Source organism: Dermacentor variabilis, chromosome 7 (assembly GCF_050947875.1).
Source record: "Dermacentor variabilis isolate Ectoservices chromosome 7, ASM5094787v1, whole genome shotgun sequence".
In the NCBI taxonomy this organism is placed as follows: domain Eukaryota; kingdom Metazoa; phylum Arthropoda; class Arachnida; order Ixodida; family Ixodidae; genus Dermacentor; species Dermacentor variabilis.
The window spans coordinates 76,827,665-76,899,753 of NC_134574.1; the positions used below are offsets into that span (position 1 = coordinate 76,827,665).

The following is a 72,089-nucleotide window of genomic DNA, read 5'->3' on the forward strand; positions in this document are numbered from 1 at the left end:
CCCACGTGAGCATGGTGAAAATTCGCTAGCTCTCTATTACCGTTGCAATGATAATGCACTGATTGTGGGGCCGCTCTCCGCGGCAACATTTGCAGCTTTTTCAACCGTCATGCTGCACAATGAACAAATGTGATGGCTCGAAATGCTAGAGTTTTCGTCTCATTTAGATTGATAATATGTTGCGGTAGCAATTATATGGACACTCCAGGCACGTTCTTGTCGTCGCCGTCGTCGTGATGTTCCGTATAAAATCCGAGGGCGATAACACCGTCACCACGGGCCGTATGCGGTATGTGCGAGTGAAATAGTCCAAGGTAAGCCTATGATCGCTGCTTAAGCTCACGCGCGCAAGGGAGGAAAGAAGAAAGTGAGCACGCAGCCTTCTGACGCGCGCTAGGTTCTGGGGAGAGGGGAGGGAGAGGCGGCGTTTACTGCGCGCTCCGCGGCAGCGCGCGCCATATCTTCGAAACGATTTGCGTTGAGTGCAGAGGCTTTGACGGCTCATACCTTTGTACGTGCAGCGTTCTCGCCGCAGAGTTTGCGTTCAAGCCCGATAGGCAGCGCGAAGGTCACTTCGCTCTCTGCTACGCGGCAGAGTCTAGGTGCGACGATGACTCATACTTCTGTGCGTGCTGCGTTCTCGCCGCTCAGTTTAGGTTGAAGAGGTAGACAGCACGAAGGTCACTTCGCTTGCTGCTGCTGCGCGCGCTTCCTCACGTTATCATTTTCACGGCGAGTGTGCGCGCTGATTGAGTGTGATGTGTTAATGTTTGCCTGTGCGCGCTGGCACGATGCTTGTTAATTTTCTTAGTGAACGAATGTTTTTATGTTTATGCAGCCGATAAAGCTATCATTAAGTTGTGCAGCTGTCTATTACGGTACTTCGGTATCGCAATTGATGCTTCGCCTATCGGGCGAAACTGCGGCTTCTTTAGTTGACAAATCAGGTGAATAAGCAGGAACTGTGTGCTCCCGGCCCCTGCAATTCATATAAACTAAAAAATGATAATTACCGTAGAGAAAATGAGAAGAATGAAATGTTGAGTGACATGATGTCAAACTTGAAGTGATCGAGGCTGGGAAAAGAAGCAATAAAGACCTCCGACGATTACGATACTCCCTAATGCGAAATTTGAGAGAAGTTTTGTGCGTGTCTTCATTTCGCGATATTCGAGATATCCAGCAGTCGGATCGTCATGTAGTGCATGCAGTGCTTCTGGAGGCATCACCGAGGGAACAACAAGAAAGTAGTTGGCGCGGACTCGTGAGAAGTTCTTCTTTACGAGTAGGTTGTTTTAAAGCGAGAACGAAGGCAATCCTCGCCTAAACAGTCCCTCACCAGGCCCAATACCAAAGTTTGGTTATACGCTGGAAGATTGCACGTGTCCTCTGCGGCAAAAATTTTTCAGGTTGGCTCATTAATAGTCGAGGCAGAAATATTTCAGTGCCGAGAACCCATGATTTCAGCAGGTGGGCTCAACTGCATAGCGAGACTCCCTCTCCACTCGCCCCGTCTAGCCTTCGCTAGCCAAATTCCTTCCCTGCGCTCCCCTATGCCAGACCTCAAGGATCGCGTGACACATACGTCACGGGTGCCGCCTTCACTTTTTTTTTTCTCGCCTTTTTTCCGGCACTACGCATTTCCGCTGACGGCGTCGCGCGCAAGCTGTTGTCTCGTTCGCGCAGCGCACGATTTTCGCGCTTTGCACAAGGGAACATGACTAGCGGCATAATTCTGTGCGACACGAATACTGAGGCAGAACAAGCGGATCGCAGAGCGTGATCACGCACTGGAGCACGGTAGAAAATGGCATTGTTTCGGTACCTACGCACGTGACCGCATGACCATGGGAACAAGCAGACGAAGCGGAAGTACATCTCTCTTGCTTCGGTGCGAAGTACAGCAAAAAATACGCATACATTCCCTTTGTGTGTTTTATTATTTCTCTAAACTTCAGTTCCTCAATTCAGTCAACAGATACACAAATAACAGATGGTGCCTTGAATAGTTCTCGAAGTCACGTGTCACCACGAGTGACGTCACACTGCGGACTCGAGTACGTAGGCGGAGGGACGCGACTACGTCATCCTCCGGCTTGGAGCGCGGCGGCCACGAGAAGGAAAAACGGCGTTTGGTTCGTAATTTCAGATCTTTCCGCGGCGCGTAGCGATGTAATACTTTGCAGGCACGATTGTTATCGCGCAGTGTATGCTCTGCGCTTGTCAGCTCAAAATAACCAGACCTATTGAGGGGCCCTTTAAATGCCCTAAGGGCAACGTCCGTGTTCCCTTCCAAATACTCGACGATCCTTTTTAGTCTTCTTGTTACTGTTCAGCAAAGTGTTCCGCGCTTATAATTCCAAGGAAGGCATCATCTTGCAGTGGCGGATCAATAAGAGCGTGTGATAGGCAATCGGCATCAGATTGATTTCGTCCGGACTTGTAGGTTACAGTAATGCCATGTTCTTGCAGTCTGAGGCTCTACCGCGCCAGCCGCCCTGAATGGTCCTTTATATTCACTAACCAACACAACGCGTGATGGTCGCTGATGACTGTGAATGGTCTGCCATATAGGTAAGGGCGCAATTTTGCTGTAGCCCAAACGATGCCGAGGCATCCATTTTCGGTTGTACAATAGTTGTCTTCCGCTTTTGACAGCGACCGGCTATCGTAAGCTATCATTCGTGCAAGTCCGTGTTTCCTCTTGAATAGGACGGCGCCAAGGCCTAGGCTACTGGCGTCATGGTGGATTTCGGTATCGGCGTCCTCGTCGAAGTGCGCAAGTACCGGTGGTGACTGCATGCGTCGTTTGAGTTCTCGAAATGCGTAGGCCTTCGGCGTTTCCCACTTGAACTCGACATACCATTTAGTGAGATGTGCCAGTGGCTCAGCGATGTGTGAAATGTCCTTGACAAAGCGCCTATAGTAGGCACACATGCCAAGGAATCTACGCACTGCATTCTTGTCGATGGGCTGCGGGAACATTGCGAGGGCAGCGCTCTTCTGCTGGTCGGGGCGGACTCCAGATTTGCTGATGACGTGGTCAAGGAACAGAAGCTAACCGTAAGCGAAGCGGCACTTTTCCGGCTTTTGAGTGAGCCCTGATGTCTTGATGGCCTCTAGTACTGTCGCTAGCCGCCTAATATGGTTGTCAAAATTTCCGCCGAAGACGACGACGTCATCCAAGTAAACAAGACAGGTCAACCACTTGAATCCTGTTAACACCATGTCCATCACGCACTGTAAAGTTGCAGGCACCGAGGACAGTCCAAATGTCCTAACCTTGAACTCATATAGGCCGCCTGGTATGGTGAAGGCGGTCTTTTCGCGATCTCTCTCCTCGACTTCTATATGATAGCTTAGAGTTGCAGAGCCCGTCCAATGCGTCGTCTATCCGTGGAAGGGGGTATACGTCCTTCTTCGTGATCTTGTTGAGTCGACGATAATCGACGCGAAAACGTAGGGTTCCGTACCTTTTCTTCACCAAGACTACAAGAGATGCCCTCGGGCTTTTCCACAGCTGGGTGATGTCGTTGCGCAACATTTCGTTCATTTGTTGCCTAATAGCTTCACGTTCTCGCGTCGAAACTCGGTAATGGCTCTGGCGAAGTAGTCGAGCGCACTCTTCGTTTATTATACGATGCTTTGCGGCTGGTGTTTGTCCAATCCTCGATGACGTTGAAAAGCAGACTTTTTATCGTTGGAGAAGACTTCTGAGCTGTTGCTGCTTACTCATGGAGAGACTTGGATTTATGTCGAAGTCTGGTTTGGAAACTATGGTCGTCGGGGTAGATGCGGCAGAATCCGAGACGACGAACGTATTGCTGATTTCCACAACTTCCTCAATGTACGCCATCGTCGTGCCCTTGTTGATATGCTTGAACTCCTGGATGTAGTTTTTCAGCATCCCTTTCGATTTCCTACCGTGTAGTCGAGTGACCCCTCTTGCGACACAAACTTAACGGTTGAGCAGTAGACGTTAGTCACCCTCGATAACGCCTTCTGCGTCTGCGGGTGTTTCACTGCCGACGGAAATAACAATGCGGAAGTGGGGCGGGGTGCTCATTTGATCTTCGAGCACACTCAAGGCCTGGCGACTGCGAGAGCTCTCTGGCGGTATCGCTTCATCTTTCGGCTGCGTTATCTACTTCGACTTCAGGTCGATGATTGCGCCATTTTGGTTCAGGAAGTCCATGCCGAAAATGACGTCTCGTGAACACTGTTGAGGGATAACGAAGGTGGCAGGGTAAGCCCTGTCATGAACGGTAATTCTTGCTGTGAAGATTCCAGCCTGCATTATTAGGTGTCCTCCAGCTGTCCTGATTTGAGAGCCTTCCCATGCGGTCTTAATTTTCAACTGTGTGGTAAGAGGTCCACTCATCACGGAATAGTCGGCTCCTGTGTCCACTAAGGCGGTGACTGCATGGTCATTGAGAAGCACGTCGAGGTCGGTGGTTCTTTGTCTTGCGTTGCAATTAGGCCTTGATGTCCGATCACTGTTGCATCGTGTTGACGTGTGGCTGGAACGTCGCCTTGTTAAGTCTTCTTCTTTCGGCGTATTCTTTGCTTCTAGGCTTCGTCGGGATGACGGCGTCTCGTTCATATATTGTCGAGATCGTCTTTTGGGCCTCTTGGTCCGCGGCGGAGGATCTTCGTCAGTTTGACGAACAGCTACCGCGCCTCCATCGGTTGCTGCTTTTGGTTTTCCGGATATGGGCTCGCAGACCGGCGCCGGGGTGGGCCAATGTATGGTCGGCGTTGCGGGGACAGGTAGCGTCCAGGTGACGGCGAACGCGACGGTCGTCGTAGGCTCCACTGAGTGGCTGCTAGGTAGTCAGCAATATCGTGAGGCGGTTCAGCTTGCTGCAGGCGCGGCTCGTTGACGTCGAACCCTCACAGACTCATGTCACGGTATGGGCATCGGCGGTAGACGGGGCCCGCTTCTCCGCAGTTATAGCACAGTGGGCGGTGGCGGGGGCCCGCCATACATCTGTCTGCCTTGGGTAGTGGCGCATGGCGGCAGACGGGCGCGTTGGTGGCTGTGGTGCTGAACGACGGAATTCCGGCGTTACAGGGCCCGGGCGCGGGCGCGTGCGCGAAAGGGGACGTTGACGGTGGCTTAGGTCATCGCTTCCGGCACGGGAGGCGGCGATTCGGTCTGCACTTCGGAAACGCCCAGTGACTGTCGAAGTTCATCCTTGACCATGTCAGTGACCGAGGGCACCTGAGATTGCGACTAATAATACATATTGCGCAGTTCTTCGCGCGCAATGGCCCTGATGGTCTCTTGGAGATCACCGGAGCGCAGTGCTTGGGTTGCGCACCGTGGTGTGAGCAGTTGGCGGTTGTATTGCCTAGTGCACATTTCCAGAGTTTTCTCAATCGCCGTTGCCTCTGTCAACAACTCAGCTATGGTCTTTGGTGGGTTGCGGATAAGAGCGGCGAAAAGTTCGTGCTTTACGCCTCGCATCAAGAAGCGGACTTTTTTCTTCTCGGACATTTCCGGCTCAGCGTGCCGGAAAAGACGTGTCATCTCTTCCGTGAAGATGGCGATGGTCTCATTGGGTAGTTGCCCTCGGGTTTTCAGCAGAACTTCGGCCCTTTCTTTTTGGACAACGCTCGTGAAGGTTCTCAGGAACTTACCGCGGAACAGGTCCCACATTGTTAGTGTGGACTCCCGGTTCTCGAACCAAGTCTTCGCGGCATCTTCCAAGGAGGAGTACACATGGCGTAGCTTAGGTCCAGTTGTTCAAGATTGGAATACTTTCGAAGGTTTCGAGCCACCTTTCCGGATCCTCCGACGAAGTTCCACGGAAGGCAGGGTTGTTAAAACGCAATGGGGGACGCTGGGGATGCCATTGTGGCTGTTTAACTAGTTACGTTCTTCCTGGTCGTATCAGGCAGAAGTCCGTGCGCCGGAGGCAGTCCTTGCAGTCTGCGGCTACCTCGCTGGTTTTGGGCGATGTTGGTGTTGCCTTCAGATTTCGGGCTTGGATCGCGGCTTTGCGGGGGCGTTCTGTACATGAACGCACTAGCACCTCCACCAGATGTCACGTAGTAGTGACGGTGAAGAAAACAGCAAAGCTGTAAATGACGACGGTAGCATTTTATTGGGCGAACTGGTGCCCTCAAAAACTGGCTACACTCAAAGAACGGCGACAGCGGCGTACACAGTCGGCGATCGTCGAAAACCTCATCAGAGAATCAAGCGCGTCGGCTTTTATACATCAGTCATCGAAGGTTCCAGAGTTATCGCTGGTGCCCGCGTGTCTTCCAGAAAGTTCTACACCATTCGCGTCGCGCATGTATGAAATCAGATTACACAAGGTTTGGTGATAGTAGACAGCGGCTAGAACCATCGATAACTTTCGAGAAACTTCCGATACAATTCAGGCGCGTCCTCCGCTGTGCGATAACATTTGTCAGGCGGTGAAACGGGTCACCCGATAAAGATAAACAAGTACACGCGTCATTATTGTGAAGTTTGCATAGTACCGACGTCATAATGAGCCAAATGTTCGAATCTAAGCCAATCTATGACGTTGGAATACCATGTTTATGTGTTGTCTTAGAATTGAATAAATACCTCCTGGCATGAACCTGTTCCTTTGTGCTGCTAGTAGGCGCCGACCTCAGCAAGCAAAGGGTGTTCAGTAAAATATCATACGATCGCGTGCGCGAGCCAGGGCTGCGATTGCGCTCAGCGCTCTTTTCCGTTCGTTCGGTTGCCCTCTCGTGATTCGTCGGCGCCCGCGCGTTTCCTTACGGCCGCCATTGAGCCGGGGCGGGACCACAATATGCGCATACGTCATGCCCCTATCAATCATTCGAAAACAGAGTGGACTCGTCTGCTAGCGTGGAACGGTCGACAAGGTCATTCGCTTCGAAGAATGAATGGCCGTCGCCATAGTAGCGCTAGTAGCAGACGATGCGCCTGTCGTCTACTCATCATGTCGTCGCTGGCCGAACATGGGTAGCTGTGGTGGTCCCGTTTTTCGGGATTAAAACGCGACACGACCTGACGTCACAGAACATTAGTGATGTTAATCATTGAAAACAATTGTAATCAGTTAAAGTAAATGTTGTGCCTGCGCTGTGACAAATATAAATTGTGTTAATTTTTTTTATTGTTGAATGATTGAGCGCATTTTTCGAGAATGTTCGCCGTTTCACATTGTACTCACGGAACCACGTTCAGTGCTTGGCGCTTACGATCCACGATGGCTGCTCCTATTGTTGTGCTTTTGGAGTCTCTCGGGCAGCCTCGGCGACGCATCTTTGGGGATGCATTTGGCGAGTTGACAGAGGAGGAGTTCCGTGAGCACTTCAGGCTCTCAAAGAACACTGCGCGGTGGCTCTGCGAACAATTGGAGGACGCCATCGGTGGCCTTCGGGCCGGTGGCATCATGACACAAGACAAGGTGCTTTGTGCTCTCCTTTTCTTTGCGAGGGGGAGTTTCCAAAGATCCATCGCAATGAAGATTTCATATCCATAGACATGGCTTCCGTGAGCGAGAGCATACGCGCGGTTGCGGAGGCAATAACCGTGGAGTGCCGTCAGGGCTCGGTGAGCTCCCCCTTAACACCGGCTGGCAAGGCTAGCGCAAAGGCGCCCTTTGCGGATGGCGGCCGCATTCTTGTTGTAGTGGCTCGTGTCGACGGGACGCTCATAGCCATCAAACAGCCTGAAGGATTGTCCGGGGGAGACTGCGGCCTGCATGTTGAGGAAAGGCTCCTACGCCTTGAATACCAAGATCGTAAGTACTCACGATCGGCCATTTGTTGCAGGCTTTCTTCTTTTACGGTGCCTTACCGGTTTCACGTAACGTCGTCGTAGTGTGTACAATACGGATGTCACGTAACGCACTATCCGTCGTCATCGAGCCCGTTCGGAATCGAATTTCTCGTTCGAGATTGACTCATTTGCTCAAGCTGCGAGAGGGAGGTAATCGCAGTTGAGTATTTAGAACCGGATCAAATCGATCGCGATCGATAGTGGCTATGTGGCACCGGTATTGAACGACACTGCGAATTTTCACAGGGTGTGTTAGACCAACAAAAGTTGTAGAAGCAGCAGAAGGGAGATGTTAAATAAGTGTTGCTGGGCAAGTTGGTTCGTGATGGGAATGAAAATTCATGAAGAATACCAAGAACAGCACAAGCACCTGAGCGCTTGTGCTGCTGCGTCCCTTCTCCGGGCTCTTGATTCTTTTGCAATTTTATTCTTAAACAAGTACAAACACAAAATACAAAACAGCAACACACTATTATAACAGGGAATAATGAAACCAAAACATTGCACCAAGAGATGTCGTGCTATTTGAACATATTGTGCATCCCTGTGGCCAGCTGGGTAGTTAGGTGGAAACTTCAGAAGAACATTTGGTTTCACACTGCAACGGGCACATTGTTTATGTAGCATTTTCAGGCAGCATGGAGAAAAGGCAAGAAATCGCGGAGCTGAAGGAAATGTTGTTACATTAATGTGATTCATGGTTTCAATTATTTCAACTTGGTCGCATCACCCACAAACAAAAATTACAAGGTCTGCCACTACATGTTCTGAATTCGCATACATACCATGTACAACGTGTTTGAAGTTCTAGCAGTTATGAAATAGGCCAGAATGAGCTGTACTAATACCACATGGTGGATATGCTGATAGAACTCATCAAAACACATACAATTGTGCTGCTGTGGCAGGCAGCCTGCAGGACGTCTTTACATCACATATCACAGCAGCTTGAACTACTTTTTAATAGCAAGTACAATAACACACTTTATATCTGCAGCTCGGCATATATAAAATTACGTGGAAATATTAGCGAAAAATGTCACAGCAGGAGCCTATGTGGCTTGCCAGGAGTTATTCATGTAACACTTATCGCCCTCTCATTACCAAAGTGGTAAGCATGCAATGAAAAGACATCACACAAGCCTGACTAGCCCTCTGTACTTCTATACAAATGGCGGAAATAACATGACGTAGTTGAAAACAATATGACTAAGACAGTGTTTTTCTCCACGTACAAGGCATCAGCTGCTAGCTGGAGAATCCCCTTCAGGCACCAAATAATGATTTCCCTTCAAGAGTGAGCTTTACTATATGTCACGTCTAGCATACTTCGAAAGCAGCCATCTAGTGACTTTAAGTACACGCTGGATGTGGAACCGTGCGAAAAAAAAAAAAATTGGGCTTCAATGCGCAACACAGAAGAAAAAGAGCAAGCACTAGCATGACTGCCATATAACTCATTTTACTGAAACACCTTAAACATATTAATGATACTTGCATTAGGAACACATTATAAAGTTGCAGCAATAGTATGCAATTCCATGAGCACATTATTGGAATAAAGTAAAGGTTCTTTTATTTCTAGTGTCTTGGATTGACATCTCAAAATTTAGAGATAAGTAAAAAAAAAAAAATTTAAGTGAACAAAATGAGATCAGCAAAAATAATTGTAATGAATGTAACGAATAGGTACATAAAACTTTTCAAACATGCTAGTTTACATGTCGATGAATTAAATAATAAAGATTTCACACAATATACAGCAATTTAAACGGACTACTGCCTTCTTGTAGCCACTGCCTCCCGCATATGCTGGGCCAGCAGCTGTGAAAGCTGGCCCACTGGCCGCAGTGCTTCAGCAACTTGGTCAGCCCGCCGCTCGACAGCAGCCACGACCCGCTCAGTCGCTGCAGCTAGCCGGTCCACGCCCTGGAGAACATCACGAAGAAGCTAATAAAATTATTACATCAGCATTTATTCCCGCACAATCGGACAAGCAACTCTACAACAAAGTCACCTGTATAATGAAGGAATAATTCTGTTCCGATTCTAGTGTGAGGTGCCTGTGTGCGAGCTTTACAACGAAGTGAGCTGTATAACGAATGATTTTGGACGTCCCAAGCACTTGGCTATAAACGCGCTCACCTGTACGTATGCTCATTCAGATTACCAGAAGTTCATCAAAGACACATTCAATTTTATTTTGAAGAGATGCACACAAGGACAAACACTTTCTGCGTATATTGTCATCTCTGTCTGGATTCTCAGCTGGCTATGTCACGGTACATGGCTTTTATTGTTGCTTTCCATGTAGTTAAGCAAACAAATATCAATACCACTTGCATTTTTAAGCTATCACATGGCTGGGAAGTTCATGTATGACATATCAATGAATTCGGGTTTGTGAATCAGCAAGTTATGAAGACATCTCTGCAGAAAAAAATACTAAGCCCACTGTTTGCATATCGTTGCGAGTAAGAAGCTTGTTGTGGACACTATATAAAAATAGTTATTCAAACATTGCGAGCTGTCCTATACTGCCATTATGCGTAATGTTTCCCGAAATACTAGAACAAGGTGAAAACCTAAAATTTGCTGCAAATAGGCAAAATCATGAGCATATTGTCTTGCAAAGCTTCCCTGTTCCTGCCTTAATTAAAAGCGTTGCAAACCATTTGTGAACCCTCATTTTCTGTTTTTCGAGTTTGTTGGGGTTCGTGTTTGTGTTCGCCAGTGTCCTCAATGAACGAAGCTGAACATAGCGTTCATATTTTGTTAAAGTAAAGCAAACTTGATGGGCAATCTGCAGGCTAAATCTAAAGTGTGAGTTAGCTACAGCCTCTCAGATTAGTTATAAATAAATGTGAAGGGTCCAGATCCATTGTAGGAGTGCTTTACATACACCACAAAATTTGCCCTGCTGCCTTGGGAGAAATGTATTCGACGTTATTTTTATGCACATACAGAGAGCTATATCAATCGCCACGTGCGATCAAATGTGTATGGCGCAATTAAAGTGTATGTGGTAAACTTATTTAGTTGATACTTGAAAACCCGCCGTGGTTGCTCAGTGGCTATGGTGTTGGGCTGCTGAGCACGAGGTCGCGGGATCGAATCCCGGCCATGGCGGCCGCATTTCGATGGGGGCGAAATGCGAAAACACCCGTGTGCTTAGATTTAGGTGCACGTTAAAGAACCCCAGGTGGTCAAAATTTCCGGAGTCCTCCACTACGGCGTGCCTCATAATCAGAAAGTGGTTTTGGCACGTAAAACCCCAAATATTATTATGATACTTGAAAGTGTAAGACCAACGTTTTAAACGAGTTATGTCATATGCAGCAGCATGTTAAAGCGCGCGATTTAAATACAGGCAACCTGCCATATTTGTGCAACGCCTCAAAAGAAACAGGTTTAGTGGAAACTGGAATGTCTTAAGCTGTTACTGAGTGACTGATAGCAAGTGCCCTTGTTCTATAGTTCACTCAGTCATTGCCTGTTTATAGAACTGCTAGTGGCAGTGATGACTGTACGAAGCTGTTAGGTTGTATGAGGGATGGCAAGTGTCCATATCTAATTATCCATGTATCAAATGTGCAGCTACGTTCTCCTCTGTCTCCCTTACTCATTTTTTTCAGTTCAGCTGTTCAAACTTCTCTTAGCCATGTGCGTGAGTTTGTGTCCCTCTGCACAGCTCATAAAATTCCTAAAACATCACTACAGCTGTCTACTGTAAGTCTATCATGTTCCACCATAAAAGAGACAAATACATACGCACATCGTCGTTTCTTCATTTTGTGCCACACTCCGAGCATAATCGTCGGCCAAACGTTGGATCAGGGCCTCCCTGTGCGAGACCCGACGGGGTCCGTGAGGCTGACGTTGTAGTCCGTGTGACCAGCATGGTAAAAATTAACAAGTTATAATGAACACAGCTATGTCACGTCCAGGGCGTTAAAGCTGTGATATTTCAGGATTTACCTTTTCACTTACTTGTTCTCAGAGGGCTGGGGCCAGCTGTTGGTTGCGAAGCTGTAGGGCTGTGGGGCCGTCTGGAGGGCGCTGGAGCGCCGTTTGGCTGCAGTCCTCCTATATTGTTTGTAAAGTTTGCGCTTCGTGTAGATGAAACAGTTTCCACAAAAGGAGAGGTAACAGGGAAGAAGCTTACATTCACGTGAAACACCGCTCATGCCAGCTGTGGTGCCCACCGACTCGGTTGCCCCGGTCACCTCCGCGGCGGGCTGTTTCATGTATGAGACACCAAGAAGCAGTTTTCGAAAGTTCGTCTAATGTGCCCCTCCCAGTATGCAACTCGCAGTGTTATGATAACGTGAAAGTAATTCATGAAATTCTAGCAGTTAATCGCCTTGCGCATGCCACCAGCGCACGCATGCACATAAACTATGTCACACCAGTGTCGCACGGGCACTTTCGATCGGGATAAAATTTCTCGCTTGCAGTCGAAAGCGCCCTGCGTGACTGCGCTATAACATTGCCTACGCGATGCAGTATGCACGACGCGATTGCAAAAAGGAAACATGCTGTCGTGTCCCCCTGTTTTGTAGCGTTTATGGACAGCTTACCTCGACGAGCGGCTGAAAGAAGGGCGCACACACGGCCGTCACTGAGGACGTGCCGAACAACTGCAGGACACGGCGACGACGGCCGGGCAGGCGGCCTCCACCTCGGCCGCTGCGATTACAAACAGCATTGTAAACGTCGCGAGCAACAGAACCGCTCCTCGCACTTGGCTTGTGGGAGCTGCGGCGGCATCTCGTCGGGAGAGAAAAATCTCCTTCCGCCGAGACACCTGCCATTTCTCGGCAGTCTTTGTGACCGGGCCTTCCGCGTTCAATAGGGCAGCGAGGTCGTTCCACAACTGCCGCTTCCGCTGCACCGTAATCTCCGGGCTCGGCACGCACGACTCCCTCACCAGGGACGGATGTCCCTCCATGAAGGAGACCAACAATTTGCGTTGGTGTGCTGAAACGTGCGGGCTCAGTCTCACGTTCTTGTGCGAGGACATCACGGTGGATCGCAAGCGAGCAGAGCGAAGCTACGATCGCCAACTAAACTGCGCGCTGCCGCCAATTCGTTTTGGCGCGTGCGATACCACCTAGCGGACTAAAACAAAATATATGCCGCTTAAATGAGTTTTATTCTCTCGCATGGCATTTCAGGCGCAGATTATATGTTGCAACAGCGAGATTCTTCTTCTCATATTACGTGTTTAGTTATTAAAGCATTACAAACATTCTGCACCTAATATATCGTCCCAAATCGAAGGCCGAATTGGCGACTCAAGCTTCCCGGGCTAAGCTCGCTCGTCTACTGGCTGCGCTCTCCCTCCCGCTCTCAGAAATTTTGCGGACGGCCCGCTTTGTGACGTAGCAGCCAAACCGAACGAACGGGAAAGCGAGCTGTTCGCGGGATCGCACGAGTAGTGTGTACGCCTACACTGAAATTCATTTTTTAGTGAAACTAAATAACTTTCAATCGTAACCGCTTGGCACATATAATCAGAGTGGGAAACAGAACACGAAGTTGACTTTTCTCAGGCATCCGTTGATCTGGAAAAAAGACGCTGAAATGGTCCCCTCTTCTCGCGGGTCTTCTCCATCAGAAATAGATGAACAAATAAAGAGAGAGCGGAGGGTGAGGACCTGCACACTGTCCCCAGCGTCTATACAGGTCATCTAAGCCAAAATACGGCCGCTATATTTTCCAGTAAATCCTGGCCGTGTCTTAATCCCCTTGGGAACATGAGAACCTTTCTTTAATAAGGGATGAACATAATGCCTCATTAGACAAAAACGCCATCCCTCTCAATTTAAAGAGCCCCTCCCGGCTTACAGTGAGGCTTTTCTTTTCTTTATTCACCTGGCTTAGATCTGCATCCCCAATGCATAGCTTACGCTTTGGCGTTTCGTAAGTGAATCGTGACCAGCTAGCGGAGCGTTAGCCTGAAGAGTCAGCCAATAACAGGCGCTTTGCAAAAACATAAAGTTCTGAAAAGTACTTGTCTGAAGCGCCACAGTACGAAGCACTGACTTCAGTTAATGTTTTTTTTTTTCGAAGGTGCCTTGTCGCCGGTTTAATCCCTTTACCATCCCTAACATTTCCAATTTCCAGTGCGGAGCGGCATCACTCGCTTTGTGTTCACAGGTTCACACTTCTTTATGAGGGTGGCGTGTTTTTTGGAAGAACCGAGGCGCGCTAACGGGAAGGAAAAATACAAGCAGGTGATATGAAAATATAACAGAACGGGGAATATAAAATGAAAACAAACGATCCAGAGAAGAGCAGTTTGTCTTCAGCACCTATTGCATCGGTGCAATACAGTCCCTCTATCTGTCGTTTGACCTTCCTTTCTTTCCATACTTCCTTTCTTCGTTGCTTTGTGAACGCGAGTTTCTAGTTGCCCTCAAATGGCTTGTTTACAGAACGAGTTCTTGAGAAGATGTGTTCGTGCTCGCGCGTTGCCGCCAATTTGAATCTGTCGTTTATCACTCGGGCGGCAATAATGCAGGCAACGGCCACTGTCGTCCGCCATTCACGGTGTATACGTGGGAAAGACGAAATTGCTGAAACATGACAAAGTACTTCCTTGTTGAGATGCCAGAAGCGAAGGGAAGTAGGCACTTATGCTTTTGGAAGAGCAGCCTTATTTATCTTTTTTTAAGCCTTGTTCCTAAATTTTTCAATGTAGCAGTTTCCGAAGGTCGAAACAGACGAGCGTGACAAAGCAGACACGACGCTATAACGAATGGCAGATGGAGAATGGATGCATACGAGCTTTTCTCTAGATTTTTTTTCTCTATCCTTCCTGCTTCATGGCAACACCGCTTCGCAACACAAAACTTGAACAGAATACGTTTACGAATCTGCTCTGTTTTGTTGCCCTTTTGGCTCAACGCTTCCGTTTGCCTTGCCGCAATAACGAGCCGAGCACCTTGTGAAAGAAAAGGTTCCCCGTGTTTCATGGCAGTAAGAATTCTGCAAGCTTTAAGTTTTTTTCGTCTGTGTGAACGGAAACCTGGTCTCACGTTTAGTTAGCGGCCGAGACGTTTGTTCAGACTTTGACCCCGTATTCAAAAATTGCGCCTCTACTCAAAACTTTCTCTTCCCCTAATTAGAGGCCCGCGATCCCCCTTTCACGCGGACATTAACGATTCTCAAATATTACTGCAATGAGACGCTGCTTGACAATGGTTTCCCTGGCTAGTCTTCTGCTTTCTGGCTGACTTCACATAGATGTGTCTGAAAGTGCTGACCTCCACATCGCCAAACGTATTCAGGCACACCTAGAGATTCCTGGGGAAATATAGCGAACATCAGCAACTGCGAAGGTTCTCAACAGAGAAATATCAGACTAGCTGACCCGAGAGGAGTTAATCAGGTGCACTAAACGTTCCCGGTATTAAGAACATCTCAACAATAGATATTTTTAGCTAGTCCATAAGAACTTACCGTTCACGGATGCCGGCTTACCTGAGCCGTGGAGTCAGTAGCAAAGGTGGTAGCGACATGTTGGGACGCCTTGTCCAACTGCAATGCGTTTGGAAAATTTATGTGGCGCTAGGGTGTTCTCGTGCATGGAGTATCATAAAACTGCATGTTCACAATTACATCGCCACCAACGCTTTACACCAGTAGTTAAAGGGACCCTAAAGTGAAAATGATTTCTTCTGCATCAGTAACTTACCGTTCTTCAACACCAAAAACACCACTCTTACAACGATAAGACATTTGGTAAGCCAGAAAAAGCGCAAGAACGAAATACGGGCGACAACGCCTACTTATGTTCCCGCACCTGGGGCCTGTGACGTCTTGGATTTTGATGGCATCTTCTAGGCCCTACTAATTATATACAGTGGTACAGATAGACTACATCATCATCATCAGCCTGGTTAAGCCCACTGCAGGGCAGGCTTCTCCCATACTTCTCCAACTACCCCTGTCATGTACTAATTGTCGCCATGTTGTCCCTGCAGACTTCTTAATCTCATCTGCCCACCTGAGTTTCTGCAGCCCTCTGCTACGCTTCCCTTCCCTTGGAATCCAGTCCGTAACCCTTAATGACCATCGGCTATCTTCTCTTCTCATTACATGTCCTGCCCATGCCCCCCATTTCTTTTTCTTGATTTCAACTAAGATGTCATTAACTCGCGTTTGCTCCCTCACCCAATCTGCTCTTTTCTTATCCCTTAATGTTACACCTATCATTCTTCTTTCCATAGCTCGTTGCGTCGTCCTCAACTCAAGTCGAACCCTTTTCGTTAGCCTCCTTGTTTCTGCCCCGTACGTGAGTACAGGTAAGACACAGCTGTTATATTGTGATGACCCTAATATGGGGCAAAGGTTCGTGTGCTCAATGGTTCGGTTAGTTCTCTTAGGCGGAGCCTCCGAGAACCCAATTGAGGACAAAGCCGTTGGTTTGAACACACACACAAACTTTTAATGAAACAAAAGAAAGCTTAGAATAAGTAGAAGAAAATAGAAAACAGAAAACAAACACTCAAATAGGCATAATCGTGGATAGAAACACACATGGGGCTTGCATGCGGTTAACGAGTACGCAAGTCCGAGCTTGCCACGAGAGCAGGGACGCGTGACAGTCTCGACGCGGCGACGCGGCGACGCGGCGACAGGCTAGCGAAAGGAGTGGCGCCGGTCTCACCATAGGTCGCGGTACAAGCTGATCGACCGGGCGAGCGACATGAGCGCGCCAGCTCTGGCTACGCGAGGTAAAGCGGGCGGCTTGGTGGCAGGAGTAGACGGCGGCGGCGTTCTGGCCGGGCAGCTGGATGTAGAGCTCGGGCCCGTAGCCCGAAGGCTCTTGTCTCGCCCACAGGCGCAGAAGCTCGAACGCCAGCCTCGAACAGCAGGCGGCACGACAGACGGGGCGGCGTTCTGGCCGGGCAGCTGGCCTAGAACTCGGGCCCGAAGCCCGACTGTTCTCGTCCTGCCCACTGGCGCAGAAGCTCACCGGCCTTGAGGAGCTGGCGGCGCGCTCAGGCAGACGGGCGACGCACAGGAACAGGTTGGCAGGAGGCCCCGGTCGGGTGAAGTCCTGGTGGGCTCGGGTCCGGAACCCGACGGCCCATCTTCAACGCCCGCTCCGGTGGTTGACCTCCTCCTGCCGTCGCTTCCTGGGACTCTCCTGGCGTCTCCCCGGCGTCTCCCTGCGTGTCCTCGAGTGTCCGCCCTTCTGCCAGCGCACCACGCTTTTTCTTCTGGTCTGGCCAATTCGGCATTCTCGGATTGGCTGCCTGACTCACCGAGGTCTTTTCCGATTGGTTGCTTTTCTTCTTTTTGTTGTTTCATGCGCCGCGCGTTCTCGTGCCGGACGCTTTTCGGCGTCGTTGTTTTCCTCCTTCCACCTCGGCGCGCGTGCACTCAGTGTCGTCTGCTCCTGACCGTCCCGAACACCGCACCGTGTCGCGCACCACACATCACATATATACTCTTCTCTTGAGGGATAATGGCAACCTGCTGTTCATGATCTGAGAATGCCTGCCAAACGCACCCAGCCCATTCTTATTCTTCTGATTATTTCCGTCTCATGATCCGGATCGGGGGTCACTACCTGCCCTAAGTAGATGCATTCCCTTACCACTTCCAGTGCCTCGCAACCTATCGTAAACTGCTGTTCTCTTCCGAGGCTGTTAAACATTACTTAAGTTTTCTGCAGATTAATTTTTAGAGCCACCCTTCTGCTGTGCATCTCCAGGTCAGTGAGCATGCATTGCAATTGGTCCCCTGAGTTACTAAGCAAGGCAACATCATCAGCGAATCGCAAGTTATTAAGGTATTCTCCATTAACTCTTATCCCAAATTCTTTCCAATCCAGGTCCCTGAATACCTCCTGTAGACACGCTGTGAATAGCATTGGAGATATCGTATCTCCTTGCCTGACTCCTTTCTTTATTGGGATTTTGTTGCTTCCTTTATGCAGGACTACAGTGGCTGTGGAGCCGCTATATATATCTTTCAGTATTTTTACATACGGCTTGTCTACACTCTGATTCCGTAATGCCTCCCTGACTGCTGAGGATTCGACTGAATCAAACGCTTTCTCGTAATCAATGAAGGCTATATATAACGGTTGGCTATATTCCGCACATTTCTCTATCACTTGATTGATAGTGTGAATATAGTCTATTGCTGAGTAGTCTTTACGGAATCCTGCCTGGTCCTTTGGTTGACAGAAGTCTAAGGTGTTCCTGATTCTATTTGCGATTACCTTAGTAAATACTTTGTAGGCAACGGACAGTAAGCTGATCGGTCTATAATTTTTCAAGTCTTTGGCGGCCCCTTTCTTATGGATTAGGATTATGTAAGCGTTCTTCCAAGACTCCGGTACGCTCGAGGTCATGAGGCATTGCGTATACAGGGTGGCCAGTTTTCTAGAACAATCTGACCACCATCCTTCAACAAATCTGCTGTTACCTGATCCTCCTCAGCTGCCTTCACCCTTTGCATAGCTTCCAAGGCTTTCTTTACATCTTCCGGCGTTACTTGTGGGATTTCAAATTCCTCTAGACTATTCTCTCTTCCATTATCATCGTGGGTGCCACTGGTACTGTATAAATCTCTATAGAACTCCTCTGCCACTTGAACTATCTCATCCATATTAGTAATGATATTGCCGGCTTTGTCTCCTAAGGCACACATCTGATTCTTGCCTATTCCTAGTTTCTTCTTCACTGCTTTTAGGCTTCGTCCATTCCCGAGAGCATGTTCAATTCTATCCATATTATACTTCCTTATGTCAGCTGTCTTACGCTTGTTGATTAACTTGGAAAGTTCTGCCAGTTCTATTCAAGCTGTAGGGTTAGAAGCTTTCATACATTGGCGTTTTTTGATCAGATCTTTCGTCTCCTGCGATAGCTTACTGGTATCCTGTCTAACGGAGTTACCACCGACTTCTATTGCGCGCTCCTTAATGATGCCCGTAACATTGTCGTTCATTGCTTCAACACTACAGTCATCTTCCTGAGTTAAAGCTGCATACCTGATCTGTAGCTTGATCCGGAATTCCTCTATTTTCCCTCTTACCGGTAACTCATTGATCGCCTTGTTATGTACCAGTTTCTTCCGTTCCCTCCTCAGGTCTAGGCTAATTTGAGTTCTTACCATCCTATGGTCACTGCAGCGCACCTTGCTGAGCATGTCCACATCTTGTATGATGTTAGGGTCAGCGCAGAGTATAAAGTCTAGCTCATTTCTAGTCTCGCCATTCCGGCTCCTCCACGTCCACTTTCGGCTATCCCGCTTGCGGAAGAAGGTATTCGTTATCCGGATATTATTCTTTCCTGCAAACTCTACTAATAACTCTCCTCTGCTATTCCTAGAGCCTATGCCAAATTCCCCCACTGACTTGTCTCCAGCCTGCTTCTTGCCTACCCTGGCATTGAAGTCGCCCATCAGTACAGTCTATTTTGTTTTGACTTTACCCATCGCCGATTCCACGTCTTCATAGAAGCTTTCGACTTCCTGGTCATCATGACTGGATGTAGGGGCGTAGATCTGTACGACCTTCAATTTGTAGCTCTTATTAAGTTGAACAACAAGACCTGCCACCCTCTCGTTAATGCTATAGAATTCCTCTATGTTACCAGCTATACCCTTATTAATCAGGAATCCGACTCCTAGTTCTCGTTTCTCCGCTAAGCCCCGGTAGCACAGGACGTGCCCGCTTTTTAGCACTGTATAGGCTTCTTTCGGCCTCCTAACTTCACTGAGCCCTATTATATCCCATTTACTGCCCTCTAACTCCTCCAATTGCACTGCTAGACTCGCCTCACTAGATAACGTTCTAGCGCTAAACGTTGCCAGGTTCAGATTCCAATGGCGACCTGTCCAGATCCAGGGATTCTTAGCACCCTCTGCTGCGTCACAGGTCTGACCGCCGCCGTGTTCAGTTGCTTCGCAGCTGCTGGGGACTGAGGGCCTGGGTTTGATTGTTGTATTCATATAGGAGGTAGACTCCATTGTGTTCTAAAGGAACCAAATATTAAGCATGGGAAGTTTCGGGAACCTTTATTCAGCCAACGCGGCCCAAATGCGAAAACATACTTTGGAATCCCTGATGTCACGCTGACGTGCCGGCGCTGGGGTTACGCGCGAAATTCAAATACTGATACTTGGACCTTCATTTTCTCATATAATAATCAAACAATTTTTTTTAAATGACTGCCTGCAGGGTTCTCAAACAATGCTTCATTAGTCTCAGCTGATTTGTTGTTTCGCTTTAGTGTCCCTTTAAGTAGAATACGTCATGGTCACCATGGTGTCATTTTCGTGCGCTCTCTGGTTAAACTCTCCATCACAAGTATGCCGCTACTAGTGTCGTCGTTGCTACCTTACATGTCTGCGGTTGGCCTGCATCCCGCAAACGCGATGATGTTTACGGACAAGCTGAAACTCTCTAATGCCGCAGTCCGATAGATGCAAATACCCGCGCCCTCGCCCTCCCATAGCCCTTTTTTTTGTGTACTCGACTAGTTTTCGTCGTTTCTGTCAAATTGTGGAAACAGAAGTAAAAAAAAAAACCTCAGTGCCTTTCTACTCTGTGAAGAAGGATGACCAGCGACGCTGCATATGTGGGCCCCTTAATGGTGAACCGCACCTCCTCCGCGGCTCGGCCGGGTTCTATCTCCGGGATCGGCCCACGTATAAAAAAATGTTGGTCTACGCGCAAAAGCGATCCACCAGATCATAGCCATAGACAGCTTCGCTGTAAAAAACATCGGTCATCGAGCTGTGGACAAAGTGGACCCTGTGCAAAGTATGGTGCGCTGAGTATATTGCTACACGCACGGCCACTTCATTGAAGGCATCTACCATGTTTGACGCAATGTTCGGTGTTCTCCGTTGTGTTAGCAGTGACAGAATAATTGTTGTTCTTGTCGCGCAGTGACTTCTGCAAACGACTAGCTCGTACTTGGGCTTTGAGCAGATCGTTCATGTTTATTTATGAAGAACCGGAAGCAGGGGAACCGAGGGACCCGATTTTTTTTTTTAGTCACAACCATATTAAGCCAAAAGTAATGATGCCATGAAAAGCATAGTAAAAGGACTTGTAGGTTTAATTGAATTATACCAATTGTAAGCCAAAGGGAAATGAAAGTGGACAAAAAAGAACAACTGGCCGCGGGTCGGAGCCCAACCCCTATCCTGCGCACTACGTGAGAACCACGGTGATGGCTGTTCCCACGTCCGCATCCTTGGGCATTTTTTGCATGTGTACAAGATCTAACCCGGTGTTAGCCAGTGCCACTCGTGGCCACTCGTGACGCATGTGGCAGATCCTTTCAAGCACAGGCGTCGCGCGCTGCGCGATTATTTAGGAGCACGCCGTTGGTCAATAAATCATGAATCAATACTTAACAGTCCTAGGTATACCTTGTGGCGCAAAATACATTTCTTGAAAAGGGACAGAAAAAAGGAAGACAGTGAAGCGCCAAACTACCAACTGTTTAATGACAGCCTGAACAAACGTATAGAATAAAAGACAAACAGTGCATTGATGAAAGTGGCGAAGCTAATTTTGTGTCTAAAATGGAGATGTCGGCTTCGAATTTTGATTCCCTCTTGGAAGCTTATCTCAACCGCACCTTTGTAACTTTTGAACATGGCATATTCTTGGAGAAAAAGGGCATCTGCATTGGTTCACGTGTAGCACCCATTTTATGTGACATCTTATTATCCTACTTTGACCACGAACTACAATGTGTTTTTACTTCATCTCATCCTAATGTTCTTAAAGTTTTTAGATACGTTGATGATTCTTTAGTTGTTATTGACAATAGATGCCCCTTGCTATGCCATGAAATGGTTGAGCAGTTTTTAGATGTTTTTTAGAGCAAACGCAAAAGGACTTACTTTTACTAACGAGCTTCCGAAGGACAGTTCATTGCAGTTTTTAGGCATTAACCTAACACCTAAAGTGATCACGTTTGCTGTGCGTACCTCCCTCGAGGTAAAAAAGAATTGCTACAATATGACTCAGCGCACTGTAAGACTGTGAAGCGTGGAATCGCCTTGCTTTGCCTGGAATCGGCTTTGCGCAAGTCATGTGTGCATGTCATGCAGGCGAGTTTTCGCCATCAACTTGGGAGACTTCTAAAAGCAGGCTACCCTCAGGCTGTCTTAAATGCCATGGTCGAGTCCCTCCTACAGAAGCTAAAAACTACCGCTGCGAGTGGCAAAACGCGCTCGAAGGAAAGGGAGCGAGTAAAACCAGAAGTAGTACCTTATGTGCACCGTGTGAGCCATAACCTCAAGAAGGTAGCTACCAGATATGGCATTCCGGTTGTCTTTTCGGCTCCCAACAAGTTAGCTCAATTGTGCACCCGGATCACACGCGAGGCGCCGCGGGGCTGCCAGAAGCAGCACGCCAAACATTTCAGTGACTGCGTTGAAGGGGTGGTCTACGAGATACCCCTAGATTGCGGCAAGTCATACGTCGGACAAACGGGAGGTTGTATTAATGACAGACTGAGGGAGCACGCTAATAGTATCGGTAAGTGTGACAAGGCGCATTTTCCTGCGCACTGTAAAGCCTGTCGTTGTACGCCATGCTTTGAACAAGTATTGATTCTTGGCAAAAGTTGGGACTAAACTGCGAGGGAGTTGTCGGAAGCGTTTTATATTAAACATAAAGGGTCTGATTGCGTCAGCGATACATTTATCGTATTATATTCCGCAGAAATGTGCTTTATCCAAAGTATGATATCATGAACATGTGATTCTGTCACACCTTGGCTCCCTGAGCATGAGCGGAAGTTGTCTTTTCTTCTGTACGTTTGTTCAGGCTGTCATTAAACGTTTGGTTGTTTGGCGCTTCACTGTCTTCCTTTATTCTGTCCCTTTTCAAGAAATGTATTTTGCGCTGCGAAGTATACCTAGGAAATCTAAGCACCAACTTGCCCAAGAAGTCCTTTTGCAATACTTAACTGCCTTTAAATTACGAGGCGTCAAGCTAGAATTGTCGCAGCATAATGTTGTCTTTCTTTCAATGGACTGCGCAGCGCTTTGAAATAACATAATGGAAATTTGACGCGTTCGTCAGCAGAAGATATCGTGACTGAAGGTGTTACAAAATAGAGCCCACCGCACTACAGTGGAGAGCAAGCACAGAGGGATTGCATGAATAAAGGGAAACTTGCATTTACCCATGCACCAGTACCACACTCAAGGATAGCCAGAGCCGCGCCTTGGGTGCGCATCATGAAAAAATATATTCCTCACCAGCGAGAATTTTATGCGTATGCCACCACACTGCCCCCTACCTCCTGTTTCTGACATTCGATTCTATCCTACGCCGGACCAGATTTTTCTTGTCAAGACCCATACAACCCGGTGAACTGCGCAACCCGGACGCTTCTATGCCTCGACTCCATATCTCTCTCTTATTTCTTTGTTCTTTTCGCTAAATGTTTTCTCTTCTTGCTTTCTGGCTATCTCTCTCTACATACCGAAATGCACGGAAAAGTTCAGCAGGATAGGCCAGAACTGAGGGTTCGTTATTGTAACTATTCATATAGAACCAATTAATGTTTTCATTCAGTTGGCTAACTGAATGGCATCTACTAGGCAAAGCATAGCCGAAACTTCGAAGCTGAGACCGTGTTTGTGAATGTCGCCGTGGGTCTTGTAACCTTCGTCAAATTCAAGCTGTTCGGGCCGTCAGGTGCAAATCACACTCAAAAAGGAATAGACAAGAGTAAAGAGCATGCAACAAGCTAATCATGCTTACCAATTACGAAGCCGCGCTTGACACAGGCACTATCATCTGTCGAAACTCCAACAAGCCTGTCAGAGGCAATGTCCTGTTTTTCATCCTTCCTTCATCCGTCTGTAAGCTGTCTAGCAAGACGTTCTATATAATTACTCAAAGTTTTAATTGTGTGATTACATGCACGTTTCTATATCCACTTCAATGTTCGTGTAAGCTGCTTATTTACACTGCTCAAATGTTGCTTTATGTTTTGCTCTTCCGTTGTTTTCCTTCCAACTCTCATCTAAATTGTGTGTTTGTGTATGGCCAACGACCGTATTTGCTCTCGGTCCATTTACTGTGTACGCATTTCATAGTATTGGAAAACAAATAAAGCTAACTTGATACGATCTTTATCTCAGGATAAGGGGAAGTGCACACTGGCGCATTTGCGGCGCTGGGACAGATTGTGGAGACACTAAAACGATAGCAGCATGATATATTCAAGTTGGGTCGGAATGAAACATGGCAAGCGGAAACGTGGGTACCTCGCAGAGCGTCCACTGGGAAACTTTCGTGTCTTTGTAATTAGCTAATCCCTACTGGAAGGTTCCACATTTCATTCCAATAATTACATATTCCGTACAATACTTAAGCACGCAATGGTCATTCCATATAAATGTCCTGCGATTTTACTTAGAATTGTACGGAAAGTATGCGGAGTTACTGTACTGCATACGGAACCGTTACAATAGGGAATGCTGCTATACATGAGAGAGAGAGAGAGAGTCACAAAGAGGAAAGGGCACGTAGGTGAACGAAGAACCTGCCCGGTATGATACCCTACACTTGGGGAAAGGAAAGAGATAAAAAAACAAAGAAAAAACGAAAAGATAAAGAAAAATCAAGAGGCAGTCAGTGGGAATACACTCGCAAATGGAAGTTCACTAACTGTCGATCAGAAGCGTTTGTAAAGTTTAGCCACCTCTTAGAAGTTAAATACTTTTTAATAGCCTTGTGTATGCAATAGTACTTATACCTAGGTCCCAGGATTTAACAAAAGACGACAATCAATCAAATTCTAGAGTTTTACGTACCAACACAAAATTATGATTCTAAGGACTCCGGAATAACTTTTGTCCCCCTGGGCTTCATTAATAACGTGCCCCTAAATCTAAGTGCACGAGCGGTTTCGCATTTTGCCCCCATCGATATGCAGTCGCCGAAGGTAGGATCCAACCTACGACCGCGAACTCATCGCAGCGCAAGGACATAACCATGAGGATAGTGCGGCGAGTATCCTAGGATCTTGTTTTTTCCCTCCGAATGCAGTCTTTCACCGAAGCGGTTGAGACCAGCTGGCAGAGGCGCATCGTTGAGCATCATAAGATGGGCAGTGGCAGAAAAGGCTAGCTAGCGTTTCTTCATACCTGCAAAAAAAGAATGCACACAGCGCTGATGGCCATTCTTATTCAATATGAGGATATACAAGAAGTTAACAATGTATCGCAAGGTCCATTTAGAACGCCTCGCAATTCGGTGTATTTTTTTCGTACGGTGTCGCTGCAAGCAGGGGAGTGAAGGTGCCGAACAAAAACTTCGCACCAGGCCTACTTTATTCCATCTGAATGAAAACTTACTTGGAAAGGAGAGGCAGCTTACGTGACTTTTAATAAATAATTCTGCGGAATCGCATAAATCCAAGAACACTTTTTGTGTGCGTATAAGCTTTTACAGCGTAGCTCTATATGGCTAGGTTCTGGGAAAAAATTTCGTGCGTCTATCGAGTCGTGTAATCGAGAATTTCTCCCCTTACGTGGGCCGATCCCGAATATAGTGCAATACCGGGCCGACCCACGGCGGAGGTGAAGCAGGCTTTAAGCACTCCGCCAACTTGCAAAAATAAGTTTAATATCTTAGGTACAAACACAACCCGCGTCAGATATTAAGCCGATAAGTGATGCTACACTTTGACCCGCGTCAGCCATGTCTACGTTCGTACCGCCGCGCCCTCTCTTTGTCGGCATTCCAAGCGCTTGCGTGTCTCCTTTCCATTCCTTCCGCTCTCCCGCTGTGGCGGTACCGTAAGCGTGCTGCCCGCCAAGACCGCGAGGCGGAAATACGAACCGTCCATGTGGCCCCGATCCCGCAAGCTTGGAACGTTTCACCCGAGCACCGGCCACATTTTAGAGGAAATTTTGGAGGAACCAATTTGTAAGGCCTGTGTTGTGTGTAACCGCTTGTGGTATTCGAGTGACCTCACAACAATTACTGCACTGCGTGACGTCGACCAACGCACGATCGCCTTGGCTACGGTGAAGCAGTCTGTGCCCTCGGAGTGTGGTGAGGTGCGTGTCTGTTCTACGTGCCAAAAAAATGTGTCGTGCCACATCTTACACAAATACAAGGGCATGTGTACCCCCCCAGTGCCTCGTCATCTCCCGAGGTTCAAGATCGTGGAGGAGCGACTAGTCGCGCCTTGCCCTCCATTGATGTGCATACGGCGTTTGACGCACGGCAATGGACAGTTCGCCATTAAGGGGCCCGCATACACAGCTTCGCTCGTAATCCATCTTCACAGAGTTGAATGACACTGAATTTTTTTTTATGTTAATTAGACGAGTGTTGCCATTTTACGCTTTCCCATTGACTGTCCATGCGATCAACGTCGCTGTCAAAATACTGGTTCTGGTTTGCCAGCTATTCGGTTAGGGTTTGCGCTTATAAAGCCTACTAGCCATAATATTTTTGGTATAAAAGGCTGCTCAGCATGTTTTTAGCCTCACGACGCCTCTGAAGCAACGGAAGCAATATAGATGAGCTGAATTGCTATTGCCGTACAGCGTACGGCAAGTACAGAAAGCTTGTGTGATGGGTGTGTGGCGATATGTATGTTTTGAAGCACGTGTATTGGTTGAAACAATGTTATTAGGCAGTTTTTCTTCCGAGTATGCAACGCGCGTTAGTGTGCTTGAGCGTAAGAGCGTTCACTCTCTTTCTATTTTACTTTAGTAAGTGGTTTTTTTATACCCTGCTTTTACTTTCTTGTTTGATATAAGACCTTTACGCTTTTCATAGAACATATGCGGCAAAATAAAAAAAAAGAAGTAATACGCAACTTTGTAATCCATACGGGATTCGTAAAGCATTCAGAGTATTTGCATCACGCAATATCCAATGCTTGGTTTGGCTGTTAAAGCAAAACCCGTATCAACCTGTTCAGCTTGGAGCACACTGTTTCAGAAATATCGCAAATGCTCCAGGAATGTCAGCAGTCAAACTCGATACTGCGAAGCTTCATAACAGCATAGGCTTATCTCCGCTGGCATGTTTGATTCGTCATTTTGTGTAGGCAAAAAAAGAAAGAGAGAGAGAATATCCAAGGACTCAATTTACTCTTTCATTCCATTAACTCGACGACTGCGAACCGCAGTTATGAGCCCCAAACTCAATTATTTGTGCACAGAATTTTACGCGATCACTATGTTTTAGCTATATGTAAACGAAATATTTTCGTCATACCGTCTTTGTGTTGTCCGTGTCGTCGTGCCTTTGAGTGATTTGCTTAGTTTGTTCTTTTTTTATGTCGTATGTCTACGTCTAAACTTGACGAACAAAAGAATGAATGAATGCGGGTACCAACGAACAAAATGAAGAAAAAAATGAGCTGAAACTAAATTAATGAAAAAATGAACCGATTTTCGAATAAATAAAGGAACGATGGAACAAACGAGCGAGTGAATGAATGAAAGAACGAACTAACGAACAAAACAGCCAATGAATCAATGAACGTAGCAAGGACGTAAGGTAGGAAAGAACAAGATTCGCAATGGCAAAACAGCGCGAAAGACACATTAAAAGCAGACGTAGAACTCACACAGCAGCAACCTTATATGTGCTACGTCTTGCATTCGTCCATGCCTTACGCGCTGATTTACCATTCTTAACGTCACACCAATTAGACCAAACTTCTTTGAGTCTAACTCAAAACTATCGTATCGCAGTCCGAGGGTAGAAATGTAAAAACTCATCTTCACTACTAATTGGGATTATGTCGAAGACGTACAAAGAAAAGATATTTCATTTAGTACGAGCCGCAAAAGAAAGCGACGACAAATCCTACTTTCTTTTTCGTTCGTTTATTGCGCGGCTTTTTTTTATCATTCATATGTTAAGATTACTGAATGCTATGGAAACGAATCCGTCTCTCTCTCAACTTATGCACTTTTATAGCATTGCGACGTTTGACTTTGCGCTGCTATAAATCTGGGGCCGCAACGGATGGCGTGTATTCTTTCAGAAGGAAAAGTAAATGAGCTCTGTGGCTATACGATCACGCTTCTCGGAACACTGGCTTCGAGCTCCCTTTTGACGAAACACTGGGCCAGAAATGCCCTGGTAAAAGCAGAAATGGCACCTGAAAAAAACAGAAAAAAAAATGAAGCAAGCGTGCTTGATCGTGAATGCGAACAGCGTTCCACGGGGTGGGCGTTCTGTCCATGTGGCCCGATCGAACACGGGCGTCTTCGTTACAACACACGGCATCCATTTACGGATCATTTCCGAATGTCTCCGCTTGGCATGACATTGTCAGCAGTGAGCGCAGAATAAGAAGTAAAAAAAAGGGCGATGTGAAAGGAAGAGCCTTGACTCTGAAACGTAACCATTATTCATATTTATTACCAGCGACGCTGCGCGGCAGCTACGGGAGCTTTGCTCAGCAAAATATTGCAGATACCTGCTGACGACTGGAAGGAACCAAGCTTTGGCCTTTGACTTCGAATACAGGCGAGGAGTCGCAAACTGAGTAGTACCTCCGCTACGGGACCACGCGTTTGTGTCAGGGACGTCATGTTGCTTCGAATGGAACATCAAAAACAGAAACACTAAAGTCCATATTGAATGACTGCGTAGAGCCCGACTTTAATTTGGCTTACAAGGGTAGTGCTTTTGGCTAGTTGGTTTTTCATAAGTTGAGCGGTGCAGCGCTAAGCAGAATAGAGGCCCACGGGAAGGACAGGGACGAGCGCTTGCTGCCAACAGAAATTTTGTTCTTCGACACACGAGTTGATGCAGAAAAAGAGCAGAAGCCAAAATGCGACATAAAACAGAGGTACCATCATCGCCCACTGTTGGCGCCGACGTTGTCTATAAACGCCAACTCCCTGTCCGATGAGGCCAGGGATGGCTTACTTATGCATGGGCTGCATTCACGTGCCATGCTAGTTGCTTCGTCAATGATGCGTGAGCGTGAGCAGTCGTCCATGCGAGTAAAAACTACTTTACTCGAAGGGCGCAGACGCATGCGCTACAATGTAGGCCTAATAAACCCTCCCTTCCGTTCCTGCTGTTGGCATACTTTCGCAGGAGATCGTTTAAACACCTGCTAGTCTGGTCAGCGTATCATGGACCGCAGCTCAAGAAAATTTTTCGCACGAGCACCCGCGCACGTTCGACGCATCTGTTACGGTGCTTCACTTCAGACTGGGCTTTCTTTGTTTCTCGATAGGGATGCTTCCCCTTGACAGTGAACAAAGCTTCAAAAGGCAGAAAATCGGTGAGCGCATTGGTGTGCGTGTAGTTTTCGCCTGGACACAAATAATACTTTATTACGGCTACGCCTAACCTGTCGTCTGCCTCCTACCAATGCCGGCGTATAGTAGCTATCGCACTCAGCTACACTTTTTCCAACAGGCTTTCAGTGAACAACTATATCCTCACTGCTGATCGAAAAATTCTGATAAAAGATATTCGACGGCGTTTTCCGCGTTACCACTTGATGATTGAGGGAAAACACAGGCAAGGCGGGAGACAAAAATTCAAGACGATGAGCAAAACCTGAGCAAGGTAAAAGCGGGGGCCATCGTTTCGACAAGTGGACTTATCATTTTCAAGGAGACATATGGCTTTCCTCGGCACGTTTATACAGGCAAGGTTCTATTCGCTATGGTAAATTTCAAGCAGTACTTAGTTATTTTTCATTGGATTGCTTCGCATTTCGTTTCTTACTTTTCTTTCCTCCCTTACTTTTTCCTGTCATTTATATATTATTTCCATTTGTATAGCTTTTCCTTTTTCACGAGCATCATTTTCTGCCGCTTCTTTCATTCTCTCTTGCAAAGAGACGATAGTTAACTGACAGCAAAGCAGATAATCCCCCTCCCCCTCCCCCCACTCGTCGTCCAGGTACCTTCCACGAAAAAAGGATTCTACAGTGACACTTCAACCGGCTACCACGGCGCTCCATCCACTGACGTTGAATAGACCACCTTTCTTTTCCATTCTACTACCCTCGCCGCTAGCACACCCTCGGTCGCTGCCTCGCCCTCCTGGCTTACCCCCTCTTCCCTTTCGGAGAACCCTACATACATATACCGTGCCGAGGGAAAGCATATGTTGCCTTGAAAAACACAAGTCTGCTTGTCGAAACGTTGGCTCCCGCTTTTACCTTGTTCTCGTTTTGCTCGCTTCATCATTGGACACTCTGACCGGTAAGCTTACCATGGCCGAAAAAAAAGAAGGAAGATTGGCTGTCAGTCGCTCTAAAGCATTGATTTACATTTAACTTGAAGATGCGATGCTCATGATTACTCTTTTCGGACGCTCATGATCATAAAATGGTGCCCTGTATTCACAGGAGAAATAAGAGCTGTACGACACGTGCAACTTGTAAACTTGCGATGCCGACTTTATTGCGAGGGCGTTGACTTGCGAATGTTTTGCTAATTTCTTTCTTTTTTTACTGACTACGTGTTGCCTGCATTTTCAAAGAAAACAAAAACATACCTCTGTCAGAATTCGTCTCGCGATGACTGTCCACGGCAATGCCATTAGCATTCGCGCAACGTAGCCACACGCTATATTTCTGAGGTCACGTTTATTTAATACCTGTAGCGGTGGTTCTGATACTTCCATTTCTTCAGGTGTATCCGATACACTCCTGTATTCGAACTTAATGCTTTTCGTCATTTTTTTTTATACGTACGTATTTGTACCATGTTCAGATCACTTTGAATTTCGCAACAGTAATTATCGGCGCTTATATCTGTATGCAATATTTAATCGTGGGTAAAAAAAAATTACCGACGATTACGTTACTTCCTAATGCGAAATTTGAGCGCAGCAAATAAGCTGTTTCACCTTTTCGATAGATTGAGGCAAAGAAATCGAGCAACACATGTATGCGCTATCACAGAATTTTTTTTTATATTTCCCGTACTCCTGGATCATCTCGACGGCGGCGACGGTAAGCTTCTGCTTCGGCGGCACGCACCTCTGGATTCTGACGGCGACGGCGCTGGGCCTCTGCTCTGGCAGCTCGTTTAGCAGCAGCAGCAGCAGCAGCAGACGGAGGACTTCCATCGGTCGTCTCGCTCAAGGCTCAGAAAGAAATGGCAGATAATTTCGCAGTGGCGAACGGCACCGGCAATTTCGGCTCGGGCGGTGCACATATACAGATCCGCCGCCACCGATCTGGCTCTCTGATTGCCACCGCACAGGGCGAACGGCAGCGGCAATTTCGGCTCGGGCGGTGCACATATACAGATCCGCCGCCACCGATCTGGCTCTCTGATTGCCACCGCACAGGGCGAACGGCAGCGGCAATTTCGGCTCGGGCGGTGCACATACACAGATCCGCCGCCACCGATCTGGCTCTCTGATTGCCACCGCACAGGGCGAACGGCAGCGGCAATTTCGGCTCGGGCGGTGCACATATACAGATCCGCCGCCACCGATCTGGCTCTCTGATTGCCACCGCACAGGGCGAACGGCAGCGGCAATTTCGGCTCGGGCGGTGCACATACACAGATCCGCCGCCACCGATCTGGCTCTCTGATTGCCACCGCACAGGGGTTGCATTGGAGGAGGAGCGAAGAAAGGAATTAAGTTCGAGCCGGCGCTTTGACAACCGGAGACTCGCAGGAAGAGGGGGGAGGGGGGCGGCGTGTACACCCAGCGGCAAACGATGGGGGCAGAAGCGCGCGCAGCAAGCGGACAACACGATAAAGGGAGGAGGGAAGAGATAGCAGCGACTGACTGATGCCGCTGACGCCGATAGTGAGTCAACCCCAGCTGCGGAGTTGGTTTCAGGGACAACGCCGCCGATGCCGACACAAACAATATGATACCCTCGCTTCCGCAGCGCTAAGAACCAGGTCTAGCCGTGGGAAAGTGGTCACGTATTCGTCGACGTGCCGGGGCCTACGTGAAATAACCGGCGCGTCGGCAACTGAAGAGCACCCTATCCGCCACACAAGAACAGGGGGGGGGGGACCCCTTCCTCCTCTTTCTGCATGGCGGCGACGGTGTTCTATGCAGTCACGTTATCTTGACTCTCTAGCGGCGTCAGCGGCATCCAGCGGTATCAGTCGGTCGCTGCTAGCGCTGGGGGGATGAAAGGGGGGGCGGAGCTGGTTACGAGGCCGACGACAACGCCGACGACGACGCGAAACCCAGGAACGGACGCCAAAGAGCTGCGCTCTAAAAATCTTCATTAAGGAGCTATATTTTGCTTGATATCTTTGATATCACATAAGAACAGGAAAAGCCCTTAAATCGATAACTGTGTTACTACCGATGTCACGTCCGAGATACCGAATCGACCTCGTCGTGTAGCAACACACTCACGCTTGGCATGCAAGCATTCGGCGATGAACATGCATACTTGAGGTATACGATGATATTCCGTGCACTAATTGACGAGTCGCAGCACCGAACATGTGAAGTCTATCGGCTGCGTTACACAGGACAGTTCCTTCCTAAATCCGTGCTGAAAGCAATCAACGAATAGAAAGGGTGTCGATGTGCTGGGTTATTAAAGTATATAAGGTATCCTTCAAAACCTAACAGGATGCATATACAGTATAGTTAAGGAAATGGGATGGTCATTAGTGACAACCTGTCAAATGGCCACATTTACGAGCGGAAATCAGTCAGCCCTTGCGTATTTAGCCAGCCATCCAGTCAACCAGAGCCAGGCAGAGCCAGCCAGCCAGCCTCAATCACCCGAAAGCTTTACAGAAAGGAGGGCGAGGACACATGTGTGTTAAGAGACGGCAAGACGACAACGCAAGACGACAAACCTGTGCATTTAGCCATGCTTCCATATGAACTCGGCCATTTTTCCCTCCTGGTCTGTAAATGATAATCGGGCAGTACGTATTCCATGCGACGGCGTGGATTCAAAGGAATCGGGCCGGTTAATTGAGTTAGACATAGCTCGCGCGCACTAATTACTGCATCTACAGACGTGTAATGTATTACAAAAGAAAAACTTGAGCGGATTTAAGGAGGTTTTGCAGGCAAGCTGCTTTAGGAGTAAGCGCGAACAATGCCTGAAGCATGCGCCTAATTGCTACAACTTGTGTTCTGATTATGGGAATTCGCCAAAATCTGCTAGTTATTTTTTCCGCGGGAAAGTGGTGCTGCGCCGCATTCTATACATTGCTCAGTGTAGTGCGAAATTTGCCCCAATAAATACTGGTAGCGTTAGACTACATATATCCGTATGATAGCCGTAAAGTAGTTTGCTACCTATGCGCACAATACTGTGTTGCTGGCAAACAAAAATAAACGTCTACTGTGTGTGTATATATATATATATATATATATATATATATATATATATATATATATATATATATATATATATATTGTATACGTAGGTGAGTATTTCCTCCACCCATCCGTGAAAGTTTTTACGCCTCGTAGTCGTAAAATGTAAAAGATATGTTTCGAAGCTCCTTGAAAAGCCCATCAACTACATGGACTTGACACCAAGGGCGCAAAGCTGTACTTTACGGCCTGGCCGGATATTGAAGGAATCGTTCGCGGCAGCAAGGCAGCGGGCAAAGCAAACAGGTACCATCACGTCGCAACTGGCGCTCTTGACCCAAGAGTTCGGCGCGTGTATACTGTTGTCTCAAGGGCACTACAATACACGCTGACCACGTTCCCTGTGGCATACCTCAGCTATCTTTCTGCGCTTTATGAGATTACAATGCACTGAGCAGCGCTCACCTTTTGCCTTCTGTAGACCGATAGTTTGACACACACACGCACGCACTACAGCAGAAATAAAGACAAGTTTCTTCAACGCTCTCAGCTCAACGACTCACATAGTCCAGAACAGCCCGAGCTAGCCCGTACGCTCAGTCTTGCTTGCAGCCGAGCACGTAGCACCGTAACAGTTGCGGTCGCAGGCTGCGTCTCACGCACGTACTAGAAGTCGATCACTGGGCGAGGCGCACGCAAAGCGATCGTCGCCGCGCACGTAGACGCTTGCGTGGGCCCCTTACGCCGTGGTCCTCCTCCTACTTTGCCACGACGTGTGACAACGGTTTAGATTGGCTCACGTGCGCGACCCGGACACTCTTCCGACAGCGCTGCTTTCGTGGCCTTTTCCTCGGCATCGTTTCGGGCAGGTGCCGTTGATCTTGCGCTGCCGAGAAGATGGCGCTGTAGCCACGAGAGAGGAGGGCCACTCAGCTTGACATGCGAACCGCCATAGAATAAATGTGTGCGTTAAGTGTTAGCGCTGTATTGTTCGTACATTTAATGCGTTGGCATTGTTTGGGTACGTCACGCACTTTCCGGGATCTATCTATCTATCTATCTATCTATCTATCTATCTATCTATCTATCTATCTATCTATCTATCTATCTATCTATCTATCTATCTATCTATCTATCTATCTATCTATCTATCTATCTATCTATCTATCTATCTATCTAAGCGCATCGGGATGCTGTGCTCAGAGAAAGCGTTCGAAATCAAGTGTCGGACCGGGTTGTTGGGACACTGAGTATGTGGAAATGTGTAAATACGTGTCGCTCTTCAGCGAACCTCTTTCACGCCGACATAGGTCAGTGTAGATGCGGGACTGGGTAGGGCACCGCTGTTCGAAGAGACTCTTTCACGCCAACTTGGGGTACTGCGCATGTGCTACTCGGTCTGTACTGTTCTTCAATGAAGAGCTTTGAAGCCGACTTGGGTCACACGGAATGTGCCAGTCGGTTTCACGCCAACTTGGGGTACTGCGCATGTGCTACTCGGTCTGTACTGTTCTTCAATGAAGAGCTTTGAAGCCGACTTGGGTCACACGGAATGTGCCAGTCGGTGTGTTCCTATCTTCAATGAACGTCTTTGAGGCCAATTTGTGAAACCAGGTATGTGCCACTGGCAATGTGCCACGCTACAGTGACGAAAAAGATACCAAGATACTCAGGCGGCACTAGATGGCGCCGAGTGTACTTAGTCGAGTCACGCTGTGGTACACACCTCATACATGACTTTTTTCGGCGGTGGCAATTCATCGTGGCATTACATTGATTCGAAACTAATGCATTACCCTCGACAGTCATCGTGGGGTGGGTTCTGCCACATTTCTTGATGTAGAGTTTTAATGCCTAGGTTTATATGGCGAGTTCGTTGAAAATTTTTTTGGAGATAGCTTGTACTTACTTCGAGAAAGTTTGTAGAGACATGTTGCTCAAGCAGGCGAAGTCAGTTACAGCAATACTACTGGAAGTGATGCTTAGAATGACCTAAACGGGAGCAAATTGATAGGGATTCGTGTTAGAGAAACACACGTGCGCAAGCACAGACGGAAGTACGTACGAAGAGGACAACAAAACCTTTTCAATTACTGTGCGACCTTTCACCTCACAGTCAGCAAGTTTGTCGTCCTTTTCATTACAGTTTGTTCCCAATGTTCTCCACTCATTGGAGAAGTCACTATGATTTAAGAACAATGTGTTACTTCCCAGTGTCTGCGCTAAGTTGGCAGCTGCTTGTGTGCACTGTGTCTAACGGCACATAGTCATTAACAAACTTCGCATGTATGCCACAAAAGGCATGTGCTCAGGGCGAGCTTTAAACAATACGTCGCGTAACTACTTTGAAAAGGTAATCCCTAAAGTAAACTACTGTTTCCGTCCTCCTTTGTGAAGACAGCCATGAAACCCAAAGGATAAAAAGCATACCGTATTGTCTATGTCCTCCTCACTGAAGGTACCTAAAAACCTGTGCAACAACGAAGCAATAACCAAAACCTGGGAATGGGCCTCCAAAGTAAGCTGGAATTAGAGCCCATCCTATTATTTATTTACTTGTGGCATAAATGAGGCAGGTTACTCATTCATTGGGGTCAGGCTGTTGTTAGCGGGTTCGTGTCTTCCAATGACAAGGGGGACCACTCACTTTGCTTCGCCCATCCTGAGATGAATTAGGAACATTTGGTCAAGAAAAAGAAAAAAAATATTACAGGGAGGTGGAAGCCTGAAGTGATTAACAGTGGTCGAACTTTTGAAAGAGAACTTGTCTTTGTCAGAGCAGCGACTGTCCCGATGAATACAAGTCCCCTTGTCGAAGAGTAGGTTTCCTCGATATTTCTTCTTCGACACAGGTCCATTCAAAAATAAACCTTAGTTTTTTTAATTTTTGCATAGTTGCTTATTATACTTGTATAATTACTGTGATGCAGAACATAATATTGAATTTTATGGCACATTTACTTTGGCTGATTGAACAAGTTGATGAAGCCCTGCAAATGGCAGCTCTTTTATGTGTGCTTCTTTGCTTTCGTCGCGACAGCATGTCCTTGGCAGATTTTTTGCGGGTACGGCTGTGTTCTTGAGCCGCCTCCTTTGTTGTGGCATGTCTGAAAATTTTTAACTTTGTCTCGGCGTGGCCTCTACTGTGCAATATGCGTTAACTTCGCAAACAAACAATCAGAAGAGCTTCGTGAAGCATTTGGAACGGCCGGCACGAGTACCACAAGAAATGTGACAGACTTAAAGCATCAGGCAAGGTATAGGTTTGGAGAACTCTGAGCAACATTAGGTTTTGACTGTCAAGTGCCGCAGTAGCCACAACCAAAACCACTGAAATATGATTGAAACAGCTGAAATTCACATGCGAGACTCGCACGAAGCGACTGCTCCTTTCCGCATAATTCTTTAAGAGTGCCTTACGGCATACAAAGAGCACCCAGAAGAGGAAAACGAATGCACTTCCTTGCGCACATCTCTGCAGCAAGAGTGCATATAGGGAAATAATTCTGTTGGTGAGCGCCAACTAATTTACAATAATTAATCGGGTGTCAACAGTGTCTAGGCCGCAAAGAAGGCGCACATAGTTGGTGCTACCCAGGAGTTTATTGCTGGCGCGTGCGTGCTGTGCTTAAACAGAACGATTTAGCGGTGTTACGTAGGAACAGCGGCAGCTGCCATCTTGGCATAAAGGGACATTAAGGCAAATAATAAGTCAAGCTAACGTGATACATTAATGTTCGAGAACGTCTATGGCGTCAATATTATCGCGAACGGAGCTTCAGTAACAGACAAAAAGAGGTAATTGCAGGACAAGAATAGAGATTTCCCCCGGGACATTCAAGTGCAAGCCTGATGACGAAGGCATCCCTCCTTGTAATTCTATTACTGGTATACTCAACCACGCGTAATGAAATTATCATTGTATTGCCTTATACGACGAAAGAAAACGCTACTCGTCCAGTTCTATTTTATTTTTAGAAAAAGAGAACTCATTGACGTCACCTACGCGGGCGGCAGAAAGGTTTTGTTCTCCCCACTCTGCGCCGCCCGCGCTTTCGCGTTTCAGTAGTTTCGCTATCACGTAGTGCTGCGCTGGCTTCGCTGGCTCGCGAAACAAGCACAAGCTGCAGGTAGCGGAGAATGTCACGTACGCGTGATGTCGCGGGATTCCCGTACGGTCCGCGCCACTTGACCGAGGGCAGTTGCAGCGGTCAATGCGACGCTCTTTCCTGGCTCGGTTTCTCCATGGCGAGCGCTTGCATTACGCGCACAAAAACGCAGCGCCGTCTGTCGGGCGCCCTTTTACTATAGTATTGCTCGCTGACGGCAGTAAGCGGCGGTGATGGCGTGTGAAGCTTTACCACTCCCCGCTCAGGGGCGGGCGATTTCAATTGCGCCGAAGGTATGCGGACCCTTCAGACGCAGTTTTCTCGTAAACTAAGTACTTCCTCCACACGAAACAAACGCTGCGAGGTCTCTGGAATTGTATTTTAACAGTGTACGTCGACTTAACATTTGTCTCTTGTGTCACTTTAAGTACCGCACAGAAGGCGCGGTGCACCGCATGTATCTGTTATGAAAGCCCCCGTCCACACAAAGATTGAATTCCGTAGAGACATTTGCGTAACAAACTAAATTACCAAGCGGGCTGTCACTTGAAACTACGCGTTGTAACACGCGCACGCGGCCGACAACCTAAACTCAAACTTCTTGAAATTTGCCACTGCGCTTTACGTCAAATGCTGTGCAAGTAAAAGGTTCGCATTCTCTTCACACTTCAAGGACAAACAAATTCTCCCACGCAAAAAAAAAAGAAAGAAGCTGTCTCGATCACATTGTCAGGAACACACAACCATATGGTCACCGTCACAGCTTTGCCGATACGTAGATTTGCGATACACGGTGTCTCTGCAGCGCCGATCTCGTGTTTCAGGGGAAAACTTGCGAAGCGAAGCGGTCTTTTCTTTCCATCCGACTGACGAACATTTCAGAACGCAGCAAAACTGATTGGGCCTACGAAGTTTCTCAGGTAGCGGCTCCATCGTTCAACCGCCACAACCGGTCGTAGTAGACGGCGGACACGGGCCGATCGTCGACTCCGACCTTCCTACGGGGTGTCCTGCGCCTGCCGCCAGGTGTCGCGTGAGTTGCTGGAGTCGCTAATATGAGGCACGCTAAGTGAGCGGCTACCTCGGGGCTCTTTTGGGTAATATCGCGGCAGCCTTCTGGTTCATGGTACTGCACTGGCGCGACAGTTAGGAGACGCAGTTTCCTTCCGAAAATGATTAATTTCCCGCGGTGCTCTCCCAAGTGTTTGCACTGTAAGCCGAAAGTCAACTGCCGATCTAACCCCTTGCTGGCTTCCATCGTCCGAGGGGCGACGTTGAAGTTGGTTTCCCTGCCAATCGCCGTACCGGATCCAGCTTGCGAGGGTTACTTCGACGACACTTTTGAGGCACCGGTATCCGTGCTTCGTTGTGTGTAAGCTCATTAGAATTGCAAATGGGGCAAGCTGGTTACGATTGATAACTGAAAGAAGACCACGGACACGTGCTGCTGTCATATGTTCTATTTGCTTGTACCTGTTCTACGTGGCGCCGTTGTAGTTTGCATGCAAGCTGTTCTACCGAGTAGCTCAGCCGATATTACATGTGCGTCAATTGTCTTCGATTGGCTCTAGCCGAGGCGCGTCGCCAGAGGAGCAGGGGTAATCACACTAGGCATGTGCCTCCCCCTGGAATTGTTGCCCCCCCTTTCCGAAACAAATTTCAGGCCACGCCACTACTCTAACCGAAGCGAAGCAGAGTAGTGTGGTCAGAACTCACTGCCAGCTTCAGTAAGTTTCCCGGCTTCACCCTCAGATCAAACTACGTACGCCGTTTTATGGACTATATAACGTTATTTGCAGGCTTTAAAGCTGCAAAGTGTTTTTTAATATTATTATTATATGTTACTCAGGAGATGTTGTCGCCTTTAGCTGGCGCCGGCTACTCCTTTTCACTTAGATATATGAAACAGAAATAAACTTAGGCGCATTAAAACTAAAGTCAACTCCAAATCACGATTACACGAAGTCCAGTCACATAAGTATGCCTCACTAAAACTGAAAGTAAACTCACAAACGCACCAGCACAAAGTCCAGTCACATAGGTGCACTAAAGTAAACAAAAAGTCCGGTCACATACGTACACCAAAATCAGGGCACGTAAGAAAGCACGGATTAGATTCAAATCAAGGTACGCGAATCCAGGCATTGAATTTTCGCAAAGTGCTTGTGTGCTTCAATTTCAAACGTCGAAACTCGTGTTGAGGGCTAGGGTACCTTAAGCTTGCTATATAACTGTAACAGAATTGTTTGAGTATTCGGATTACCTCCTAAATGCCAGGAACTCCCAAAGTCGCAAGCTTCACATTAACGCCCCTCAGAAGTTCCTCACGCTATTATTCTTATCGCGCCATTGAAAGTTCCCAGTCACATAAGCTGGCTATCGGTGTACAAGCGGCATTATAGTAAATTATTCCTCAATTTTTTGTACATTTATCCTTTGATGTTGCGGAAAGCATCGGTTATGATTTCTTTACGCCATTTTTAAGTCTTCGTTTATATCGGTGCTTGCGTTTTCGTCTTTGACGGTGATCCCATTCTTATAGGCTGTCTTATCAACCATCATTGTGCACGTTTGGCTACCGCGAAAGTTTTGGATGCGCGCATTTTAGAGCACAATTTTTCTTATCGGTGTAAGGCGGCGAGTAAGAAGTAAAGCGGAGTACGGAAAGGAAGGGAACAGAGGAGTTTCGAAGAAAAGAATCCTTAATGCGGTGGCAGCACCTCCTTTGTGATAAAGAAAAGGCTTCCTGGTCTCGCCGCCAAAACTGAGGAGGGGGATAGAAACCGAGAAGGAGCGTCATCCCTAAAAGTTCGTAGCTGATGTTTTCGCATTTTCTGCGGCTTACTTTATCTCTCGGCGCTACGCGTGAGCGAGCGCGATGAAAGGTTCATCGAAAACCTGTTCTCGCCTTGCAGGAAAAGGCGCGCTAGTATGCCCAAGTACACTATTATCGCCTGTAAAAAATCTGTCCTTTTCTTCTCCTTTTCCTTTTTTTTTGGGGGATATGCCTGCCTCTCCCCCCATACCACGCCCACCTTCTGATATCCTCTATTCTGCACGTCATTAGGCACAGAATTGCGACCCAGATTTTTACGGGGCCCGATAACCCAATGCTCTTCGCAAAATGAGATGCCATTCAGGTCGAATACCTAAATTAGACTTCCAGCGACATACAGAAATACACATTGTGAAGGTTAGCCTTGATTGGTAAATTACGCTTGCGGGACACACTTGCATCGGCGGCTCTGTGGAATCCTGCTGCGTGAATTCCTGCACAACTGCGAAAGTTCGAGGGCTCGATGGCTGCGTAAAAGACTAGACGAGCTATTGTGACATCATACTGAAACTATTTCCAGAGGTAAGAATGGGGGGGGGAAAAGGAAACAGAAGAGAAATTAAGACGTTTTGCTCGAGGAGAATAAATTCAAATGAAATTAAATTCACTAGGTGGTTGAAATTCACACACTAGGTGCTGGCTACAAAGTGACCAAAAATTAGCAGTGGCGACCTTCTTCTTGAGGTGCGCGACACTCAACAGCATGGCAAACTCCAACATCTCCTAGCATTCTGTAATGTGAAAATCACCATTACCTCCACCGATGACTGAACACGTGCAAAGGAGTCATCTCTGATGAAGATCTATTAAGCCTAAGCGAGGAAGAGCTCCTGGAGGGCTGGAAAGAACACAATGTGATTCAGGTGCAAAGGATAAAGATCAAGCGAGACAACCAAGATATTCGAACTAAGCATCTAATCCTTACCTTTGCATCGAGCGTGCTACCAGAAACCCTAGAAACGGGATATATCAAAATCAGAGTCAGGCCCTACATCCCGAACCCCCGAAGATGCTTCAAGTGCCAGATATATGGCCATGGTTCGCAAAGCTGCCGTGGCCTGCCGTGCACTTACCTGTGCAAAGTGTGGCGAACACGAACACGAATCCAACAACTGTAATGGCACACTCCACTGTCCCAAGTGTCAAGGTGGACACGCAGCATACTCTCGAACCTGCCCCACATGGAAAAAAGAAAAAGAGATAATCACAATGAAAATCAAAGAAAACATCTCATTTCAATAAGCGCGGTAAGGTGGTTCATTTTTCCATACCTCAGGGTATGCTGGTGCGGCGCGCAAGGGGCCGACGTCGCAGCAGACTCTGGCTCTGGCCCAGCCCACAACGAGTATGGTTGCGGCCTTGCCACCAGCCCCCCTGCGTCAGCAGCCAGCGCAGCTGCGCCGTCCCTGTAGGAGGGCCCATCGACCTCTGGGTTGGTGGCCTCCAAGGCCCTGCTTTTCGAGGCAAGGCCTAAGGTGAAAACACCCCGCTCGTGTGAGCGGAAGTCCAGCGGCTCCCAAGAGTCGATGGACACAACCCCGAGCCAGAAGGCGCATCTAGCGCCTTGGGAGCGGCGCGAGTCTCGCGACCGCTCCAAAAAAGACAAAACCCGTACCATAATCACGGGGCCTGAAAAGGCTCCGTAAGTCAATTCTCTGAATTGACTATTCTTGACACAGCATAAAATCACGAACAATATGGCTACACAAACAATACACTGGAACGTTAGAGGTCTTATCCACAACCTCGATGACATTAAAGAACTCTTACACAAACATAACCCAAAAGTGCTGTGTGTTCAGGAGACACATCTTAAATGTACACAAACAAACTTCTTCGTCAGTACACCATATACTGTAATGACCGCAACGAGGCGAATACCTCGTCTGGCGGTGTAGCAATGGTTGTGGACAAGTCCGTAGCTTGTCACCTTGTCGCCCTTCAGACGCCCCTTGAGGCAGTGTGAATTCGAGCAATCCTTATTAATAAATTGATCACGGTATGTTGCTTATACATACCCCGTAATTATCACCTCAGAAAAAGCGATTTTTATAATCTAATTGATCAGCTGCCGGACCCCTCATACTCGTAGGCGATTTTAATGCTCACAACACCATGTGGGGAGTCTCGCGATGTGACGCGAGAGGCCGTTTCATTGAAAATTTTCTTATGAACTCCGGTGCATGCCCCTTGAACAAGAAGGAGCCAACGCGCTATAATATCCATCATAATTCATACTCATCAATAGACCTGTCGATTAGCTCCGCAGCAATTTTCCCGGACTTGCAATGGCATGTAATCAAAAATCCCTATGGAAGTGACCACTTCCCTGTAATGTTAAATTCAATAGGTCAACACGAATGCCCCCCACATACCCCCCGGTGGAAACTAGCCTCTGCCGAATGGGATAATTTTAAAGAATCAACTTATTTATCACGAGATTTTATCACTGATTTTAACACAGACGAAGCAGTAGCATATTTTACTTGTTTTATACACGACGCAGCTGAAAAGCTTATTCCCCAAACACAAGGTATCTCGTGTAAAAGACGGGTATCCTGGTGGAATGAGCAGTGCAAACTGGCGCGAAAGACACAAAACAAAGCGTGGGATTTGCTGCGTCGCTCCCCGACTGCAGAAAACCTCATTGAATTTAAACTGGCCAAATCGCAAGGAAGGCGCACCGCGAGACAGGCAAGGAGGGCTAGCTGGGAGAGGTTTCTCTCGGGCATCACATCCTACACTCAAGAATCTAAAGTTTGGAATGGTGTACGAAAGCTAAAGGGGCAGCACATCCACCCATTGCCCCTAGTTGACCCCCAAGGAACTACCTTGAAAGACCAGGCCAACGCTTTGGGCGAACACTTCGAGCATGTATCAAGTCCCACACACTACTACACAAGATCATTCCTGAAGTATAAACAAATAGCTGAACATAAGACACTTGATCGTAAATGCCGTCCGGATGAACCATATAACCGTCCTTTTAATATATCCGAGCTTAAAGCTGCATTGAGCACATGTAGAAGCTCTGCACCGGGAGCTGATAGAATCATCTGTGGCATGATTAAGAACTTACACGAAGACACAAAAATGACACTACTGGCACTTTTCAACTCCATCTGGGCTGCCGGGTACCTTCCATCCTCATGGAAGGAAGTTATTGTTATTCCCGTCCTGAAGCTGGGTAAAGGCCGTTCCTTCGCGGCAAGTTATCGCACGATAGCTCTTACAAGTTGTCTTTGTAAGCTATTCGGAAAAATGATTAATCATAGACTAATACATTTCCTTGAGCTGAACAATATGCTTCATCCCTATCAGTGTGGCCTCAGAGAAAGGCGGTCCACAACTGATCATCTTGTACGCATTGAAGCAAATATCCGCGATGCATTTGTACATAAACAGTTCTTATCGATATTCCTCAATATGGAGAAGGCGTACGACACTACGTGGCTACACGAGATCTTGCGAGACTTGTCGGGGATGGGCATTCGTGGGAATATGTTAAACATATGCTAGAAAGCTATCTATCCAAACGTACCTTCCGCGTGAAAATCGGCAACGTATTGTTTCGATCTTTTATACAAGTAACTGGTGTACCCTAAAGAGGCGTGCTTAGCTGCACGCTCTTTATCGTGAAGATGAGCACGCTTCGGGCTTCATTACCGCCAGCCATTTTTTATTCTGTTTACGTAGATGACATACAAATAGGTTTCAAATCCTGCAACCTTGCAGTGTGTGAGAGGCAAGTACAACAGGGCTTGAACAAAGTATATAAATGGGCAGACGAAAACGGATTTAAAGTAAACCCGAACAAAAGTTCTTGTGTGCTTTTCACAAGAAAGAGAGGGCTCATTCCAGATCCCAATATGGAAATGTATGGCCAGCAAATCCCTCTGAACAAAAAGCACAAGTTCTTAGGCATCATACTTGACTGTAAACTAACATTTATTCCACACATAAAGTATCTCAATGTGAAATGCTTAAAAACAATGAACTTACTGAAAATTTTATCCCATACAACATGGGGCAGCGACAGGAAATGTTTGATGAATCACCACAAGAGCCTAATTCGATCACGATTGGACTATGGTGCCGTGATCTATCATTCTGCCGCCCCGAGCGCGCTAAGGATGCTAGATCCGGTTCACCATCTAGGAATCCGACTGGCCACGGGCGCTTTCAGAACAAGTCCCATTGAAAGTCTATATGTAGAATCAAATGAGTGGCCACTCCATCTGCAGAGAACATACATCAGCCAAGCATATTTTCTAAAAGTTCGTTCTGATCCTCAACATCCGTGTTTTAATACCGTTAACGATATAATAGATGCTACACTCTTTCGTAATCGTCCCACTGTAAGACAGCCTTTTTCACTGCATGTGAGGGAGCTTAGCGCTGAAATGGATGTCCCACTCCTCAGACATTGCCTAATGCCTCCAGCTAAGCTGCTACCTCCTTGGGAGTGGCAGATGATACAATGCGATATATCTATCATGCAAGTTACAAAGCACGCTCCAGAGATTGAAATCCAAATGTATTTCCTGGAACTCCAGCATAAGCATTCCTGCACGGAATTCTACACAGACGCATCAAAGTCGCACGAGGGTGTCCTATGCAGCCGTCGGTCCATCCTTCTCAGAATCCGATTTACTGCATCCGGAAACTAGTATCTTCACGGCTGAGGCCTAGGCAATATTGTCGACCGTGAAGCATATAAGGAAATCAAAACTCAAAAAATCAGTTATATATACGAACTCCCTAAGTGCCGTGACGTCTTTGATATCGTTCTGTAAGCACAAAAATCATGTAATAATTGAACTCTATTCCGTCTTATGTATAGCATATGTATCTAACCAGCATGTGATTATATGCTGGGTTCCTGGCCGTAGGGGCATCCAGGGTAACGTTCTAGCGGACCAGATGGCCACATCGATTGCATCACACACTGTAAATTCTACCACTGCAGTCCCTGTCACAGACCTGAAGCCTTTCTTAAGAAGGAAACTGCGAAATTACTGGCAACGCTTGTGGGACCTGGAAACAAATAATAAGCTGCATGTAATAAAGCCACGATTAGGTTTGTGGCATCCTGTAACAAAACCACGCCGGACAGATGTCCTATTCTGTCGTCTAAGAGTAGGACACACATTTGGCACACATAACTTTTTACTCACGGGAAACGAGCCTCCAACCTGCGGTAGATGCGGGGAGAGGCTGACCGTCCTCCACGTCCTCCTGGAGTGTCGGGAAGCCGAATATGAAAGAAAGAAACATTTTCCCTTAGCATACCGGCAGCACATCCCCCTTCATCCTGTTATGTTACTCGGTGCAGAACCGCTCTTTGATACCAACGCAGTCCTAGGTTTCCTGAAAGATGTTGTGTTACACGTAATTAGCCCCATACGTTCCTAGCGCCTCCTCTCTCCGGAGGATAGCGCTGTGATAGTTGTTTCGTATAGCACATGCCTCTCGGCCCTTGGGTTCAAGGGCTCTGGCGAGGCAGTAGTGCCCTTGGACAATTTTAGCATCTCACATATTTTGCATATTGCATCATTTTCCCCAATGCATTTTAGTGTTCATAGTACACGTCATTAATCACTGCCATAATTTTATTACGCGTAGATTTTATGCCATTTGCAGCAACGTATTTTAGGCCCCTTTACAGCCACGTCACACTAGCTTCACAGATCCCATTAGACCACTACAAACTCATTAACACTAGATTGGCGCTCTTTGGCCATACCTGGCCCTTGCACCATTAAACATCAAACATTCATTCATTTAAATTCCAAATTTAAAGATACCGTATTCGCGGACAGAGGCATCAGGGCGGCAGAAAATCTGTTTCTCAAAGTTGCTTCACTTTTTAGAATATTCAACAATTCGTGTGGCTAACGCACGTGTGGCTGATTGTTTTTCGAATATTTTTTAATGCGGAAGCATTACATCTCCCGTGAGACAGAAAAGCCGGCATTGGTCCGGAACGAGCGATAACAAAGATCTTCTTCATTAGAGACGTCATTACCGTCTTGCATGCCGTCAGTAGTAATAGATAACTAAAGTTAAAACAAGTTCGAGTAAGACGACTTAAGGTAGAGTAAAAAGAATTAAGGTAAATTGAACGAAGGTAAATTGAAGTGCATTAAAGTGTACTAAGGTGGAATAAGGTGGCACAAATTAGAGCAAGGCGGATTAAAAGAGAGAGAGAGAAAATGATAAATGAAAGGTAGGGAGGTTAAACAGGACTGAGCCGGGTTGGCTACCCTACACTGGGGAAAGGGAAAGGGGGACGGAAAGATTAGAAGAAGAGAAAGTCCACTAGGGATATCACTCACTCAGTCCGGATCACAGACGCTGAGTCAATCCGGTAGCTTTCAAATATCGCAGCAGCGCTTTTGTGGCCTTTTGTAGCTGCGATATCCGAGGCCATGGTCCCAAAATCTTGTTCAAGGTGAACGGTTTTCCATCTAGCTGATTGGGAGCTGGATTAATGTGTAATAAAAGGAAATACGGTGTATTAAGGTGAAATATTGTGGATTAAGGTTGATACAAATTACGGCAAGATTGATTAAGATAGATTAAAGTTTAATAAAGTGCTTAAAGGGGAATTAAGGTTTGTACAAATTAGAGTAAGTTGAGATAAGGTGCGTTAAAGTGGATTAAAATGGATTAAATGTGACCTAATGTGGACTAAGGCTGATACGAATTCGAGAAAGGTGGATTAAGGTAGAGTTGTGAAGTACACATGACAATGTATGACGTCTCGGATCATGGATGTAACCAATTAATTAGAGAAGTTGTAGTGCTTTCGCGTTAAAAGCGCGTAAGGATATTTAAGTGACTGTCAATTTGTTTCTTTCTGAATCGCTCCCACTAATATCGAATTAGTTTCTGTCGACGCCTAAAGATGACCGATGGGTCTGATAATAACAACTCACATCCGCATTCACGCCAGTGTATCGCAAGTCGCGATCAGACTTGAGCGAGCTGTGCTGCTTCCTGGCCCGATCTAATGGGCTTCCGCGGATGAATGGGACATCATAGACGACTCGACATTTGCAGGAAACAAGCTTCATTCCATGCTCCTAGTGGCATGAATACTGCGCTGCATTAGGCGCTCACAAAATTCGTTAACATCCTAGTTAAGGAATGGAAAATTGGTGTAATTTATATTTTATTTGCAAAATCAGGATCTATAATGTTATTTTCACTTGCTACCTTCGTTGTAATCTACTTGTTACATGTTGCCTATTAATGCGGTTAGCATTCTTTGGGATCGTCACCCAGTCTTTAGCATATCTGCGTGTCGGTTCATTCACGCCGTTACCTTTCCCGCCAATTTGGGTCAATGGAATAGGGCGGCAAGTTGGGCTATAGTTGCTGGAAGCTCGTCTTCTAATAACTCAGTAACCCCATTTTTACAAGATGTTGGGTCAGTTGGTTGCCCATGGTACATAAGGTAGAGCATCAAAGTGATGTGCTGAGGGAACCGGGTTCGAAACCAACTTTTTTCACGCCAACTTTGGTTACTGAGTATGTTATAGGTGACACGTGCCGCTCTTAAATGAGCCTCTTTCACGTTAGCTTGGCTGACTGGGTATGTGCCGCTCTTAAATGAACCGCTTTGAGGCCTGCTTGGGTCATTGGATATGTGCCATTCTTCAACGACAAAAACATCATTAAAATGTATCCGCTGCTAGGCGGAATGGAACCCACGTCATATATATTCGGACAATCTTGTATAAATCTATAATCACACATTTGCCACACGCAGACTTCACGGCGGCGCAGCGAGATGACGTAGCGTGTCCAGAGGTATGTGCGATAGAGTAGCCCGGCTAAGAACGCCATGTACATGACGCATTTCAGCGGTGGCAATAGGGCTTGTCCTTAGGATGATTCGATGCTAATCGCATTAACCTCGACATCTATCGTGAGATCGGTTCCGCCACTATTAATGCGATTAGCATTCTTTGTCTACTTCAGTTATTTTGGGCCTGCCTGCCTGCCTGCCTGCCTGCCTGCCTGCCTGCCTATCTATCTATCTATCTATCTATCTATCTATCTATCTATCTATCTATCTATCTATCTATCTATCTATCTATCTATCTATCTATCTATCTATCTATCTATCTATCTATCTATCTATCTATCTATCTATCTATCTATCTATCTATCTATCTATCTATCTATCTATCTATCCTCTTACCCCGACCCAGTGACGCACGTTGTCTACCAGCTTAGACCGCTACATAAGTACTCGTGTTCATGACGCCCTCGTCATCGTGGTCATTCCATCGTTGTTATACCAGCTTCGTGATCTAACTCTCGTCATGCCGTCGTCGTAACGCCTTCTACGCTGACCAAGTGGCAGAATTTGTCTGTTTGGGCCGAAGGGTAGGTGCTCGGGATCGTAATGCCGACGTGGTCGTTCCATCGTCGCCGTTCCAAATCCATCACCCGACTGTCGTCACGCCCTTGTCGTCACGACACCGTCGTCATACAGGCGCCTTGGTACAATCGTTGTCACGCCATTGCTCTCATACCCTCGGCATTATTTCAAACTGGTCTCATAACGTTCTCATGCCATTGACGTCTACAGTCGTCGTCATGCATTTTACAGCGAAGCTGTTTACCTCTAACTCCCGTATGCATCCATCGCATGCGTTCCAAGGAGGGAGGGGGGTACCCTGGGTGGCTTACGTCCGCATCACGAACACGGCGTGTGTACAGGAATGGATGCGGGTAGGGGAGAGGAGGAAAGAGTGTGGCGACCGCACTGCAGCAATGAAGACAGGTAGGTGAGAGAGAGAAATAGTGTGGCGACGGCACCTGTGCACGTGGCCTGCGCTTTTGTGGTTATAACGTCACGCGCATCGAAGGTGCCGGCGCGGCTGCAGCAGCAGTTGCGGCAGATGCATGGGAGGTGCGGTGACTGCGGCGGCGCTTGTGTCGGCGTAGTATGGTGCCGTATGAAAAAAAAAATGTATGATTTCATAATGTATGCAGCCCATGTATGCAGCCTAAACAGCCTCGCTGGTAATTCGTCCCCATATGAATGTTGCGGCCCCGCGAACTGGTTGTTCTACCGTCGTTGTGATGCAGTCACGCTTGTTCTATCGTCTTCATTCTTTGTCATCCGACTCATCCTGCTGCCGTCGTCACGCCATCGTCGTCGTACCATTGTCGTCATGCCATGTGTTCAAAGATTCTTGAGCACGTTGTCTCCAAACACATCAGAGAATTTCTGACGATCAAAAATTTCTTCATTGAGTCTCAGCATGGTTTTCGTAGCGGCCTCTCGACAGTGATAATAATAATAATATTTGGGGTTTTACGTGCCAAAACCACTTTCTGATTATGAGGCACGCCGTAGTGGAGGACTCCGGAAATTTTGACCACCTGGGGTTCTTTAACGTGCACCTAAATCTAAGCACACGGGTGTTTTCGCATTTCGCCCCCATCGAAATGCGGCCACCGTGGCCGGGATTCGATCCCGCGACCTCGTGCTCAGCAGCCCAACACCATAGCCACTGAGCAACCACGGCGGGTTCTCGACAGTGACCCAATTTGTGGAACCAGTGCATTTCATCTGTGAAGTGCTAGATCGAAGAGGCCAAGTAGATATAATTTATCTAGACTTTAGAAAGGCATTCGATACGCTTAGTCACACGAAGTTATTATTAAAGTTAAGAGTCGTGTTAGGTAACTGCAAAGTCGTCCAATGGAGTGAAGCTTTTCTAATGAATCGCCGACAGTTCGTTAGTGTTAAAGAAAGCCAGTCTACAATATGTGAGGTCGTCTCCGGAGTGCCGCAGGGCTCTGTACTGGGACCCCTGCTATTCCTAATATATCAGTGACCTGATAGCAGACCCATCGATTCAAGTCAAATTATTTGCAGATGATTGCGTTATTTTCACTGAAGTAACCTCCGCAGCTGACCAACTTAAACTTAATTCTTACTTAGATCAAATACATGAATGGTGTAGAAAATGGCAAATGTAACTGAACTTGGATAAAACTGTATGCATGACAATATCGCACACATACGCCCCTTTACAGTTCAACTACTCCCTATCGGGTACCCCACTAACTCGAGTGACCGAATACAAGTACTTGGGCGTAACTTTGACTGCAAATATGAGTTGGACAACCCGCATTGACAATACAGTAGGCAAGCCGAATCAAAGATTAGGATTTATTCGACGGACTTTCAAACAAGCATCCGCAGAATCCAAGCTTATCGTATACAAAATGCTAGTTCGTCCTATAATGGAATGTGCGTGCGAAGTCTGGGATCCGTACGATCAAAAGAACGCACTGAAATCAGAAGGTGTACAACGGCGTGCCTTGCGTTTCATTTTTTCCAAATATCGAAGACAAGGCTCGGTGTCACCGCTTTATGAAAAGGCATACCTTCCTTTGCTTAAAATGCGAAGGAAACAGAAAAGGCTGAGCCTTTTTTTACAGCATTATGAATCATACGGTGCTGGTAAACAAGGAACGCTACATAACCGAGACAACGACGCGGGTAGTAAGGAATAAGCATTCAAAGTACGTGAAAGAAGGTAGATTTTCTAAGGATTGCTTTAAATATTCTTTCTTTTTGCAAACTGCGAGAGAATGGAATAAACTGCCGGTGAGAGTGGTAAGCGCGAGAGACTTCGAGCAGTTTCGGGCCCAACTTCAACAATACTCTTCTTAGTTGCGGGTGATATCAGTTTTTGTTACCCTATAGTGTTGTACTGAGTACCACAAGCTGATGCATTAAGTGTCACGAATTGTTCTTAATATTGTTTGTGTATACTTGATCATATGCACTGCTGTGTGTTTAGTGTTTGTTGTTGTACAGCATGTAATATGTTATTGTACTCATTCCTATCTTGGCCCTGTAAAGGGCTGAGAGTATGTTCAAATAAATAAATAAAAATGCCATCGTTCTCACACTGTCGTTTTGCCATCGCCATCACTTGAGTAAAGTCATCCCGCTGTCTTCATGCCGTCGTCGTCATATCACCCTCGTGAATCGATCGGGCTCATTCCTTTCTCGGCATTTCATCGTAATCATGGCTTCGTCCTTCAGACATTTATTATTTATTTTATGTATTGATACCGTTGGCCGATAAAGCCGTTATAGGGTGGATATAGCTTAATACTTCAGCGCAGCGTTGCGCGCAACAAGCACGAACGCATTGAAGCATAAAGGAGAAAATACAAGCTCTGCACAGATCATGCATTGCATACCAATACCTCAAACATCATGTACATTAACAGTGCAGATCTAGTAAAAGGACGATGCACACAAAGCATGTAATACGCATGGAACCAAGTTTCGAATACAACTGTAAGGAAGGGGAATAAAATAAAACAATAGGGAGCGGCTCTAAATGCCACAGTGCGCCACGAGGTAATTCAATCCAGACTTTTCGGATTCACTCGCAGAATATATTGTTACAATCTCACGCGGTAACGGATTCCATGCTTCGATCGTGTGTGGAAAAAGAAGGAATATTTATATATGTTCGTTCTCGCAGTTAGAGGTGTAATTTGATCGGCGTGACTCTTAAGACGGCTGGCTTGAGACGTACTGGTGGGCTAGTTCATTAATCATGATGGAATATGGCACAATATTCTCTTGTTTTGAAGTGCGCTGCCATATTTTATCATGATTATGCGCCATTGTTGCCTTAGCGTCGTCATCAGACAGTCGCTATCCTGCATCCGTTGCAATACCATTGTAATCATATTTCGACCCCCTAAAGCGGACAAACGTCATTAAATTAACAGCTTGCGTTCAATGTTTACAATGTTCTACAAGGAATTTGCAAGAGTCCTACTCCAAGTTAGTAGTATACTCCAGCTTCGCGTAACATACTTCAATTTTTTCTACTTTAGATGTTTCAATAAAAGAAATTTACAGTACAGTTATATCAATTTTTTACTCAGTTACACAGTCAAACACTTGGCACTTTAATTTTGTTTTGTTAACATTGAGATTATCCCACAATGTTTGTAGAACGTTGAACGTGTAATAAATATGTGCCTCCAATAGTTAGCGAGACGTTATTTTTTGCTTTTACATGCAACAGACCTCATGAAAAGCAGCGGCGCGCGTGCATACAAATAAGCTTTCCCCGTTCCCCTGTGTTTAGATGAGCTCATGAGGTAGAGCTATCTCTCGAGGGTGGCACATGGCAAAAAACACTCTTGTACTGAGCTTACGGAGCGAACAAATAAAACATGAAGGCCAACTGCAAGAAACTTTCACTGAATTCATTTTAAATCAGTAGCATATACAAGCGATTGAAAAAATCACAGCGAATCTGCAGATCTTTTATAGTTGCCTGCCATATTTTCCCCATTGTTGTGTGTGTGTGTGTGTGTGTGTGTGTGTGTGTGTGTGTGTGTGTGTGTGTGTGTGTGTGTGTGTGTGTGTGTGTGTGTGTGTGTGTGTGTGTGTGTGTGTGTGTGTGTGTGTGTGTGTGTGTGTGTGTGTGTGTGTGCACTCTACTTGTGATTTCTGCGCAACATCTTTCCCGGAAGCTGATGTTCCGGGTGTTTCTATGAAGAATTAAAAATAGCCGTTTTAAAACAAACAGACAGCTCCTTCGGAGACATGCCTTCAGTTGTGGCAACCACGGAGTGACGAGTTATACGTGTAAATTAATCGCCAATTAAAAAGTCATTAATTACCTTACAAGCTTTTAGTTTCATCGGCCTTATCGTAATTGGGGAATTTAAGCAAGCTCTCTGTAAAAATCATTTACGGCCGTCAGTATGGCTTTCGCCCGAGCTGCGTCTACCACTGCTCAGCTGCTCGAAACTATCCATGACTTTGCGTTGGCCATCGACAATCGCGGTTAAATTGACACATTTTTAGACTTGAAAAAAAATCTGTCTCCTTCCAAATTGCTCCTTAAATTAAGACAAATTCTTAAGAACGATTCACTACTTGCATGAGTTGCAGTCTGCTTGTCTTCCAGGCGCTAGGCAGTGGCCGTTAGCGATATTTTATCTATTTTATTTACAAATACTGCAGGCCCTATTCGGGCCCAAGCAGGCGTGGTTACATACAGCAACATAAATTACAACTGTCAATTATCAAGTAAGAACGCAACTAAAACATGTACATACATCATTGTAACACTATACGTAACAGAAATAAACATGAACATACAACAGTACAATACATAAACAAAATAACAATTAAAAAGCGTAACGCAAAGGCAACTGCTTTCATTGCGGAAATTTAGAGGTCAAAGAAAAGGTTATTTGAAAGCTGAACGAACGATTCTGTTGTGTTAGTGTTAACTACTTCTTAGGGTAATTTATTTCATAGTGAAATTGCATGGGGAAAAAGAGAATATTGATGGATGTTAAGATTACTAAATGGTTGCTTAATTGTTTTGCTGTGGTTTGTACAAGCAGACCGCATGGGGGGATCAGGTAAATAACAATCACACGGTATTTTGTAGTGACCATGGTAACACTGACCATGGTGTGGGAAGAACGAGTGACCATGGTAACATGGTAGTGACCATGGTAACTTGCAACACTGCACCTGTGCATGGAATCGGCAATTACACAGGGTTTGCTTTAGGACCTTTATTGTTTTTTTCTTATTTTTATGAATTATTTGGTTAAAATATTTATGTTAATGCACGGCTTTTCGCCTATGATTGTGTTGTTTATAAAGAAATCTGCACTCCAGCAGATCAGGCACTATTAAGCGACTCATTAACTTACATACACACCTAGTCATTAGTCAACTAGGTGTTCGACACGACAAATGAGGATTAAGAGCAAGAAAACAGTGGCAACGCAAGTAACTCGTAAGGTTCAGCCTTTCAAGTTCACTTACGTCCGCAATGTTAACTACCCCTCTGAAGTATCGAGCTGTAAGTAGGGGTACTAGTTGTTCATGCACTTCGATGGAATGAACACGTTAAATATACAGAGAAGAAAGCTATGAAACATCTAGGATAATTACACAGAACTCTAAGTAAATCAATGACAAAAAATAAACTCTTGGCCTATAGATATTATGTAAGACGATCCTCGAAAACGCAACAGTAGTTTGAGTTTGAATCGTTCAATCGCACTCTGAAGCCAATATGCAGAAGCTTGAGAAAGTGCAGAGAAGATCAATCAGGTTTATTTTTAACTCGTATAGCTGGAAGACATCCCCTACAGCGCTTTTACAGACAGCGAACTTGGAGAGTTTGGAGGCAACTTGGCATTGCCATAGACTAATACTTTTCTATTTATTCTATCACGACACATTAGGAATAGATAAGAAACAAAACTTTCAACCAAGTACAGCGACGGCAAACTCGATCCTTCAACTCGGTAAAGGTCAGTGAATATCTGCCCAGAAAGAACTATTTTGAGCACTCGTTCTTCCCACGTAAAATCCAGTATTGGAACGACTTGATCGCTGAGGTGATCGAAAGCCCAATTACGTCGTCTTTCGTGAGCGCATTTGATCGTTGACTTTAATAGGTTTCAGTGCTTTCCCTACATTTGACATGCATCTTTCGTGTGGGTTTTACGTTTTTTTTTTTTCACTTGTCGTTTGTTTTACTCTTGCTGTTGATTAACTAGCAATTTTATTGAATGTTTACTATGTCAAGGGCAATGCTAAGTGCGGTCACACGCAGCGTTAAGATGTATTTAACTAGTATTAGTTAACTTGCATCTTTTGCGCCGTCATTCTACACATACATCGTTTTATAAAGCGACCCCTGCCCAAGGCCTGACACTTAGGCCGGCAGTATGTATGTACCAAATGACTAATAACAAAATCCGAGGACACCTAAGCGGTTCCTAGATAGCACGAAGCCGGCGCACTTCGATCCGTGACGTCGTGCTACCTTGCCCAACTGCCACAGAATCTAATGGGTACGCTCCTGAGTAAGCCGCGGTTATTTTAACGTCACCGTTTCCGTCACGCCGAGCTTGGCAATAGAAATTTCGGTCTAAGCAGCATGATGTGATAAAGCAGATTGCACAGGCACTCGTTTATACCATTAGGCAAGACGCTCGGCTTCTGAGCGTGGGGTCGTAGGTTCGAAATGACTACCGCCAACGTTTCTCCTTTCAAATTTATTCTGTTTTTATACATTCATTTCTTTATAGCGATTACCGAGGCGAAGTACACGATGCAGGCGAGAGAGCTTGCGCGGATAACACATACTTGCGAGAGTGAGGGTGACGTGGTTGTCATGGCGATGCCCTCTCCCCTCACGCAACACCTGGAGCGGTAGCGCCGTAGTGGCGCTACCGAAGTGGCGCCGCAGCCAATGTGAATTTAGGTGCCGTTTCGCTGCTACAGACGCTGGCTTTGTCGCTCAATGGGCCATTTGATGCTCTCGCATCAAAATTGTCAACCTTTGGATGCGTAAAAATGCGATCGCCGGCGGGACTGTGGCATGACGAATTTCGGCTATCAGGGCGCACGAAGACGAAATCGGAACTCTGCAGGGAGCGCCAAGCCGCGCCTCTCGACGCCACGTTCTGCTTACGTCACCCAGCAGCGGGCAGCCAGCGCATTGCGATAGGGAGCACCACGAAGCCGCGGCGCACTGGCTGCCCTCAGCTGGGTGACGTAAGCAGAACATCGCCTTGAGGCTTTGCGCTTGCTGCAGCCTCCCAATTTCGTTTCTGCGCACTCTGATAACCGAAATTCGTGATGCCACAGTTGCGCGGCTAATGGCATTTTTACACTGCATCTTTGTTTTTTCTTTGGGGTTTAAACTGTGTCAGTGTATGATCAATCAATTCTATAATACCCAAGTTTTTCCGTGAGTGAAACTTTGGTAAGCCTGAGAAGACGCAAAGCTAGACGGATGGTGGTGCCACCATGAAGCTCTCGTCTTGTGAAGTCAGCTTGGACTATAGGAAATCGTTCATAGGTAAAAGTGTACATTGCACTCAAAGGAATAATAAATGTTGCCTAGCGATTTTTTATTTCTGCATTTAAAGATGGGCTCATGCATGCCCAAAACCGCAGAGAAATCCATGACTTCAGGCTGTCGTACCACCGCTGTTTGTGACGATCCTGCGTGCGACCGTCTGGAGGCACTGTTGGCAGGTGCTGAATTATCTCGCTAGCTTGTTACCAGTGCTGTGTAATTTCATCATTAAGCCTTGTCCAGCGAGCAGCTCATGAGGCACACTTCTTGAACTAAATGAGTATTTTCTTGCCTTCTTGTCTATTTTCTCGAAAGGTACTCTACTTTCACACTCATGACTGCCTTTACCCACCTATAGGGTAGCGAACTGGACAAGGTCTAGCTAACCTCTCTGCCATTTCCCCTCTCTTTACTGTTTCTTTGGCTTTCTGCTGTGACTCAGTTTGCGTCAGAGACCAAATAGTTCTACATTTTATTTATTTTTAGTGCACCTTTGGAACACAGTCCATAAATGTTTTTCTTCCGCAGTCTGAATATCAGTAATGTACCAGCTTTTTCTCTTGCTCCACAAGTGACGAAATAGACTTAACGCGAGAATGAAAATAGCACTTGTACAGGTTATGGAATATGCAAGTAAAACAAATCTAAGGTTCAACTCATCTCACGATGACTGTCCATAGTATTGTGATTACCATTCACGGAATGTGGAGACACATAGTATTTCTGACGTGACGTTTATTTGCCATGTGTAGCGGTAATTCTGAGACTTTCACTGCATTGGCAATACGCGACATATTCCGCTATTGTTCCATGTTTGCTGACGCTCGCTTGCCAATGTCACCTATGAGCAGTGTGGTATGACGACCACTGTATTGGCCGTCCCTTTCTGTAAAGCAGACTTGATCAAATGACCCAGCCTAGGCACGCAGGCTTAGGCGATTTCGACGGGAAAGCCGGCAGGTTCACAGAACGCGATTTCGCCGGATAGCAAAAAAAGAAAACAAAACAAAATAAACCTAAGTTACAAATGGTACATAGAAATAACAAATTCCATTAAGGCATGTTCACCTTAAGTGATTCCGCCAAAATAAAAAAAAAACGATCTTAGACGAAACAGGGCACGCCGTCATGTTCACAGGAGGCTATTTCGCCGGGGTACTTAGAATGCAGTATAAGTTCGCCTACCGGTTCTTTTCTATAAAGGAGACCTAATCGAAGGGCCCATCCTAGGCATGTAGGGTTGGGCGAGTACCATGGGAGCGGGCAGGATTACAGAACGCGATTTCGCCAGATAGCAAGAAACACACAAAGAAAATAGCATAAATGCCCTCAGCCACGCCAATTATACATAACAGGTCGAAGCAAGACAAGGTTCGTTCGCTTAGGTGATTTTATCAGGCAGATCATGTCAACAAAAAAATACCTTAAATAAGAACAAAACAAAAAAGACGGCCACAGTATTGACCTTTATAGGCAAATTCGTAAGTGTACGGCCGTCGGAGGGACAGGAGACAAAAAAGGCACCACTATTAGCTATAAATCAAATGAAAACTGGGAAACAGAAGGAAAAAACTCATTTTATTTTTTAATAAACAACTTATGGGGGTACTTACAAAATAAAGGATTGATTTCAGTTAGTAAAAATGCAAGGCTAAACCATTTTGTAGAGGTCTTTCATCCCTCGAGTACGGTATAACAACATTCACATATACGCTCTAAAGACATGATTCCTAAAGAGGATTGGCACAATTAAAGACGTGTAACAAACACAGCCTATAAGAACACCAAATTTAAAAGGGAAATAGACGCTACCGTATCATTGGCAAAGTTCTAGTAGACACGTCTTCCAGAGCAACAAGCGCAATCCAGGAACGCTCAAGAAACGGATTCCATCTCTGTCGAAGACCAAGCCCCAAAGGCTATAAGCGAGAAGATATGACCACACAAGTCCGAAGTCAACAAAAAGACAATCACTCCATAATCAAATAAAGGGCGCTGAGTTCTTTGCCCGCTCCCTTGGCTGAGGCGGGCCGGATGGTAGCTTCCCCCCCTCCTCCCTTTCTTACTGGTCCAATAGAAGCTGCTGAAGTTGCTCGAAGTTCTGGTCCAATAGTTCCCGGACGTGGAAACGCGGAGAAGTGACCACATGCCAACTTATCTCACGATTGAGGGGCTGACTAGCTCCAAGTTCTCCGGAGTCGTCCTGTGCATTGACTGGCCGAAAGTTAAATTGATCAAGGAAGACTGCTGTCGAGACGACATAGCATCCAGCCTAGCGGACGCAATAAAAGGTGCCTTGCAGGTTGCCACACATTCCATTTTGAGAAGCTCCGCACGCAGCGAATTCAACATCGAGTTAGAGACACTTCGGGCACTTCGCCCCCTTCAGTCCATTCATGATTTGAGATTGGCCAGCTGCACACGAAAGAAAATACAGTGTCGTATGACTAAGCCGGGAGGCTTCACAACGATGGATGTCTCTCTGCAAGTCTCTGGATCCCCGAAAGCCTTTGTCTCTTATATGGAGCATTCTTCGTGGCCTCCATGCAATGCCTGGACAGCGCCACCTTTTTAGTTCCCTGGTTCTTTACATATAATGCAAAGAGATTGAAGTCGTAGAATCCTTCTGTAGGAGAATTGTGTATTGCGTATCTCCTACAGAATTCAGAATTCTGTAGAAGAATCTGCGCAGTGCGCTTCAGTTTATTGGCACAAAGAGTGCTGGTACATGGGCCATGTTTTCTTACTCGAGACCACTTTTACACAGCATGTAGTCAGTTTTCCGACGTGGAGCTCACGAACAGCCAACATAAGGAATTGTCAAACTTCACCACGACGTCAAACAGTAAGGCCACGAAATTATTTTCCAGTGGCTACCTGGCCTGGCCATTGCGGGATAAGGGGAAATGATCAAGCAGACAAACCTGCCCGAGAGTCACATCAAGAAACAGCACAGCGTCCCCATTCCTCTTTCCATGACAGACGCCGCAAGGCAGTTTCGTCACCTGGCAAGCAAGCTCTGTTTAACAGAGTGCAACACCCCAAATATAAGGCGCACCAGATTGCACGAACTGAACCCTTCGCTCCAACTCCGCCCTCCACCCGGGCTTCACCGACGTGAGGCATCGCTTCCATACCGGCTGTGGTTGGGAGTGGCTTTCAAAAAGCCACTCCCAACTTTGATTGGAATGACTGACAGCGCTGCATGAGACGTCCGCGGCGCCAAAGAGAACGTCGAACATTTATTGTGCCACTGTCATCGATTTGAGTCGGAGAGACAAAAATTATCTATCGCACGTCGATCATTCTGTGTGCAGGTGCTACTTGAAGACCGTTCCCATTGCTTGTCGGCCCACAGAGCTGTGAAGGCAGTTTTCTCTTTCCTCAAGGCGAATGGCTTATGTGAATGACTGACTCGCACAGGCTATTGCTGCTGCAAGCTCACAGCGGCTATCTTCCCCCTCCCCTCCCTCTCTCTATCTCATCTTTCTGTTCCCTCTTTTCCGTCCCCCAGAGTAGGGTAGCCAACCAAACGCATTTCTGGTTAACATCCCTGCCTTCTCTCTTTATTTCCTCCTCCTCCTTCACACAAGTGCATTCCAAGCGTTGATTCAATGGGCAGGCAGTATGAGTAGATGCTCGCTGCTCGTCGGCACTCATTCGCGTTACTATACACACACAGATTCACACTCACCGACACTCACTAGCGTTCATTTTCGCTTCCATTCTCACTTGACGGCATCTAATCAGGCTCCTACTATAGCGTCCGCTCACCGGCACCTACTCCCATATGTACTCATGCCACACCCTCTAGTCGACCGTCACGACTTCATGTGGCGACTTCATGTGCAGGAAACGCACTATCCTTCACAATTTGCGCGTTATATCTATGTTTATCATTTTGTTAGCTCGTTTCAAAGCTTTGAAGTCACCTGCTAGTTGATGATGATTTGGGATTTTTAGGGCGCAGTAGCAGTGCAGGCTATAATGCACCTGCTAGTAGTGTTGGAGCTTCTTTCGTTTGTGCATTTCACATAGCGTGATCCGCCCACATAAGTATGCTGCAATCGCGCGATTACTTATATATAGGTGCTCTGGTTAAAATTAATCCTGGTCTCGCGCTGCGGCGTGCCTCATATTTATATAGTATTTTTGACACTTATACCCTAAATACATTTTTTTTTCGCCGAACGCGCCACAGTAACGCTTCATCGTGCTAACTCACCAGCTGTAATAGGGGCCTTTTTGCCATTTTATTCTGAAATTCTTAACACTGTTTACTAAAAGGAACGACTGTTTCGGATATTTACACGCATCAAGTCACCAAACGAAAGCATTAAAAACTTATTAGCCGAGAGCGTAGAAAGAACACATTCATAGTTGTTTCTTTTTTGCGCTTGTCTGTATAGCTAGTGTTGGCTTTGTCAGCAAACGGACAAACCTAACTCGTAGGATTAGGTATGCCAGCCCAAAGGCAAATATTCAACGGGAAGTGTCACTGAAATGTACAAACGCACAAAGAATGTTGTATCCAAGGCGCAGCGAGCTTTAGGTAACGTATTTTTGCGGATAAAAGAAAAATTTGAAAGACGCTTGAGATTCGCCTTTGAGAGTGGAACGCGATAGCATTCAAAGACCCCTGACTGCTTTTCACGCCCCCCGGCAACCACAGCTTTCTTGCGGATGCGGGAGGGGGGGGGGGGGTCGAGCGCAATGGTGTTGATGCAAAGAACTGAGCGAGCCGCGCATCTGTATGAATGGTAGAAACACTGGAAAAGGGGTTTGCGTTTGAATTTCCGCGTAACAGATGTACGTTTGCGTAACAGAATTACGTTTTGTGGTACATCCAAATTAAACTTCGACGCTATCATGTCTGTTGGTTGTGTTTAGGTTGTAGTTAACAATTTTTCTGACGCATTTTACTTAGAGGAATTCATTTAGTTCAGTAACTCTACTGCTCCACGCGGAGGGCCTGCGTGGTTGTGGTTCGGAATAATTTTTTTGCGGAACGACGTCCGACGCCGACAACAGATTATTTGCGACACGGGGCACTTAACGCTGTCGCGTGAAAATACTAAAGTTATGCTGCATGAGTTTGGTTGCCATTACCTACGTCATGACGCGTAAGTGACAACATCAAATGCTGGATCACCGCGATACACACAAGAACTAGGCCGACAATAATTAAACTCTACCATCTACATTGAGCTAGCAGTTCGGCGACAATGGTTGGTGTGTGAACCCACATATTATTCCACTAGAGAAATAAATTATTACTCGTAACCTAAGTACGGACTATAGATATTACAACATCAATGGGTAAGGATGTACAAACAAGAATAAATAGAAGCACAATAGTAGCAAACGGTTGAGACGGCTAAATGTTGGGGTAGAGCTGAGAAACTGCCTGGCATATATCTTGTGAAAATCTACCGAAACACATGGAAAGAGTGGCAACGCACATCTTGAGAACTCGTGCAGTCTGCCTTCTACGGCCGCCTCCACGGACGCCATATGATGATGATGATGAGGATGATGATGATGATGATGCTCTTTAGTGCATCCCTTTTGAAACGGGGGACAAATAGTCCGGTAGCCTGCTCCCTTCAGCCCCTTGAGTAAAACTAAAGGTAGCGACGTTTCTCCTCGCCCGATCTCGCGTCCTCCTGGTCTTCTCGCCGCTAGCCATCACAATTTGCTGGTTCGCTCCGGCGCGCGCGGCTTCGCCCATAGAGTTACGCAACATGAGGCATTAAAAATTGTTGTTGGGTGTTTGCGGATAGACGTTTAGCGTATTTTAATGCGAAAGCATTATATGCCCCCTTACGCGAAAATTCAGTGTTGTCGTCGGCGGCCTGGCCGAAAGATGGTACCAAAAATAGCCCACGGCGTGACGCGTAAAAACACGTGAAAAATGCTCGGATTAACGCCAAATTTCAAATCATCAATTCAAAATCGTCAAAATCAATTCATCATCATCATCATCATCATCATCATCAGCCTGTTTTATGTCCACTGCAGGACGAAGGCCTCTCCCTGCGATCTCCAACCACCCCTATGCTGCGACAAACGATTCCAACTAGCGCCCGCGAATTTCCTAATTTCATCGCTCCACCTAGTCTTTTGTCGTCCTCGATTGCGTCTTCCTTCTCTTGGTATCCATTCTGTAACCCTAACGGTCCAACGGTTATCCAACCGGCGCATTACATGACCTGCCCAGCTCCATTTTTTTCTCTTGATGTCAATTAGAATATCGTCTATACCCGTTTGCTCTCTGATCCAAACCGCTCTCTTTCTGTGTCTAAACGTTATGCCTAGCAATCTTCGTTCCATCGCTCTTTGCGCGGTCCTTAACTTGTTCTCAAGCTTCTTTGTCAGTCTCCAAGTCTCTGCCCCATATGTCAGCCCCGGTAAAATGCACTGATTGTACACCTTCTTTTTCAATGATAATGGTAAGCTTCCAGTCAGGAGCTGACAATGCCTGCCGTATGCTATCCAAAAAATCAATTATTGGAGTTTTTAAAATTTGGCGCATTTCGGTCTAGGTGGGTATTGAACCCGGGCCCCAAGGGTGGGAGACGAGCACGCTTCCTCGTTGCCACGGTGCATTTCTTTTTGTTTATTACGTTCATTACAACACAACGTAAACGCGTACAAAGTTGGTCACTTGGAGCAGAACAATAATATTAGATCATTTGGAGAGAGTATACTGATTTAAAAGGCCTTCAAAGAGGCTATCACAGACGCCAAACTGTCAAGGTCCTGAAACCACTCTGGCGGTTCAGTCATGTGCTTGAGGGCAACCCGTGTGTCCTTAAAACTCTCACTTAGGTGTTGCCTCGCAGACCTTTTACCTACGCGGGCATTCCTGACATCCATGCGCATTTTCCACACGCTGCTCATACCCAAAAGCATCAAGTCAGCTGGCACTACCCTTGCGTCTGCGCATGGTAAGAACCGAATACCGAAAAGCCTTATCAGCAGTTCTTTCTTCAGAGTCCATTTGAGAACATCCCACAAGAAAACGGACTCATGGCAATCCAAGAAGATTTGCTCAATAGTTTCAGGTTTCTTACATATGATGCAGTTAACAGACCACGGAACAAAGAATCTCTTGCTTTGTAGCCATGGCTTCACAAGGAGCGTGCCAGAATGCAATTGAAAAAAGAAGGTTTTCGCTGAAGATCTCACCGGCATTTTAAACGCATTTCAGCACATTGCGTTCAGGTCCTAAGTTATACATCGTGTGGTATACAGGGAGAGGCAAGAAAACATCAACCAGACCACAATAGAGTTTCTTACGCGTCACAGAAGACAAAGTTCATTCGAAAAATGTGCTTTCAGTAAAGAAAAGGACATAACTTCCCTCAGAAAACCAATTAGTGTTGGGGTTTTTTCATTTGTTGAGGAAACAACCCACTCAGGCAAAAAAGAACTTAATGTCACTTGAATAACAGTACGCAGAAATATATCACTTTGGTCCCTTAAGGAAAAGAACCTGATAACAATCTGTTTCAAAGACAAATATGTTAGCCCTAGTCCCCCATTTTTCACCGCATGAAATAAGTTACACCGGCTAGTTACCAGTTACACCGGCCAAGTGGATTACCATATATATACCGCAAACACTCTGTGAAATTTCTGCACCGAAATTCTTGCCATGCATAACACTTGTAGAACATAATACACTTTTTTAGCTAAAACAAATTGCAAACACTAGCTCTTGAAAACATCGAAGAATTATGCCCGCCCCACTTTTCTGTCTTACTTTAACTCTTTTTAGTTCTTCTGTCCAATACGCTTCACTGTCACGATAATTTTGCAATGGCACCCCAAAATATCTTCCAGGGGTAACGGGCCAGTTCGTGCTGCAACAATACTCGGTTGCCTGTGGCCAGCTGCCGTGCCATAAACCTAGGCATTTAGTCCAGCTGAAAAACACTTCAAGTTATGGCGCAAAAAGAAAGTAGATCTTTCACAGTTTTATCCTCCCTGCCTGTATCACAGCAAAAAATTGACACGTCATCTGCATAAGCCAAAACTTTAGTCTCAATTCCTGCATAGATAGACCCACAAATAGATTGGCTTTTAATTGTTTTGATCAAAACGACTCTAGATACATGGCAAATAAAAGAGGCGAAAAACATCATCCGTGTTTTACTGATGTTTCCACTTTTATACTGGCGCCTAATTTCCTATTAATTACTAATATTGCAGTGCAATCTTTGTGCACCTCTCTTACTCCATGTGTTATCACTGCACCAGCTTTAACACGTTCTAAAAGCAAGAATATGACACCATGGACGACTCTATCAAAAGCCTTTTCAAGGTCAATTTGTATCATAGCGACTCTGCCCTCCCTTTCATCGCAGCATTCCAGTATGGCCCTTGCAGTAAGCTTATTCGAAAAGATTGACCTGCCTTGAATAACGCATGTCTGATAGATGCCCACAAGTTCTTTTATAACAGTCTGCAATCGTCACACCAGTAATTTAGCGTAAACATTATAGTCCGTATTTGTCAAGCTTATTGGTCCGTAGGCTTCAGCTGCCGAAAGTCTCCAGGGTTACGGTTCACTAAATCTGTGCCTAGAGCGTGCGTCACTACCCACGTCACTGCCTCTCTGCCTCCCACGTGTCACTTGCTTTTCGGATTTCATCGGTGCTGTCTCTACTGCGATGCACTCTCGACGCCAAATCGTGAGTGTATAAATTGAAGTGTGTCTAGCGCCTGCGTCATTGCACACGTCATGTTGCTGCCTCCCACGTTTGTTCTTTGGATTTTATCGATGTTGTGTCTACTGGGTTGCACTACGAAGCGTCTATCTCAGTGGCATCTGGGATACGTGGTCGCCCACGGAAGCACGATGCAGAAGACGAAGCAAGGGAACACAAAAAGGAATGCCGTGCAAGTTTACAGCATGCACGGCGACATGCGGATGAATACCTAAGCGAAAACATTTCCCCAAGGTGACTGCAATTCTTTCGAATTCCCACTCGTGAGCAGTCTGGAGTGTCTCTGCCGCCGAGCTTTTTAGGCTTGTTTATTGTGCGCTGTACTAGGAGCGATGAAGCAACGCCATGAAACTAGCAGAAGCAGATGACTTCTGTGCTTTTTCGGCAGAGTAACTGCGCACTTTATTTCCCGCTTCAGGTTGGCTGCCTGCTTCCAGTTTCCAGTCCTTTTGAGACTAGTTTCGTGGATACATTCTTTTTTGTGTCGAGTAAATGCACAGAATTCAGAGCTCTGTGTCTCGCCAGCAACGTTTACACAATGCACACGCTGTTCCTATACCAGCCAGAGCCTTATCCGAGCGTTATGCCTCCCGCGTTTGTTTTCGGTTTTCGGTGTTGCGCAACTATCGCTAGACGCAGAGAAGAAGAGGACACACACACCACGCTATGTGTGTCTTGTTTTTCTCTGTGACCGTGTGACATTGACGTTTGCCTCCCGCTCGTTGCTGCCGTCCCCGCCATTGTCTTTGTCGTCCACGTCTTGCTGCACACTTCATTTGTAAACCACTACTTCATTTGTAAACAAAGAGTTTGCAAGGATGAAATATACCCATAGAAATGGTTTCCATAGATGGGCACCTTACAAATGTTGGCGTTTTGCGCTGCAACGCGTGTGTAAAACATTGACGTTTGCCTCCCGCTCGTTGCTGCCATTCCCGCCATTGTCTTTGTCGTCCACGTCTTGCTGCACACTTAATTTGTAAACCACTACTTCATTTGTAAACAAAGAGTTTGTAAGGATGAAATATACCCATAGAAATGGTTTCCATAGATGAGCACCTTACAAATGTTGGCGTTTTGCGCTGCAACGTGGGTGTAAAATATGCGTCAATTGGTTATCCCTCTTGGGAAATATATTTGCACGACCACTGTGCCTGCAGTCAAAAGCATTGTTGCGGGTGGCACAGATCAAGCCGCTTCGCGGGTTATTTCTATTACATTGATCCGATTCTTGATTTAGTTGTCTAAAGACACTTGCCCGCCGTCAAAAGGATGCGATGAAGTCAAGTTTTTGCCGGTACAAGCGAAAGGCGATGCCTTTGCGTGTGCGTAGCACTATTCAGCACCTATTGATTCAACAACTCCATGTGTCTGCGCTGCTCGAAAGTGCGAACGTGTACACCTGCGTGTACCCAATGGGCTGCCGTGTGTCGAGCTTGTGCAGCTTCGTAATTTAGGCTCGAGGATTGGGCGAGTTGGTATTGTTTTCTAAAACTGGTACAGCGCGACATGCAAATGGAAGAAATACAAGGAAGAAACAAGCCGAGCCGGCCAGATAAAGGAACAGAGCGCTGTGTACCTTTATCTGGCCGGCTCATCTTGTTTCTTCCTTTGTATGTGGCGCTGTACCAGTTTCATAATTTAACCATGTTATCAGCGTGATGGCCAAGCGTAAGGCACGTGACATATTCGCCTCAATAGCGCGAGCGCCATTTAGAAATGTGTGCGATCAACGCGGGGCATCTCAGCTATTCTCGCCGTTTCGTCGTGACCCTGTCATTTCTACACGCGGTGACAGCGGTCCTATGCCTTTATGACAAACTTGTCCCGCTGGCTCTCAAGTGCAAACGTCACAGTGCAACCGCTACTTCATTTGTAAACAAAGAGTTTGCAAGGATGAAATATATACTCATAGAAATGGTTTCCATAGGTGAGCACCTTACAAATGTTGGCGTTTTGCGCTGCAACGCGGGTGTAAAATATGCGTCAATTGGTTATCCCTCTTGGGAAATATATTTGCAACTCTCATTAGTGCAATAATAAAGCGTGTTAAGTTTTTAGCATAGTACATGACAGCACACAGCATACGTACTCCACAGCTTCGTACACTTGTTGACGAAAGCACCGTGAACAAGTGAGCATCTGAACAAGCACAGTGAACAGAACCTGTATATAGGGTTACCCATGTCTGAGCCCCGTACCGCGTGAACAAAGAAAGAAGCTCTGTTCGTACAATTAGGCACCGTCAGCACCCTTAAACGCAGTCCCTAACACGAAACAAAACAAAAAGAGAGTTCTTCAATGACGCGGGTAGCCACGAAACTTAGCCAAAACGTGTCAAATCCCTTGCGAATGTCTCGCCTCAGCAACTCGAAGGCGAGCTGTCATGGTGACGGGTGCGCCGAGACGCGGAAAGCAAGGTAAAAAAAAACAGAGAAAAGGGCGCGAAAAATACCACGTGATGGCGCGCAACCTATTGGGAGGCGCAGACATTCTCTCCAGCCTCCTCTAGTGCTCCTCGCAGCAGCTGCAGCGGCAAGATAAAGGTATGTCGCTACATTTAGTTTTATACACAGGGGTCTTATGCTGCCTCGGCTAACAGCACTACCTCGGGGCAGCCGGGAACGCGCGCAGGGAAGCGCGCCAAGTGAGACGGCGGGAGCAAAACCTGCCAACACGCGGGATCTCGGACCCCACGCACCAAACACAGAGTCCGTCGTCGTTCTGTTCTTTGTGCTGTTGATCGTTTCAGGTCAGCATTCGCTGCTGCGTGTCCACCTGCGTCGGTACCATGTGACGATCATTGCGAAGTTTTGGGCTTGTTAGTGCGTCATCTTGAAGGGTTTTCGGTGTAGCGCAACTATCGCTAGACGCAGAGAAGAACAGGACACACACACCACGCTATGTGCGTCTTGTTTTTCTCTGTGACCGTGTGACATTGACGCTTGCCTCCCACTCGTTGCTGCCATCCCCGCCATTGCCTTTGTCGTCAACGTCTTGCTGCACACGATGTAGCACCAATGATTTTGTTTGCCCCCTCTGGTTCAGCCCCGCGATGCAAGCGAACAGCCTGCCATGTTCGTCGTTCTTGTTGATGTCCAGATCCCACGGCACTAGACGGGATTGGCCGCCCGAGGCACATTGTGTGTACTCGCGCGCTTTTCAATCTCGGAAAAACACTTTTATGTAGCACGTATGAAGCAACAGAAAGCTGTATGGGAAGGTTTTCATGTCGCTCTACACTTTTCTCACTGACACTTCTCACCGAATTATAAGATTTGGGAAGTTGCTTAATTAATTGAGACTAATGTAGTTAGGCGGAATGCAAAAGATAACCCATCTCCAAGCGACGGCAAACATTACATTCGTTCTATCGAGCTACGTGGCATTCCCATATTATTTAAATCTTCGTGCACGATAATTGGGACACCCTGCGTATACCGCGCGGAAGCCCAGAACGTTCAAACAACGGGTACGCATAACGATTTATTGCAATAAAGAAGGAACCCGCTAAATTAAGAAATGATTCAGGCGCGTGCGGTACGCAGAACGAGTATGCAATTGAGAAACAACGAGCTCACTGAAGCCGCATGGCGTCAATTCTGCCGATGAGCAGGCTGCGTTGAAGGAACGGCAGCGGGAGCGGGCCGCCCGTCGTGCGTTCGGTCAAAGAACATACATAGAATAGGTTACATAGCACGTTACGAACGCGGACTATAGTAAGAAAGAAATTATAACCACATTGCCTACCCGAATGTGAATTCTAACAGGTTGATCCCAAATAGGAACCGCTGTTGTACCACATACCACAGTGGCTATGGCGTTGCGCTGCTTACCTCGAGGTGGCGGGTTCGATCCCGGACGCGGCAACCGCATTTCGATGGGGGCGAAATTCAAGAACGCTCGTGCACTTATAGCTTATGTGGATGTTAAAGAACCTCAGCTGGTCAAAATTCATGCCGAGTCCCTCACTAGGTGTGCCTTATAATGAGATCGTTGTTTCGGCACGTAAAATTTCAGAATTCAGACTATACTTCATAAATTTAGCATGATTTCGCTTTCTTCGCGCCAATGACTCTCTTTCGCCCCTTTGTATCGGGCCAGCTTCCTCTGCCGATGTTCTCACTGCCTCTTGTTCCTCCTCCGGAAGTAAATGGCGCGTCGCTTTATTTCCGCCCGCTGCAAGGACAACGTTTAATTTTCTGGTTCCTGCGGGCTCAGCCGGAAATTGGATGGCGTTTTCTTAACCCCCTCGCATGATAACTTCAGTTGTGATCCGGCGCGACTACCTTTTTTGTTCCGATGCCAAGGTGTTGGAATTGCAAACCTCGAGCCCTCGGTGGAGAATTCCCGCAACTTTTTCTCAAGGTTCCTTGAACTCTCATTAAAAGGATATTACAGGCAAACACTAATTCAATCTAGGCTGACGAATTATTCTTTCAAAACCATAGTTTCTCTAACGTTGTTGCAACAGGCCAATTATATATAGAGGAAATGGAGAATGAAGTTATATTTTGATTAATATTATTTTTCATTTTCGCACCGAAATCTCAGCTCCTGAACGTCAGTCTGTGCACACGGATTGCAAGATGTTTTTTTTTTTTCGCTTTTCGGCTCTGATGCTTTACTGCCAAGTTCAGCCTCTAAGCCTTTTATAACACATTCTAGTTAGTCTTTACCGATGCAAACTTAACTAAGTCTGAGCAGACGCCGTCACAAATCCATGACACCACGGCGAGCCAGTCCGGAAACGCGAAGACTGTGTCACCACCAGTCTTTGGATATTGCGTTTGTTCTGGCTGATCGTGGACCCTATAACGTAAAGCTATTCCAATCTATATTGACTCCAATCTCCTGACGTGAAACTTACCTAACCGCCGACATAAGAATCGGGCGGTGACCCGCAGCGTTGTTTGAACCGCCCAGTCAAACGCTCTGCTCGTCTATAGGAAGTCTGTTTTGTTTGATTTCAAAGCGAATAGCATCACCATACTTTGGCATCTTTTTTTTTATTTAGTTGGCTAACAAGAAGCGAGGAGCACGCGGAAGCGGAGAGGGTTTTGGTGGGGCCGAGCTAGCGCAGTGAAATTAGATAACCGGATAAGGAGGGCGGTGCCGGCTTCTGAATGGGTCCGCTTTCCCTCGCTTAGCTTGCGGTGGACGATCGGAAACCGCGGTGACTTGCAACGGAAGGTTAAATATCTTGATAACACGGATCCTCACCGAAGAAGAAGTTGGCCAGGCGATGTCGTATACTTGCCGAAAGGGCTCGACAACGTTATACTGCCACGTAAAAATTTTTTTCAAGCCGTCGTCGTCATGCAGTGGTTGTCATCTCATTGTCCTCATGTCGTGTTGTCGTCACGTTGTCTTCGTTATATCACCTTCATAAGTTAAATAACGACATCTCATTGTGGTCATGCCGTCGTCGTGGTGCTCCTTTGTCCACGTCATATTCCTTCTGCGTCGTTCCATCGTCATTGTGTCGGCGCCATATAGTCGTCGCCATGCCACCATGCTCATGGGCCACCTTGGCAAGCGAGTGCCATAGCAAAGTTGTACGATGTCGGAGTACGTGGCGTATTGCCGAAATAACGAAAGCCCCTGAATTACCGCTAAACGTGTTCAACAAACCTGACTTCGGCGTATACGATCTGTCTCTACTTTGCTCGACTGCTGTTCGCATCACTATCGACAGTCATCGTGAGATGAGTTCTGCCGTACTTCTTGGTTATTGAAGAAAGGTACTACTCTACTAACGCACCTGTTCAGTGTTCTTTTAAATGTGATATATGCGCAGGACCACGGTTTGGCACTGCGCATTCTTTATCGTGGACTGAGAAGGGGCGAGAACCTTTCGGTAGCTTCCCGACGTTGAAGGCGTGTGGCAGCTTCGCTGATTCAATCAACGCCCCCGTCTCAGCGACTGGAATCTGAAAGCCAAGTTTCAAAACTGCTTCAGGTGGCGTCCAGCGTTCTCAGACCGCCTAACCATAATACGATAACGGGAGAAGCGAGGATAGCGCTAACTCGTCAAGTCCTTGTGGACGTGAGTAGACGCAAAAACGAAACTGCATAGCAGGAGCGGTGAGAGCGCGGGGTCACGTGGCACACTTCAAAGAGCTCAACAGAACGAAAAAAGGCTACGTAAACTAAAGACGGCGGGTGCTACGCAATCTCGTGTGCCGCTTATGTGCTTTGGTTAGTTTTGTTTTGTTTTGTTTTTTTCTAGCGTTTTTATTTGAACTCTGACATCTTGCCGTCACAGCGTACTGTATACAGGGGCGAGTTGGTGCATTTGCACCTTTTCCCCTAAATCCTTAATGCGTTTTGGCGCTTTCGAAAATCACGTGCATCAAATATAGCTTGGTTTTGTAAATCACGCATTACATACAAAGGTGGCGCGGCATAACACGTTAAAGGCCTAAAATACTATACAAAACTAGGAGAGGGAGTTCCAGTGAGCTTGGCAAAGACGTGCAGATAAAATATAAACAGCATGACACTTGAGTCCCCCAGCCAACTCGCCCAACTTCGTACTCCACTCTAGGATTGATGATGTTTGATTATAAATCTGGAAGGTGATGAAGTACGGCTCCGACCGGCGGCAGGCTGTTGTTCCGACTATTTTCATTTCCCTTTCCATTGTTATTTCAACATATTAAACAAAAGAACTGTTACTTTCTTCACGATGCTTTCCCTGGCTTCACTGACTGTTAGCTTCATGTGCTTTCAGCTCACAAATGCTCGAGGCCCTTGAGATATCCTCTAATTCAAATCAAATCAAACTTTATTTCATCTCTCAATGAAGAGAGAAAGGGGGCGACGGGAAAAAGCTGCATTACTGCAGCTTGACTAAGCCCGGCCCCCTGTGGTACAGTTCGACAGCCTGCAGTGGTAACATAGGTACAAGACACCTTAACATAAGGCTAGGCACTTTACAGAAAATGCGAAGAAAAAGAAACGTATAATTCAGTAGCATGGATGTACAGGCAGTAATTTGGTTTCTTTTTTTTTTTTTTTTTTGATGTAGCAGAAAGAAAAGGAAGCGGTATCAGAGAGGTACATACAAAATCATTTCAGAAAAGAAGCTTTGGCAATGTAGCTAAAAAGAAAATGAAAAACAAAAATGAATACATCAGATGTATCAAAGTCGATATAAATAGACGACAGACGTATCTGTGCGTATATATATACATGGATATATATATACATGGATATATATATATATATATATATATATATATATATATATATATATATATATATATATATATATATATATATATATATATATATATATATATATATATATATATATATATGCATATATGTATACAACAATCAAGTACAAGTGCAAGAATCATACAGCGGGATTTTCCGAAAGGAAATAAGTAAAAAAGCAACGAGGAGACATA

At 46.4% G+C, this 72,089-nt stretch overlaps 1 pseudogene; it reads right to left on the reverse strand.

The window, feature by feature from the left end:
- Positions 1-25,330: 25,330 nt before the first annotated feature.
- Positions 25,331-25,507, reverse strand: LOC142589172 (U2 spliceosomal RNA; annotated as a pseudogene).
- Positions 25,508-72,089: the final 46,582 nt, after the last annotated feature.